At 37.2% G+C, this 72,089-nt stretch overlaps 4 protein-coding genes across 4 annotated transcripts; 1 reads left to right on the top strand and 3 right to left on the bottom strand.

Annotated features, from left to right (window-relative positions):
• Positions 1–9,432: 9,432 nt before the first annotated feature.
• On the bottom strand, positions 9,433–10,916 carry LOC133867149 (uncharacterized protein At4g06744-like). The gene has a single exon (XM_062303840.1). The coding sequence runs from the start codon at positions 10,792–10,794 to the stop codon at positions 9,571–9,573; it is 1,224 nt and encodes a 407-aa protein (XP_062159824.1). The 5' UTR covers positions 10,795–10,916; the 3' UTR covers positions 9,433–9,570.
• Positions 10,917–21,814: 10,898 nt separating this feature from the next.
• On the bottom strand, positions 21,815–23,972 carry LOC133866709 (uncharacterized protein At4g06744-like). Its single transcript, XM_062303329.1, has 2 exons — positions 23,149–23,972; positions 21,815–22,685 (listed from the first exon to the last, which is right to left on the bottom strand). The coding sequence occupies exons 1-2, from the start codon at positions 23,918–23,920 to the stop codon at positions 22,099–22,101; spliced, it is 1,359 nt and encodes a 452-aa protein (XP_062159313.1). The 5' UTR covers positions 23,921–23,972; the 3' UTR covers positions 21,815–22,098.
• Positions 23,973–40,813: 16,841 nt separating this feature from the next.
• Positions 40,814–43,260, bottom strand: LOC133867073 (probable WRKY transcription factor 7). The gene is made up of 3 exons (XM_062303754.1): positions 42,344–43,260; positions 42,117–42,242; positions 40,814–41,440 (listed from the first exon to the last, which is right to left on the bottom strand). The coding sequence occupies exons 1-3, from the start codon at positions 43,087–43,089 to the stop codon at positions 41,278–41,280; spliced, it is 1,035 nt and encodes a 344-aa protein (XP_062159738.1). The 5' UTR covers positions 43,090–43,260; the 3' UTR covers positions 40,814–41,277.
• Positions 43,261–69,167: 25,907 nt separating this feature from the next.
• LOC133866112 (uncharacterized) lies at positions 69,168–69,488 on the top strand. Its single transcript, XM_062302667.1, has one exon. The coding sequence runs from the start codon at positions 69,168–69,170 to the stop codon at positions 69,486–69,488; it is 321 nt and encodes a 106-aa protein (XP_062158651.1).
• Positions 69,489–72,089: the final 2,601 nt, after the last annotated feature.

Below are 72,089 nucleotides of genomic sequence, written 5' to 3' on the forward strand. Positions count from 1 at the left end.
ATTCTTACAGTTGGCTTCGTGGCATGGGCTGTCCCGCTCCGGACCTTGACCTGCGACTGCGGGTCGCACCGCACACACTTCGCTTTACTGCTTCAGTGCTTTCTTTCTTTCTTTCTTTCTTTTGAACTTTGAAGAGAGACTGTCACCTTTTTCGGGCTTTAGTCGGCGTCCTGTGACTTTACAGTAGCGTAATTTTAGGTGCTTTCTCCTAATTTGGAGCTAAGCGTAATGTGATCGTGTTTATGTCTTATTAACGACGTCGTAAACTCTTGGCTGTTGGCTCCGTAATATGCAAAACAAGACTTTTTTTTTTTTTTTTTTCAAGACAATCAGAAATAGATTAAAACTTGAAAGAAAGAAATAAATCCATATTTTATTAAGTTATAATTAACTAGATCTTAAATTCAAATCTACCTTTATTTTTTACAAAATTAAAAAAAAAAAGGGGAAAATGAAACAATATCATCTCTTATCCATCTCATTTTTAAATTTACTATTGAATTTGTAAGATTTATATTGGGTCTCATAAATTCAATAGTAAATTTAAAAATTAGTTATATAGAAATGTGTAAAAAATTAACAATCGATAGATATCTCTATTTTTTTTATTTGTCTAAATATATTTTTGAAAGACATGTATAATGTTAACCAACACAACAATCACTACTGCTCACGTATGCTCCTGCTACAAATTCAAATCCAAGTTGTCACTTATTTGCAACACTGTCTATTATTGTTGGGAATGATTCCATTTAGATTAGTCCATCTAAAGAATCATGGGCCATCTAAAGATTAGCCGAGATAGTAAGATTCTCAGGAAGTCCAATCCTGGAAGATACACACCAAGCAGCTATTTCCAAGAATATGCGATAGAAGATAAATTCATATTAGGTCCCGAGAATGTAGACTACCCAGGACCGAGAGTCAACCCAGCCAATTCCCGAGACAAGCAAGTTTTGGGAACTCAAGTATCATCCATCCCAAAAAATCGAATTAGGACTCTACTCCAAGTTGAATTGAAGTAGGAGTCATAATCCGAGTCTAAGTCTAATCTTATCAGCAGTAGGCCAAATCTGATCTCAGAAAATCCTACGTCTACTAAGGGATCAAAGCCCAAGTAGAACTCTGACAATATTCCTAGATAAAGAATGAGCAGAAAACCTAGTTCAAGTTTATTTATATCTCTTCGCTTATAAATATGCTCATACCCATATAAACAGAGACTAGTTTTTTTATGCATTAAGCATACTTTTCTCTCATAAACTAATTTAGGCATCAAAGCGAGACTCCAGGAAAGGTCTCTTAGTTTTAGTAGTGATCTTGGGAGCGTGAAGAATATTAAAAAACGTGTCATTCATATCATACCGAAAACTGTACCAACAACTATATAGGCACATTATATTAGGGCTGGCAATTTTGACACGACCCGATAATCCGACACGAACACGACACGAAATTAGCGAGTTTGTATTTACTTTAAACGGGTTTGGGTCATAAACAGGTCCCCTCAATGCCGCCCCCTCTTCTACTTCTTCCATTTTCTTATTCTTCTCCCTGTCTCTCTGTTGCGCCGTCATCCTCGAAGCACCACGGTCTCCCCAATGTGTCCATCTTTGCTAACTCCCCTCGCCGGTCGTGGTCTCTGTCCTCGTCGAACTCGTTCAAGCTCAGGCCCTGGTCTTCTGTCCCCACGCCTGAGTCCAATCGCGACACAAAGAGCTTGGAGGTCAGAGCCACCTCGGTGCCCGAGAGTGCCGACGAGAGTGCAAAATCTAGTAGCTTGTTCAAGACGTTGGAGACTTGGAGCTCAGGGCATTGTTTGAGCTTTGGTACCTCTTGGTCCTCTTCAACATCTACTTCAATATCTACAAGAAGCAGGTGAAGTTTCTGATGGATTTTGCGATCTAATTGCTGATTTGATTTTGTTTTGACTGCTGAAAGTGAAACATTTAGTTGAAATTTGAGGTGTTAATTGTGGATTTTCATTTGGTTTTGAGAAAATGGCTTGCCCTTAGCTTTAAATGTTCAAACGGGTTGTGTCGAGTCGTGCCGACCCGATATGACCCATTATGCAAAACGTATTTTCACGGGTAGTGTCAGGTGACCCGTGAAATTGTCATATCATGTTTGGAGTCCCGACCCGTTAACGTAAATGGGTCGCGTTTGGGTCTAGCTTAAACGGGTCTCGGGTCTTAGTATCAGAGAGTAAAGAGCCCACGCTTGTCTTAATTTTTTTTTTTTTTTTTGAACAAAGTTCAGAAGATCTTCATTGATAAAAAACTGATCCCAAAGTACAAAGATTTTCAGGATCTAGGAACTCTCTGTTCCCTAGTTACAACATCAATAATACAAGCAGGAAAATGATCAAACCAAGAGTCATTACAAGGAGAAGCAGCTCCTGATTTAGCAAGGATGTGAGCTGCTTCATTACAATTTCTCTCCACATGAACAAAAGAATAGAAATTTAAGTTTCCAGCCTCCTGCTTGAGTCCTTCTAACAAATGTCCACTTCGAGAAAGATAGGGGGGAGGAGAATTAACATCCTTTATAACTTTCAAAGCATCACCCTAAAAAATTACATTCAAAAAACCAGCTTGATTGCAGAAAAATTACAGCTTGAGAAGCTGCCATAAGTTCAGCGTTGTAGGCATCGGTTAGAACAGGAAAAGAAAGACGCTTAGCAGCCTTTAAACGACCCATAAAATCCCTAGCAACCAGTCCCACCCCAACATAACCAGCATTACTATTGATGGCTGCATCAAAGTTAACTTTAAAGGTTCCCACCAGAGGAGGCTTCCAACATGATAGCACAGGAGCATTCTCATGTGTAGACTTAAACTTCTTTTCATCACCTTTATGACACCTTTTATAGTCATCAATTAATCTAATAGCCTCTTCATAACTCTTATTAGGGTGTACAAAGACACCTTCAAAAATCATGGAATTTCTCCTCATCCATATCTTCTTAGCAATAGCAGCAAAGAGAGCCATCTCAAACCTGTCAAAACGATTTAAACCTTGCTGAAAAATGTCCAAAAAAGATTGATCAACAAAAGCACATTTATGAAAAATCGAATGGTCAGCATTCCACACATCTTTTGCAGCTGGACAAAACCAGATTGCATGGGCTGTGGTCTCCTCCTCAAAGTTACACCAAGGACATCTTCCATCATCAATCACTCTCCGTTTGAGAAGATTCAATCTAGTAGGAAGGATGTCATTACACGCACGCCACATAAACACCTTAACAGAATTTGGGATTGGAAGAGTCCACAGAGAATTCCAAACCACAGGGGCCTTCTCAGCCTTTGATGATTGACCTTTGTCCCTTTCCATGATTTCCAAACCTAAGTGGTAAGCACTTCTAACAGAAAAAATTCCATTATTAGTACCTAACCAAATAAGGCGATCCGGAGGTAGGTTAGGGCTCAGAGGAATCGAAGTTATCACCCTAGCTTCTTCAGGATTGAAAGTTTCCTGGATCAAAGACACATTCCACCACTTTGAATCCTTATCAATAAGTTCTTCCACTCTGCTACTTGCAAGCTGCGGGACAGGGATGGATTGAACTAAGAAGGAAATGGGTGTGGGGATCCATCTATCCCCCCAAATTTTAACAGAAGCACCATTTCCAATTCTCCAAAAAAGACCATGCTTCAAGAGATTTCGGGCTACAAAAATACTCCTCCAGGCATATGAAGGACATTTCCCCAGGGAAGCTTCCAAAAAGGATGAATTAGAAAAATATTTGGCCTTTAATATGCTACCCAAAAGGGAAGAAGGGCTTTGGCAAAGCCTCCAACCCTGTTTAGCTAAAAGAGCCTTATTAAAACAGTTAAGGTCTCTAAAACCCATACCTCCAATCCTTTTAGACCTACCCATCTTCTCCCAAGACATCCAATGAATCCCTGAAGAGTTAGACATAAACCTCTACCAAAATTGCTGCATCATTTTGTTAAGATCCTTACAAAGAGTAGCTGGCAACAAAAAAATACTCATACAATAAGTGGGGATTGCCTGTATTACTGCCTTCAACAAAATTTCTTTACCATCTTGTGTAAGAAACTTACACTTCCAATTAGCAAGTTTTTTCCCTACTTTCTCCTTAATACTATTAAAAGCTTGCATCTTGGACCTTCCAACCAAAGCAGGTAAACCCAAATAAGAGTCAAAACGACTAGCCTCAGTCAAACCCGAAAGTTTTAAAATCTCATCTCTTCTCTCTTTACTAGTATTTCTACTAAAATAGACCGAAGTTTTCATCAGATTAACCTTCTGGCCAGACCCGGCTTCATAAGTCCCCAAAATCCTCAAAATTCTCCTCCATTCCACCAAATTAGCCTTACAGAACCTCTTTTTTTTCTTCTTCAGCTTACTCCATGGCCACTTCATCGGCTTCTTCTCAAAATTATGCAGCAACTGCCTTCTCTTTCCCAAATGTCACTCAACTTGCGTCTGTCAAATTGATGGTCCTAATTATCTTACGTGGCTTTCCCAATTTCTTCCTCTTACAAAGTCATGAGATCCTGGGTACTGTAGATGGTTTTGAACCGTGCCCTCACAAATTCCTTTATGATGATCAAGGAAAGACAACATGAACATTAAATCATGATTTTGTCCTTTGGACAAAGAAGAATCAGTAATATCTTTTGAGTTGGATTAATTCCACTCTTACTAACAAGGATTTGTCTCCTATGTGATCAGTGCAGGGCTAAATGCCTGATTTGGATCCAAAGCTTTCTCTGATTTTCTTGATTTACATGGGATTATTCATCGTCCTTCCTGTCCTCATACTGCACAACAGAACAGATTGGCAGAGAGAAAACATTACCATTTAATGGAGATGGGTCTCTTGCTTCTTGCTCAATCACACTTTCCAAATCAGTTTTGGGTTGATGCATTCTTGATGTCTACATATATTATTAATCAGTAGCACAATCCTCTGTTGTCCAATGAATCTCCATTTTCAAAATTATTTCATCAGACACCTGAATACACGTTTCTTAAATTCTTAAGAGTATTGGCTTTACTTGTTACACACTACTTCGTCCATATCTTCCTCATAAACTTGCTTTCAAAAGCAGGTAATGCATTTTTATTCAATTTATGTTCCATTTGTTTCGATATAAAATATTTTTTGCCGTAAAATATTTTTAACTAAATTATTTTTTTCTCTGAAAATATTTTTTGGCGTTTGGCTTATACGAAAAAATCATCAAAGGCGAAAAACCACCAGTGACGATATTACATCACTGGTTGACAGGATTCCGGCCACTTTCACTGAATTTCGACGGCCAATGGCCAGATTTTGGTCAATTTTGCTGGAATCTGGGTTAGCCGGATTCCAACGAAGGAGGTTGGAATCTGGCACAGTATAGTCGGATTTTGACCATACTGGCCAGATTCCGGCCAATTTAGGTGGAATATGGTTGTCAAAATCTGGCAACGGTGGCCGAACGTCGCCGAATTTCGGCGATTGGATACTAAAATTTGGAAATTTTCAGCGATAGATTTAGGCTACCAACAAACTCTAATGCCCGGCGGTGGTGGATTCCCACAAACGTGCTTACAAGAATGAAGAGTTTAAATCTATAAAACGATTTATGCTTTTTTTAAAACCGTAAATCATTTTTCAAAAATTAAAAATGCTTTTACGATCAAATTGAAAATGATTTCCGTTGATCATTATTTTCGGTTGCATCAAACACCGAAAAATACAAAAAATATTTTACGTCCAAACAAACGGAGCATTAATTCAAATTATAAGTGGTATGAGTGCTTCAAATCATAGTTTTCATGAAATTTTCGTCAAAAAGATTTTTAATGCGTTTAGCGTTATTTTAGCATGGTCTTTTTTTTTTTTCTTTTTTTTTTCTTTTTTTAAAGGAGCCCTGTAGCAGTCGACCATGCAGGGGTATTTTTGTTCAAATTGTGCAATTTTTCATTTATGCTCCGTTTGTTTCGACATAAAATGGTTTCCGTTGTAAAATGGTTTCAAAGAAGTCATTTTTTTGGAAAATACTTTTCGCCGAAAACATTTTTCGGTGTTTGGCACGTACGGAAAATCACAATTTTTTTACTTTTTTATTTTTATATATTTTTATTCAATCATATTAACCTATATAAATCAATTTTTATTCAAAACATATAAATATTAATGTAAAATAATATAAAAATCACCAGTGATGAGATTCTGTCACTGACTGACAAGATTCCAGCTACTATAGCAAGAATCTGAGATAAAGGTCGAAATCCGAACAGTTTCATCGGAATCTGAGTTGGCCGGATTCAGGCACAGAACGGTCGAACTCCGGCCTACTGGTCGGAATCCTGCCAGAACCGCTGGAATTGTCTACTGGTCGGATTCTGTCGACGGATTTCGGCGACATTGACTGGATGTTGTTGGATTTCGGTGATGGTCGACTGCTTGAACGTGAAGGTCGACTATGTCGTTTAAAAGGGGTCGAATGCGTTTGGCGTCTTCGGAAAATGATTTACTCTTTTAAAAAGCGTAAATCATTTTTCGAAATTTACTAAGCATTTTTGGTCAAATAGAAATCATTTTCCGATTAACTATTATTTTCACCCCTACCAAACACCGGAAAATGCCGAAATCATTTTACGCCGAAACAAACAGAGCATTAATTAAAGAGTAATGCAAGACTTATATTCCCTTCTTATCTCCCAAAGGTAATGTAATTTTAAAAGTCACTATTAAATCAAAATTTAATAGTGATCAACCTCAAATTCAATAGAGATTTTAAAAATCACATCTCTTTCGGGAGGATAAGAGATGATAGGACTTAGGCGTACTGCATATAGTATTATTCTTAATTAAATCCTAGGTTGTGGTCTCTTAAACCCTTAATCCTTGAGACAATTGGAGAACTCTAAGCCTATTTAAACACGTACGTACCCTTAGCTATCGTGCACCCCTAGCAGCCCCCATTCTCTCAGTTTTCTCTGCAAAAAATTTCAAGAGAACACAAACCCCTACCTCCTTGTACCTCTAGCTAGCCGCAAACCCCTATTTTACAATAGATCAATTGCAGCACAGGCCTCAAGCACAAGCTCTTTTATCCGTTCATCAACTTTCTTTGTGAGTTTTCACTATGCTTGTTTCATTTAAAAGTTTCATATAAAGTTTTAGTTTTCATGAAATCATGTTAAAATAGGTTATGTTTGCATGAATTTGCATGTCATAGATTTCATGAACCAATGATTTGATGGCTTTTTACTACATGTTAGCATCATATATAGAATCATCTTGAGTCTTCTGACTCAGGTTTCTAACTGCTAATCAATCTAATTTAGCAGAGAGATAAGTAATGAAGTCCCTCCAGAGTCTTATCGTATCACTGGATCTGGACAACACTAGTCTAATGCCATGCAAGGGGAAGACACATTATGCATATGCAAGGGAAACACTCACTGCAGCTACATTCATTCTAAACACCTTACCATTCTTGCATTCCCTTTCTCTTTTCTTTCTAAATTTCTCATTGACTTAAGCATCGAAGTATCTTCCGCAGTCACCCCCGACATTTCTCTGGACTACCTCCATCTCTCTCTCGCTAGTATTCTTGATCCGAGGTCTGTCGATCAATTAAGTGCATCATCAATATAGGAAAGGGAAAAGGGGAGGGCCGGGAGGCTAATGCCATAGATCAAAAACAGAAAAGATAAAGGAATCTCAATCAACCAAAATATCTCACTCAAGCAAATAGTTTAGAAAATGTAAATCTTCATTGAATAATAGAAATCGTAACCTTACATCACACATTATATAATTTATATAACCCACTAACTGATTAGACTCAAATTTCTTATAAGATAAAAATGTTGGACATCATAAGACACTCCCAAATCACCAATAGAATTCGTACTGCGCGCTCCACAAACATCTCACGAATAGGCTTCCAATTTCTTCACAAACGTCATTAGTTGGGTTTGAACTCAATATCTTAATTGACAGATAACGCTCATGCTTAGTATCTGCGGCTTTCCATTAACAGTTAAATTAAACACAAAACGAAGAATAGTGACCGGTGACGAGGACCTTTCTGATCCAACATAACTATATTTTATTTTTGTAGAGGCTCTTTTTAAGCTGGACCACATGGTTGATGGTGGTTCATGGTTGTAGTTGGAGATTGTAATGCGTTTGGTTAGTTGAGGACCTTTCCGATCCATCATCACTTGCGATGCCCTGGAAAAAGCGAGTTGCAGAGATCAGGGTCAGAGGTTTTAAGGCAGCAGAAAGATGGCACCGAATTCTCATCAAATTTTGGGACCATATTCTTTGAAAAAGAAACTTTTCTTCATTGTATACCCCATTAAGTTGTGCCATTGAGCTCTGATGGGCCAGTTCAAGAACGCATAGGACTTATAAGGGGTTTCTTTAAGACTGTAAAGGGATATTTTCTTATTAAGTGGAGCACGACCACTCCTGCCATAGCAAATATACATGTCCATTTGCGTAGCTTAACTTTTGCAGCTTAATCTTTTAACAGGAACTCTAACTCTCTCCAGATTCAACCTGATTACTAACTAATACATGGGGCACAAGGGATCCATGGGCAGGAGTACGTACTGTTCTACTTCTAGTACCAGTACAAAAGCTTAGGGTATAATTGGCAATGGCAAAGCCAATCATCATGCAACTTGGCGAATTTGTTAGCACAAGTTTCATGGACAATCCTTATGAATTATGATTAGTAGGGGGACTATATATATACTGTCATAAAGAAGTGAAAACAGAATGGCAAATATTGGAAGTGAGCACAGAATGGCAGTGTGCCTAGGGTCGGCTGGCAATTTGTGCTGGTTGTTTGTGTCTGGTTGGTCAACCATAATACGATCCATTTAACTAAGCAGGTGATACGACACAATCCGCATAACCCATTTGATAAATAGATCGTGTTGGATTCACCCAAACACAATCGGTTTAACCCGTTTCAACCATCTGCAAAGACATAACTAACAGCATACATATTCTAACTTGCACTATTTTCTCTCAATATACAATGCTTAAACACTGCTTGACTGCTAAATCATTAGCAATTGATAAAGTTTAATGATTACATACTACAAATAGTGCTAGTAATTACAACATTGTTATTGAGAACTGAATTTTTAAATAATTTATTAAACATGCTCTACTAAATATGTTTTTTTAAAAATGCATGAGAATTCGAGAAGAGCAAGTGAGAAGTGGTGCTAGTTGTGGCTGTAGATTAATTTTAGCCTTTTACTCTTTGAGGGTGTTTTTTTTTACTTGTAAAATAAAAATTATTTTAATTTATGTTGTATATTACTTATGCGGGTCACACATGAGTTAAGCTATGTTAAGCGAGTTGACTTGTGACTGATCCACCCGATTATACAAAATTCTAATACACTAATTTTGTGTTGAGTTGATTACTCACCGAAGGAAGGAAGTGAATGATAATTTGTGAGCACACAAATGAGAGTTCCATATATTACAAGATAAAAATAAAAATTGAAAACCAATGCCTTCTATAAGCAAAGTAAGAAGGGTCAAGGACACAAGGTGGAGGAGCCAATATTTCAGGAATTGAAGTCACAGGAAGGCCAGTGAGGAAGTTTACAGGTTAGACAAGTATAAGTCCACATTCTGGGACAAATCCTTGGATGTGCGAAGAAATCCGCACATTCAGCTACTGATCTTTGAAATGGAAGATCAGGAATGCAGTTATTACTAATATCAAGCACTCCTCTCTCAATCAAGCTCCTACAAATCGGCCCTACATTCATAAAATAATTATCGGCCAACGATAAGTTGACCAAATTCTCCAGCAAACAGACCACCTCCGGGACCATGCCGGACAGCAGATTACCGGCAAAATTCAGCTGCTCCACCTTGTCTAGGCAACCCAACGAGAACGGTAAAGGACCGGTTAACTGGTTGTTGCTTGCATCAAACACTGTGGCCTCCTTTAGAAACCCAATCTCGTACGGCAGACAACCTGTTAGCTGGTTGTTTAGAAAAAGTACCTCTGTTAGAAACGACAGAGATTTGGCAATGCTTCCTGGGATTGGACCCGTGAAGTTGTTGTTGGCGAGAGTGAGATACAGAACATGGGAGCTGCCCAGATTATCAGGAAGCGTCTGCATAAAATTGTTGTTGTTTATGAACAGGACGTCGAGATTCTGTGTGAATACTTGAGGTGGGACTGACCCAGTGAACAGATTGAACCGAATATCCAAGAATGTCAGGCTGTTCATGAACAGAACAGCCGTAGGAAATGGGCCAGAGAACTTGTTGTTGCTTATGTCAAGCTCGTAAAGATATGGAAGCTTAGAGATGTTGGGGGATACTGTGCCGGAAAAGTTGTTGGAATTGGCGTGGAAGAGAGCGATGTCAGGAAGCTGATCAAGAAAGCCGTCAAGCGTTGGGGCACCAAGCTGGAAGCCATTGAAGTCGATGGAAGCGAGAGCTGTTGCAGACAGGTTGTCTGGGGGATTTTCACAGTAGAATCCTCTGTATTTGCATATATCTGAGCCAACCCACGATTTGGTAATCCCCAGAGGATCTGAGGTGATGATGGACTTGAATTTTTGGATGACAGGGTAGACCACCGCAAGCCTCTGTTCTGCAAACACCAAAGTTTCAGTTTTCCTACATCGGAAGGGAATGGGCATACCGTTGCAGCCACTGCTTTGGTTTCTATGTGATGCTACAGATTTGACAATCAGAGAGGTAAGGAGAATGCCGAGGGCCGCAACGGCAGCTTTGGTGGATTTGCTGCTCATCTTCTCTCGTCGACCCATTTGGGTTTGGATCGAAGGTTTTCAGAGCAACTCAATGGAGAGAGAAAAGAAGGAATAGTTATAAGAAGAGGTGGCAAGTGGCAACATAGGCCAAATTCAAGAATCATCTCGAAATGTTTTTCAACGTCTACAACTCTGTCTCCGTCTAACGCGTATATTCAAGATGAGGACGAGACTTCTTTCTTCCCACTCGTAAATATGCTGTGAGCAGTGATTTACCAACCCCGGCCCCTGGGGCCTGGGGGTTGGGTTAGTTACCTAATTAGACTAAGAAACGCTGAGAATTACAAGAGGCCCCCCAGTGTAGACAATCTAACTAAAATATTTATTAAAAATACTCCAAAGCAATAAAGGTTTTAATGAAAATCATAGTTTAAAGACTAATTTAGGGACTTTTTTTTTTTAATTCTTTTTTAAAATTGATGCGACTTTTAAAATCACTTTTGAATCCAACCTAAATCCACACAAAGCACTTATTAAGAGTGTGATTTAGCTAGACAAAAGTATAATTTTAAACTAAATTGCAAAAATTGTATCGTTCAAGAGTGCGTTTTTAAAAAATTGTCGCTTGAAAACTTAAAAAAGAAACTGTGTTTTCAAATCATAGGCAAGGGGATGCATATTTAAAAATGTACTATTTTAAAAGTCAAACTTAATTTTACCAAATGTTTAACTGTATTTTTAAAAATTACGTTTTTGAATCGCTATTTTTTAATCACACTTTTTTAAACTGCAAACTCGTGAGTTTTAAATCAACTACTCCTAAGAGTTCCTTTTCCTAATTCTTTTCATTCTCGTTTTCAGCCACGTGTACATGGAAACGAAGAAACAAAATGTGAGTGAAATGAGAAATGCTACATATACTTAAACTTTTACAAATAGATCCTTACTAACTGATGTGAAGCTTATTCATTGGAGATGATCAAAAGAATTAATAAAAAGAAATGTTACGGGTACCAATAAATAAGCTCTATATCATCTTAGTAAGGCTCATTTTGTAAAAGTTTAAATAAATATAACATTTCTCGAGTAGAATACAGAATAATTTTATTAGTACATTAAGTGTCTATCGAAAAATGATTGTAGCTTTTAAAATCACCATTGGGCACGTGATTGATCAAATGATGATTTTAAAAGCCACTTAATTTTTTAATGGACACTTAATAAACATTTACTGTACTAATAAAATTACTCTAAAATACATAATAAGTAATACATCCAAACCATTTAAAATGGGATTTGATTCTTGTACAACACCAATACAACAACTGTACAACAACCTCTCACATGAGGGTGGGCTCCAGTATGTGGGACCCACCCTCATGTGAGGGATTGTTGTACAGTTGTTGTATTGGTGTTGTAAATCTAACATTTTCCATTTAAAATTGGTTGAGTCAAACATATTAACCAAGAAATAATTAATTTCATAATTAAAAAGCTTTTCTTGACCTCTTAAAAGGGTTGTACCTTTTGTTGGCTTACAAATTTTCTCTCACTTGTTACTCTATGACTTTGCATGCCCTTATCTCCAATACGTTGGGGTTGTGCATGACCCTAAGATCCGTTCTCAACCTATGACCACCGGTTAAGTCTACGTGGACTTGCCATGACAAATTTTTGGGTGATGGACCATACATATTACATAGTGAATGCACTCCATCCTCTTAACCTTAGGTTAGTATTATCTCCAATCTCTAGAAACCAGGCACCCACATATGGGCCCGGTTCACCCCTTCAAGGTTTGATAAGGCTTGGACCCTACAAGTAGAAGCCCAACATATTCTTGGTCTAATGCCAACTGGGCCTCTTCACAATTCATCATGAGCTTAGACTTTGACATGAGGAATGGGTTAGGACTTAGGAACTTAGGATTGCCCCGCTCGGGCTCTCAATCATTTAAAAGAGGCGATTTTGTGAATACTGTTCACTCACCAAACATATAAAAAATAATAAAACTTCTCTCTCCTATACCTTTTTTTAAAAAAATTTCTTTTTCACGCTCAAAGTAAACATTCATTTCTCTTTTCCTCTTTTATTTATTATCCTAATGTTTATTTATATGGAAAGTATATGACCTTTTTTTTGAAAAACATTATGCTTAGGGAAAAAAAAAAAACAAATTTTTAAAAATATACCCATTAGAAAAAGACAAATTTTTAAAAATATGACCGTTAGAATTAGGGGTGGGAAAAAACCTGCCCACCCACACGAACCACCCATAACCGCCCCACCCCTCCCCTAAAATCACGGGTTTTGCCTTATAATTTGCAGGTGCGGGTCATTTTATGTGAAAATTTTGCGGGGAGGGGCGGGTTGCGGGTTGGGGTTTTAAAAAACCTTGAGGCCCCGCCCCGCCCCTCCCCGTGTGTTAAAACAAAGTAAAAAACAAGAAAACCTAGGTTACTTTGAATCATTTCTCCTATTTGTTTCTAACGAATCTAACCTAGCGCCGTTTCACTTTGTTTTCTCTTCTCTTTTTTTCTAACCTAGCGTCGCTTTAACTTCTTCATTTTCCCCTTCATTTTCTTATATCTTTGTTTCTAACCTAGCACCATTGCATCTTCTTCATTTTCCCTTGGTCCATATTCCATCATAAAACTGTTGAATCCATCTATCCCTCGTCTAAACTCTCACTCTTCAGATATACTCCTATACCCACACCCCATGAGTCTTTAGTCTTCAGATCAAATTCTCCCACAAACCTGGGAATTTTGGTGAGCTGCGAAGCTTAGGAGTGGGCACAATGGTGATTAAAGTGGGTGTTTTTAAAAAAATTTGTTCGTTTTTATTTGGTTTGGCTTAGTTTAGTGTTTGGTTGTTGCGAAATCATTGATTTGTTTGATTCCTGAGAAAATATGGCATGTTCGAGATCTAGGTATTAAATCCGCCCCGCCCCGCCCCGCCCCGCACAAACCACATCCCCCGCCCCGCAGCACACCTCCCCGCATCACCCCACACCGCACTGATTTTTTCATTTTTGTGCGGTTCGCAGGTGCGATTTTAGGGACCCGCAGGGGTACGGGGCGAGGGCAACAAGGGCTGAAATCCGTCCCACCCTGCCATGTGCACACCCCTAGACATATAAATGTTAGAGAAAGAATAAAAAAAAAAATCTTTAAAAATGAATATTTAAATGGAATAGTGAAAGGGGATAACGAAAATGATGATACTGTTATGGATGCTTTAACAAAATAGATAGTGAAAAGTGATTTTTAGCAACTAGGAATGCTCTAAAGAAGTCATTTTTCGTCTCTTCCCAAAACTCTATTCTATTTTTATCTCGAGCCATTTTTTTAGATATATACCGACTTAAATATCAGAGTCATCTCCCGTCGGCCCACACCGACGAGTTCCTTTCCTTACTTCTCTCATTTTTTGCATGTACTTTCGATTGATATACCGGCAGAAAATGTTCCAACAAATATTAAATATGAAACGCAATCAACTTTCTTAAGTCGCATGCAAAAGTTTGGGCAGGCTTCTCTTTAACCATATCAATTTTCACACAAAAAATAATAATATGAGAGGTCGGTCATTATAAGTTTCTGTCAGCGGAATTTACGAAAGAACTTGCTTTAAAATATTTTTTTGAATAATTTAAAGAGTTAATTATAAATTTTTAAACTTCCAAATCTAATTAAAACTTTATATATTTTGAAGGGATTAAAGTAACTAATTGTCCATTTATAACCGGAGGTGACCTTTACCCATGTAAATGTCTAAGTGCATGTATTCGTATGATGTTCTTTGTTTTTGTCATTTTTCAAACGAAAATGTTGCTATTTTCACATAGTTTATTTTCCGTATGACAACTCAAGAAGTGACCGGGATTATGAGCCCCAGCATTCGTGATAAATCTTTTATCCTTAGTGGTCGACCACCCAATCATACTCCACTCGACATATATACGCTCTCAACATCCAATGATCATAACTCTAATAATAATAATTAAAATAGAAACCAATGATAACTGCTTAGAAAATAATAATAATAATAATAGTAATAATAACCTCCCATCCCTCCATTAGCTTAGGAAAAAAGACAAATAAAAGCACTTTTTCACTCAATTTTTTTGTAACAAAATTTTGAAAAAAAAAAAGAAGCAAAATCACTTCATGGTATCGCACATATCTACAATAAGTTTCTTAGGATTTAAAAAAGCGGCCTAAAACTCTCCGTAATAAGCATAAATGATAAATGACTCGTCAACATGGCCTTCCGTTTGAAATTTTAACGAAAATTGTTTGAGTGTCACATCAACACCAATATATATATATAAAGGAAATTCTAACCAACCCAAGCTAGGCTGACCAAAGGAGGTGGATCAAACCCCTTTGGACGAAATTAGGTGTGGCCGAACCACCCTCTAAAATATCTATATATATTTGTTTTTTTTTTAAAATACATTTTTATATTTTTATTATAAGAGGCACGTGTCGTACTATTATTAGTGTTGATGTGCATGTCACTCAAAACAATTTCTGTCAAAATTTCAATTGAAAATTAGGGCTGAGAAGGTTTTTTTTTTTTTTAATCATTTATACTTATAATGAAGGGTTTTAAACTACTTTTTAAACCTTAAAGAACTTATTACAAATTAGTATAACTACAAAACTAATTTTATATTTTCCATCACAAGTCTTGCAGTATCTTTCGTGTTTTGAAAAGTTGATTGGGGGCCTATTATTATTAGGACAAAAATTTCTTACAAACCAGTTTATAGGAAATTTCATACAACTTACATATAAGAGTGACATGTGTCCTTTAAACATGTGAAAATCACATATTTTTTTATTAATGTTATTAAAAAAAACATGAAAAAAGGCTAAAGAAGCACATGCTATTAAAACATCATGTACTTCTCACATGCCAAAAGACTCATGTTAATCTTATATGTAGGTTATATGAAATTTCCTACAAACAATTTCTGTATTATTGCATTTACATTAAATACTCTAAAATTTTAAAACTAATTTTGTTATTTAGAAAACTTGATCGGGTCATATATATAATTGTTTTTAGTTAAATTGCCTGAATATTAATTTTGTTTGAATGGAGGTGAGCTGGACCATAGAAAACGATTAAATCTTTAGGCCTAGTTTGTTTTCACTTAAAATATTTTTTAGAAAATAATTTTCTTATTTTGAAGTATTTGGCATGGTGTTTTAGGTTTTCAATTAACTAAGAAAAATAATCTTTACGATGAGTAAAATAGTTTACGCTTTTCATCTATGTAAACTATTTTTTCACTGCTCTTCCACACCCTCGGACAAACAATTATAAGAAAACTCTTTATAAGACATATTTGCCCAAATAGCTCTATGGTTGTATGAACATTTACCCGATCATGTTAATCTTATAAGGGCCTCTTCATAATTGTCTGCCTAAATTTCAAGTAATATAGATAGACAATTGCATTAGATCTCAATATCTCCTCCAAAAATTATATTCTCACACACTATTCTTTCATAGATCGTTTTTGTTGTGTCATATTGCATAAAAATATAAAAAATACGTAACAATTTTTCATACAATCTAAATGTAGAAAAGTGTTTTTTTAATTTTCTTAGGTCGCAAACAAGCAGCAACAAAAAAGCCATTGTTTTTTTAAAATTAAAAATGTTTTTAAATAAATAAATACATTTAAATATTAAATAAAACTAATTTGGCTTTCGATGATGGGTGGGTAACAGTTGTCCACTTGTCAACCTGTCCTACCCATTAAAGGAGTGCGGCAGGTTACTTCAATTCTTTCATACTAAAAACAAAAAAAAATAATAAAATAAAATAAAATAAAATTCTTCCTTACTTTCCCAAATGGATTCCCACTTCCATTTCCTTTGTGGCGGCTAATGGATAATTGGGTCCAGCTGCTAATCATTTTGGCTTCCCACTAAACTAACATACGAGGGTGCTTACGAAAGAAATTATAAAAGAGCATTAACATCAGTTTTTCTTTAATTTACAAAATAAATTATTTTTTGTTTTCTTTTTTAAATGCATTTTACAATAATTTTATTTTTTTATTTTTTTTATATATCATTTAAATATTCTTTAAATTAAATGTTAAGAAAAAAAAAAAGAGAAATTATTTAAATATTGTTTTAAATAAATATTAGAGGAATGTGAAAGGAAATAAAAAGTTTTTATATTAAAATAATATTAATAGAACCACTTTTATTTTTCTAGATTTAGGGTACAACTTTTAGTTCTTTTGATGTTTCATAAACTTAAGAAACATAAAAAAAAATCTCATTTAACGTGTTAATATTATGATACAATATTATGTCATAAGTGTCAAATCATGCATTAAAAAAAAAGAAAAAAAAAAAAAGAGAAGCACCCAATATTGTTGATCCGCGTCCCCAAAGGCAAAGAGACAAGCTTTAAGATTTAGGAACTGTTTCGGTTTGCAATTTCAAAAAGTTCGATTTAAAAATAGTGATTTTTAAAAACGCAGTTAAGCGTTTGACAAAATCGCAGTTTGACCTTTAAAATCACAGTTTAGCCTTTTAAAATACTGCGTTTTCAAACAAGCACCACATTGCCTGCGATTTGAATAAGTACTTTTCTGCGTTTTCAAATCGCAATTTTTTTAAAAACGCAGTTTCCAAACAGTTCATTTTCTGCGATTTGGTTTAAAATCGCACTTTTTTCTCTACGAAATCGCAATCTCAAAAGCACCCTTAACACATTTTATTGTAGGAGAGAACAAGTAGAATATGGGATGAAGTTATTTAAGAACCTTAAGTAGTCATTGTATTTCAAAGAATTATGAGAGTGACGTGTTCATTAGCGCGTAAAAAACACATTTTTTTTTTTTATATAGATAAAAAAACACATTTTTTAAATACTATGTACTTTTTATATGTTTACTTATAACATTAATAAAAAAAAAAAAAAAAAAAGTACGTACTTTTCACATACTTTAAGAATATATGTCACTTTATTAGTTTGATTTGCAAGAATAACCTACAAATAAATTTGTAGCTAATTTAATAATTCTAAAATGAAGGGTCTTTGTGGCTGTAAATAAATAAAACCCGCGCCCATTATTAGATCTACTAAAAATTTCAAAAAGAACGTCTTTAAATAATATATAGAAGAGTCGCACAAGAGCAAAGTGAGCAACTATCCTAGACAATTTGCCCTGAAAATGAAATAAAATACAGATATCTTCTATTTTAGATAATGTAGATTCATAGCCTTCCAAAGATATGCACTCATTAATTATTAGGGGCGTAAAAGCCGGTTATAAGTTGTTACCGATTTTAGAAAATATTGAAACCAGTTATGACCGGTACTCAGGTATATATATATATAATATTTAAATGTATTTATTTATTTAAAAAACTAAAATAATAAAATTTTAGATTTTACACTATTACTTCAATTTCAACTTAGGCCAAAAAAGGTTGAAATAGTTTTTTTAAAGGGCTAAAAAAGTTTAAACTAAGCCTAAAAAGTAGGCCCAATACTTAAATTAGGCCTCAAAAACTCAATTTTTTAAAATTTTGGTTACCGGTCCAGATAACTGGATACCAACCGATTAACCGGCTACCCGGTTATCGGAGCCTGTTAGCGATTTTGGCCAACCGACTACTCCAGTTACGGTTACCGATTTTAGCTAATAACTAATAACCATAATTAGGATTTCACCCCTATTAATTATAGACAAGTTGGTTCTAGGTTGTGTTTCTCTAAGTTTCACGTGTAAGAAGGGATTGATTTTTGTGAGTCTTTTGTTTTAATTTTTTCCTTTTTTTTTTAATGGCTTGGCACTTGTTGACATGATGATGTGTCAAATGAGACACACGTGACAGATAACAAATTCTTAACTTTGACGACAAAGTAACAGAGTGATCTATTTTAAATTTGGACAAAACCTAAGAACCATATCTTTAAAATTAAAAACTTAAAGACTAAATCTAAATAAGATGAAAACGTACCTCAGGGTTCAATATGATTTTTCCCTAATAACAATAAAGGGTTGCATTTATGCAACCTAGCTAGTTGGTTCGATGGCCAACTTTTTTTTTCCTAGTCCAAATTGTGAATATGTCACTCATAATCAAAATTAGAAGTATGATTTTTCTTATTAATATGTAGCACAAAATGTGATAAGCATTATAAGATAAAGTATGACTGAATCGAGTAATTCACGAACATTTCAAGTTCGCTCAGATAAACTTCGCTAAAGTTCGCTTCGATTGATAAACGAGTCAAGTTAGCAAAATAATTTTAGCTCCAATATTCATATAGGGAAAAATCAAAACTAGTTCTTAGTTTTTTTTTTTTCTTGAATTTAATTTATTTCTTAAGTTTTTAATTTTGACAATTAAATATTTAGGTTTTACCAATATTTCAAATCGGTCCTTCTATCCATCTGACATCAAAATATTTAAAAGCTTACCTGCCATGCCACACTTATTAACTCATTGCCACGTGGCACACATCTTTAAGATTTTGGCTCATAATTATGACATCTATTTTCATTACGAGTGACATTTGCAATGAAAATTTTGAATAACATATATACTTTTTAATGTTAAAATCTCTTTTATAAGGCTTTAAAAGAATTAAAATACAAATATTTGAACCTTCCTATATATACATATATATTGTAAAATCAAGAGGCAATTAATCTCATACTAAACTGAAAAAGGAAAAAATAAAAAGTTTATATTGTCATAATGGACAGAGTACCGTACCATGCCCTACTTTGGGACACCACACTCCAATCCAAAACTAAGGCCCATCCAAAACTAGGGCTTGGGCCACAGGAGGATCAGAAAAAAGCGAAAAGACAAGAAATTTCAACACAAGGATATGGGTGGTGCTTGTGCTGATAGTAAAGAACACAGCTAAAGAAAAAATCCACAACCATTTTTTTAGGGTGGGCAACCAAATCAGTTCTTCAATATTGTACAATGGTACTAAATTTTTAAGCGGGTCAGGGAGGGTCGGTTGCCCCATCTTGACCCCCCTAACACAATCATTGCCATACGAAAGGGTGGTTCGACTATCCTCTAAGTAAGAAAGTGTCTAGACAACCCTCCAGGTGATTTGGAGGCTACCTTGAACCACCCCAACCCCCCCACCCCACACCTTTTTTTTTTTTTTTTTTTTTTATTTTTTCTTTATATATTTTGTTAAAAAATAAATAAAAAATTATTTTTATTTGACGCATACAATGATCATGGCTTAAAGACCTATTTATAGAGGTCTTGAAAATAGGCTTGAAAAACCATCTAGGGTTTCTAGTTTGTGCACCGGCTTTAATTTTTTAGTTTTATATATCTTGTATTCATATTTGTATCAAGTAAATCACAGAGACTAATTTTGTATTTTTTTTTTCCTAATTCTAAATAGTCAACTCCCATTTTACTGGCCTGATGTGGTAGTGCCAATCAGCTCAATTTTTTTTAAAAAGACGGATCCAAAGGTTGATGAGTACTGCTATATCAGCACCTAAAATTGAAATAGAATGAGCATTGAGTATATAGCATTACTCGGTTACTTATTGAGTATGTGTTAGTAATACAACTCATCTTGAAAGTACAAGTTGCCATAAACAGACGGCCGATTGAACAAAAAGTGTGACAAAAGAGTAATGTTTTTTCCACAACTTTTATACAATTCTAACAATTTTTTTATAAGATCAACCATTAAATATCTAGGACCCACATATAGAAAAATAGATCCAATAGCTTATCATAAAAAAAAAAAAAAAAAAAAAAAAAAAAAAAAAAAAAAAAAAAAATTGTTAAAGTTATACGAAAATTATGCAAGAAACACTACTCGTGACCAAAATATTAGGAGACTTTGATGACTCAACTTATGTTGTCGTCCAAATAATAAGATTGTTGGGATACATTCGGCAGCGCACTTGTAGGAGCTTTTAGATCGATCTATCCGTTTACTAGGTTGGGCTTCAAATTGCTGAATGTGTCCCAAACCTGTCATTCTCTTTTATGGGAACCCAACATTCGGCCAAATCCTTAGTGTTAGGCTCTCTGGGTTCATAATATATATTTTTTTCTTACATTTTGAGAAGAGTAATACTATATATTATTCTTTTGTCTTTTTTTTATCTTTCCAAAATTAATGTATTAGTACCTCCCAAGAAGAGAAGGACACGTCAACGTGAAACACAAAATTTGAAAAGATATGAAAAACATCATATCATTTGCTATTGTCTTCGACCGTCGTCCTCTAAAGAGGAATAATTAGTGGGTAATGAAGTAAAATCGGTGAGACATGACGAAATTATCAAGTTGAATCCACAGTAAAAATAGTGGTGATATTGTCGGTTGAGTCGCGACTATCGTTGTGAAAGTCTTCAGGTTGGTATGTACGTCCAAATTGATCTAGCTACTACGTGACAGAGTAGACTTTCACATTTCCCTTCACATCAATATGTCTAGATTGATCGACTACGGGACAGTGTGTAATAGTAGGAGGAGACAAAGATGAAAGGAAAGTGAAAAAAAAAAAAAAGCACAAAAAAAAAGATTAAAAAACAAATGTGAAATATTCATAAAACAAATGTCTCCCTGACTAAATGGTGCACAATAATTGTACACATTTGCAGAGACATGAATCAAATTCATTCTACCACATGAGAACTCGTTCCATATCTCTATTGTAAGGTTGTGCATCTTTACATAGACATATATCAAACCCATGTGGTAAGCCCTATCACATGAGTCTCATTCCATATCTTTATAACCTTGCACAGCATGAGTCTTTTTCCGTTCCTTAAAGAGCATATTGGGTGGGATCATGCCCCTCATTGCCCCCCTCTCTTTTCCACACAGTTCAGCAGGGCTTGCGTCGCGCGTGCACAGTTTCTAATTTCCAACGTTTGTAACTTGTAAAGAAGGCGCTTCTTTACAAGATACCATATATCTTTAGACTTTAATCCCGGTGGTGGAAGCCATCCTCCATATATTTTTATTTCTTTTGAACAGGAAAAGAAAAGAGAAAGAAAGAGGAAAAAGAAAAGAAGACAAACACAGACACAAACATTGACCATAGTTTTATTTCAGATGATGGATTAATCATCCCAAATAAAAAGTGGTAACATACAAAGCAAACTCGAAATAGTTGAACCTAATTACAAATATTGGCCACAATTAATGTTCCAATTTTGGAGAAAAAAGAAAAAAGAAAAAAAGGAATAAAGCAACGTACGTAATTACGTAGAAGATGATCCTCTTAATTAGGACACACGCAGATAAATTATTCTATTACAGATCGACTTTACTAACTCCCTCACCACGCAGGCATACCGTCCGATCATCAATGGTGAGGCTTCTCGAGCATAGCGTAGGTCTTCGGTGAAGGGGGTGTCATTTCTTCAATCGTTGCAAGGACCCGGCCTTCTTCTTCTTCGTCTTCCTCATCCAAAGAACCCGTAGTGCGAGCAGTGGTGCAGGGAACGATGTTGAAAGTAGACTCTCGCGGGCAGCTTCTAGCCCTCGCGAAGAAACGCGTACACTCAGCGTTGGACCTCTGCTGCGGAAGCCCGACAATGCAGTTCCTCCTCACGTCAAGCCTTCTCGCCCTTATCAGCCTCATGCACGCCGGCCCTACTTGGCTGAAGTAATTGTATGAGAGAGAAAAATTGTACGCGTTCGGTAGCCGGCACAAGTTCTCCGGTATCGTCCCGTAGAACTGGTTGTGAGCCAGGTTGAGTAGCTGCAACTTCACCAAGCACCCGAATGACTGCGGTATCGGTCCCGTCAAGAAGTTGCCGCCGACGTCGAACACAGTGGCCTTGATCAAGTACCCGATTTCGAAAGGAAGACAGCCGGTCAACCTGTTGTTCAAGAAGAGCACCTCGAGTAGGGTGTTCCAAGCTCGGCCAATACTCCGAGGGATGGTACCTGTTTACAGAATTAATTAAATAATTAAATTTTGTTACGACCTTAAGCTTTTAATATAAATTAACTCCTGAACTTACATTTTCTTTTTGTAATTACTTTATTAAACTTTAAAATTTTTTAATTTAATGTATTTATTTTTATTTTTATTTTTTAATTTTACCCATTCATCACGATTTTTTGTTAAATCTTAATAAGGAGGTGTCAAAATTCTCAAAATACCTCACGTTTAAATCTTTAAAATATATATATATATAATTTTGAGAATCGTGATAAGATTAAGGAAAAATTCTAACGAACAAGTGAAATTAAGAAAATTGACACACTAAATTGAAGTTTTTTTAAATTTAAGAGGATAATTGTGAAATCCTCTACCCTTCAAAGAGTTAATTGAAGTTTTTTCTAAATTAAATGGTTAAATTTTGTTATGAACTTAAACTCTTAAGATAAGGTCATTTAACAGTACCGTTGAACTTGTTGTTGGCCAGGGTGAGGAAGAGTGCCGGCGTGTTCCCGAATGTGGCAGGTGGAATTGGCTGACTGAACCCGTTGTTGTTGATGAACAATACGTCGGTGTCAACGTTGAATAACGAAGCCGGGACTGGCCCGTTATAAATGTTGAACCTAAGGTCCACAAAGGTTAGATTGGTGGCGCCGATGACACTCGCCGGGAACCCTCCTAGGAACTTGTTGTTACTCAGGTCGAGCTCGTAGAAATAGCGCAACTGGTTGATATTTCGGTTAATTACGCCGCTGAAGTTGTTGGAGTTGGCATGGAAGATAGCAATGTCCGGCAAGTTGCGGATAAAGCGATAAAAGTTTAAGAAGCGGCCGCCAAACCTTGCGCCGTTGAAGAGAATGCCGGCGAGCCCAGTGATGTTCAAGTCAGGCACAGTGTCACAATAGAAGCCCTTGAAGAGGCAGTAGTTGTTGCCGACCCAGGTGCCGGTATAGTTTTGTGGGTCGTAGGTGATATTCCTTTTGAGCTCCTGGGTGATGAACAGAATCCTAGCTCTGTTAGCCAAGGGTCCAGGATTGTTGTTGGGGCGACGGGGCATGAGATGAAGTGATGGTGGGTAGAGTGGAGTTCGCGGGGGACGTTGAAAAGGGGTGGGGCGAGGTGGTGGTGATACTAAAGGACATCTTGCTGGCAGGGGACATTTACCTGCAGGTTGGGCAAGTGACTGCAAGAAAAAGCAACAAGGGATGAACAGGGCTAAAACAAGTCGAGAGAACATCTTTGTGTGAACAGTAAACAAAGATGAAAGGAAGGTTTGTGGAAGCAGAAGAAGCGAATCCGCTTGTTTTATAGTGCACAGATGCCCCAGTGGAGGAGATGGCGCGAGTATAAATCTTTGTTTATGTCTGGGCGAGTACGAATCTTTGTTAATTACCTCTCGATACACTTGTTATTTTAGCACTCCTAGCCTATTTAGTGCATTTTCAGTAATAAAACTCAAAGGAATTATTGAAAAAGTATTATTTAAAAAAAATTATTGAAAAAGTATAATTCTTTATTTTAGTTATTGTTTTTTTTTTTTTTTATATATTATCTCCAACATATTTTTTATTCTACTCTTTATTTTTTTTAAATATTATTTTGTGTGAAAGAAAGAAAGATAGTGTGCAAAAGAATGAAATGAAAAGAGAAAAAATAATAAAAAATTGTGTGTAGTGTCAATGGTGAATAAACTCTTCTGCCTATTTACTATTTACACTAAAGGAAAAATTATATTTTGTCTATTTAAGTGAAGATGAAAAATGGTTCATAATAATCAAATTTGACTATTATGAATTATTTGCCTATTATATTAGAGATGCTTAAGTACTTTGAAAAATTGGTAGTTAAAATAGAAAAAAGATGCACATCGGACCTGACGTTTAACTAAAATTTAGATAAAGAATACTTTTTTTTTATTATTAATTTAACTTATGCATTATTAAGCTACAATGGTCAGGAAATTAATTTTACGATTACTGTAACAACTAATCAAATCTTTAGTCAAAGTGACTAATCGAATGAGAAGCTTTTAGGACAAAAGCATCCTAAAAACTGTATTGCAGGAAATTTCTTTCCAAATGAGAATTTAAAAGTGACTCATACAACCCAATTTATAAAAAGCTTCTGTCCCAATTTTTATTTTTATTTATTTATTTATTTTATTTTTTTTATATTGCATTTCTAGCCAAAATAAATGTGAGGGATCTAGTCACCTCTCTTAACTGTCACTCTCTTCAATCACGGTTTTTTTTTTTTTTTGGAGGGGGGGGGGGGGGGGTTTGAAAAGTGGGTTTTCTTAAATTGGATACAATTATATTTAGGAAAAAAAAAAATTGGATCCAATTAAACCTTCCATTAATTCGAGATGTATTGCTGGTCTTTGGTTTAATTTACGATCATTTGGGTTTATCAATTGTTTTCCATCCAATTATGAATATACATGCATGCACTTAAATAGTCATTACAATTAATCCCCCCAAAAAATTTTCATTACAATGCTAACTACGTACAAAAGCATATAAAAGTCATCGGATAAAGTGTTGATTTACAATTTTAAATTGAGTAAATGGAGAATCTCTCTCTCTCTCTCTCTCTCTCTCTCTCTCTCTCTCTCTCTCTCTCTCCCTATAGTTTATGGATACATAATACCTACATTACGATAATCTGATACACGTACGTAAACTTCATTTTTCATTATATATGGCCATATTAAGGAGACATTTTCCGACACTTAGAGTTTTATAAATGCTCCGTTTGTTTAGGCTTAAAATATTTTTTGAAAAATATTTTATATATCTTTCAGTGCAACCGAAAATGATGGTCAACGGAAATCATTTTCAGTTTGACCGTAAAAACCTTTTTAATTTTTGATTTTGGATTTAAAATCTTCATTTTTGCACGTTAGTTTGTGGGAATCTTTCACCGCCGGCCATTGGAGTCTGTTTGTAACCCAAACTTACCACTAAAAGTCATCGAATTTAGGTATCCGATTTTGGGAATCTAGCGGCACTTACCGGATTCTGGTGACCATCGCCAGAATCAGGCTTTGCCGAAATCTGAAAATTTTTGCCGAAATCCGGTGATGTCCTGCCACCGTCGCCAGATTCCAGAGAAACTGGCCAGAATCCGACGATGGTGGCAGGACGTCGCCGTATTCCGGCATCAATCGGATTTCGGCTTGTTTTGCCAAGCCAGATTCCGTCATATGTCGCCGGAATCCGACAACAGTAGCCAAAATTCTGCTGGCTAGTGACGAAATCTTGTCACCGATGTGTTTTCGCCGTTAGTTATTTTTTTGTAAGAGCCAAATGCCATAAAATATTTTCAAGGAAATCAAAAAATAATTTCGTTAGAAAATATTTTACGTCGAAACAAACAAAGCAAAAGTTATGTTTGTAATTCTTTACCATGCAACCTGAACTATCTAATACATCACTTTATGTTTGGTGAGTCTTATTGACATAGATTAGATACCCAATAATTTCACCAAGAAGTTTGAGTAGAGTTCCATCAATCGAGAGCCAAGGTCTACTCGATCGAAAGGATGGGATGTTGTTCAATATATTTCCAAGGGCCTTGGTTGTTAGTTTGATTTATGGTCTGTTTGGGTTTGCGATTTCAAAAAGTGCGATTTTAAAATAACGATTTTAAAATAACGATTTTAAAATGTGCGATTTAAAAAATTGATTTTTAAAAACGCAGTTAAGCGTTTGGCAAAATCACAATTTTACCTTTAAAATCGCAGGTTAGCATTTTAAAATACTGTGTTTTCAAAAAAAGCACCACATTGTCTGCGATTTAAATAAGCATTTTTCTGCGTTTTTCAAATCGCAATTTTTTAAAAACGCAGTTTCCAAACGGTTCATTAGGGTCGGTTATTAGTCAAATGAGTGAAGGTAGGGGCATTTTCACCTACTGAATCACCACAGTCAGCTAATTAACTGCCTTCAATTAAGTCGATTACATGCCAGTCAATTTATTAGTTAACCATTGCCTTTTTATATTGGGCCAATATTGTTTTTTGTGGCCCTAATTTTTTTTTGGGGGGGGGCTAAACAAGTGCTCTAAAATTCAAAATAACGTCGTTTCATTTCGTTTTGATTTCAAATTAAAAATAAAAAAAAAATAAAAATAAACTGATTTGGTTTAGCTAACCGCCTAAAAAATCCATGCAGCCTACCAAACCGAAAACATGCAATAATTTTATTTTGCCTATTGGCTCCCGAAAGCTTATTGTCGGTGGGTGAGTGTTTGGTTTGTTTTTCTTGACTATGACCCTAGTTACTTTTATTTAAGTTCAAGAATAAAGCATTCACACTGTTTCACCTTTCATTTCTTCTATCAGATTAAGGAGCGAAGATGATCATCCTTTGTAATTTTTTCCTTTTTTCCTTTTTCTCATATTTGAATTAAAAAAAGAGAGAAGAAGGATGGCATGACCGCCCAATTGATGTATTTTTCAGTTTCCCTATAAGAAACACTAATAAAATAATTTTCTTCAACTTTCATTCGCTTCTATGATTTTTCTTAAATTTGTAGAAGAACTGTGAGTTTGTTTACTCGTAGGTTCTGCTTTCTACTACCCTACGCTACATGATTTATCTTAAAACTTAAGTGGATGCATAATACTTTTTCTTACCTAATTTTTATATATATATTTTAGTTTAAAGTGACACAATCATTAATATAAAAATAAGAGTACATTAAGTACTTTATTAATTTTTTTTTATATATATATAAAAAAAATAAAAAGCACTGTTCTTATAAAAAATTAAAGGAGTAAGATATGCATTTGAAACTATCATGAAAGGATGAGCAAATCGAAACAAAAGAATATCCTATATACTCAATGGAGCAGGTAACACGATGATGATGTAAAGCAATCCATATAATTCAATGATGTGTCATCTGTGTGACACCTTTCAAATATATCGTACAAAAATAAAGCACTGATCATCAATAATTTAAGTTGGATTCAATCATATAAAGAACACTCCCACGTGATTCTGGATGCTCTTATTGCATGCCAATAAACGATGCATGTGTTTTACATAAAAATATAAATAAAAAGACAATGGGCCAATCCAAGCTTAATGGGATCTTTTGCTTTCATCAGTAATTTCAATATCTGCGTACGGAGAAATATATATATATATATATATATATATATATGTTTCTTTTCTGGAGACTGGACACGTCACACAACAGAGATAAAGCAAGTAACCACTAATCACTGTTTTCTTGAAGAAGAAAGCAGAGAGATAAAGCAAGATAGGAAGGAATAGATAAAAAGATTTAGCTGAGAAAAGAAAAAAAAGAAAAAAGAAAAGGGGTTGGGAGAATAAAGGCCTTCTCAATACCAAAAAGTCGATCTTTGTGGTCCTCCGTCCTCTGCTGTGAGCCCGTAAAGCAGGGAAACAAATTTCCACACGGACGACCACCGACACTATGTAAATACCATTTCCAGTAAGTTTACGTTAAATAGCTCATTTTAAAAGTGTAATTCTTTACTTTAATTACTATTTAAAAAAAGGAGAGAGAGAGAGAGAGATCGGAGACGTACGTGTGAGCTACATATCGATTGATTTGTATTATCAAACTGTATTACAATGCTTTTAATTTATAAAGAGCGCTTAAGAGTGACGAACAAGTAAATCTGAAGAATCACATGTGGAATCAAACAATGTTATCATGAACCTGAAATGGCAAGGCCGTGTAGTAGTTAGGGTTTGTAAAGGTTAATTGAGATGGGGTTGCGGGACAAAAATAACTGAAAGATGAATATTAGAGTCATGATTCATGATTGTCAGGCTGAGGTCTTGGCTTCATTGGCTTTGTTATTGCTGAAACCACATCCTAATCTCGTATAGGTGAGAAACAATAAAATAAAGCAATATTTTTACTGTTGTAATTTTAAAAAAAAAAAAAAATTGAAAGTTTTAGAGCATCTCGAGGCAAAGCAAGTAAAGCTGAAAGTGTTGTTTCAAAGTAGATACATTTTTCTTTACTTAATGCTCTTTTTTCTGGTATATAATTAGTAAAAAGTACTGTTGATATAGTTTTCGATAAGATATGAATTTGCACGTTCTTTTCATATTTTTTACGCTACTTAATAACCTCTTTGATACCTAAATTAGCTTCTGCTAAAAATAATTTGCTTAATCTCAAAAAATTCAGTCTTTGTTTATACCTGGAGTATGGGTCTATTTATAGGCAAAGAGGTGAAGTCAAAGTTGAATTAAGATCTTGTTCCTTGTTGATCTAAAACTGCTGTCAGAATTCTAATTGAACTTTGATCCTTTATTAGACTTTGATCTAATCATTATTCTTATCTGATCTCTTATTTGACTTCTGATTTGATTGGACCATGAATCTTATTCCAATTCTACTGGGAATATAACTACTGATCAAACTATATTTGGACTAATTAAAGTCCTATCCCAATTCTCTTGGGGATAGGATCACGTACTGATCGGATTATGATTATTTACTTCAATTCAACTTGGAGTAGAGTCCTAATCTGAATTTATGGAGATAACTGATACATGATTTCTCTAGAGTAGTTGCTAAATGTCTGTCTCTTCCTAGGGATGAAATAATCACCCACAATAACCGTCTGTTAACCGCTAACCACAAAACTGTTAAAACTGCCCTACAAAGGCGGTTAGCGATTTTTATAAATGTGATAACCGCTAACGGCCATTATTATATATATTTTTTAATTTTTTAGATATAAAACAACGTTGTTTTGGTGTTAAACACCAAAACGACGTCGTTTCACTCTAGGTTTAAACCATAGCTCTCATCTCTCATTTTACGTCATTTTTCGTTTGTTTCGACGTAAAATGGTTTCCGTCGTAAAATATTTTCGACGAAATCAATTTCAAAAGAAATTATTTTCTCGAAAATATTTTTCGGCGTTTGGTTCGCACAAAAAAATTACGAAAAGTGAAAATGCAAATGTCGCCGAGAATGTTTGGCCGGATCCGGCCAAAATTGCCGGATTCCGGCAGGACACCTCCAGGCCGGGTCAGATCCGGTCATTTTGGCCGGATCTCGGCAGGATCAGTGGCCGGATCCGGTCAGATCAGGTCGGATTCCTGCCATTTTGGCTAGATCCGGCTGGATCAGTAGCCAGATCCGGTCATATCCGGCTGGATTCCGGCCAGATTCCGCCGGCATTCGGCGCAGTTGCCGGATGTCGCCGAATTCCGGCGGCCGGCGGTTTTCCGGCAGCCGGCAGTATTCCGGTGGTCGGATTCCGACGCCGGTATTATTCCAATGACTTGATGATGCCGGATTCCGGTGCTGCCTATTTTCGAACGACCGACTATTGCCGGATTCGACCAGTCAAATATCAAACGTGCGTGTAAAGACGAAGAATATAATTTTGGAAAACGATTTACGATTTTTAAAACCGTAAATCGTTTTCCAAAAATTAAAGAAGGTTTTACGGTCAAACCGAAAATGGTTTTCGTTGACCGTTATTTTCGCCCCTACCAAACACCGTAAAATACCAAAATCATTTTCCGGAAATCATTTTACGCCGAAACAAACGGAGCATTATATTCTCTCATTTCCTCTTCACGCCGCCAACATCAAGAGGCTATTTTTAGTCTCAAATTTCGACCAACTAGTAACAAAAATTAGCAACCTATTTAGCACAACTGATGGCCTCCTCGTACGTACTTTGAAAGGTTTTATATAAATTTACTTTATTACACATCTTTGGGCCAACAAAATTTTAGTTTGGCCTCTTGTCCCTTAAAAAGCAGATTAAAAATAATGAAGTACACAAACAATCGTTGTCTCAGACCAAGCAAATTTTGTCTAAATTTACACCAAAACCAACTTGGCAGCCCTATGAAAGAAGCTCAGTAATTTGGTCTAAAAAAACATGGCCCATCTTTTTGTTAGCTATTTGTGAGTTCTCTACTTGATTGTTTGATGTTATTGACTTGCTGTACATCGAAAAAAAAAATTGCTATGAAATTTATTAAATACCTTATTATAAATGATTTTGAAGATCTAATCAAATATTGGGTTCTATTTTGATAGGTGATCGAATTAAAACTTGAAATATATTAAAATTTCTATTTCTTTTTTATTTTTCTTAACATTGAATGAATTAATCTTTAATCTCAATCTATTTCTCTTCCCCTGCTTAAATATATTTAGTCCCGTTTAAATATATTATTCACTAATGCTTCGATCATCAATAAGAATCATTGGAGGAACACCCACGTCATTATTGGTGTCTTTTCCCCAATATCAATTATCAAAAGGGGCTGTTGATAGCGAACAGTCAGAAAAGTTGCTGAACAAAGGAAAAGCAAAAGAGACGAGGAGAGACTATCTCCTTGGTTTGTCGACTTGTCGAACTAACCACTCGATTATGTATTTAATTATTTAAATTACGTGGAATTTGGCTGTTTAATCATCTTGACTTGCTGTTCTCGCAGACTCGCAGTCAATATATATATTTTGGCATTCGTCTCCGGGAATAATAGCGCGGTGGCCCAGTAGCTTCTCCTTTTTCCAAAGGAGGAGAAGAAACAAAATTCCAAAGTTCAATGAACCTTGCTGACTCAGCATCCCATATTCCGAACTCGGGCCTTTTATATAGAGAAATGATCCATACACTCATTTCTCACAACAGCCCCACAACAATCTGACGTGACTGATAATATTTTATTATTTTTTTACAAAAAAAAATGAAAACAAAACAAAAAAATAATAAAATATTACCAGCCACGTCAGCTTATTGTGGAGTTATTGTGAGAAATAAGTGTAGGGATCATTTCTCTTTTATATATCTTCAGTCCCATTTCTGAGAGCCTGTAGGGCTTGTTGTCTATCGTGTCGGTGGAAAATGATAAGGGATGAATAAAGAAATCCTTAAATCTTTTTTTTATAAATGTAATGAGTAACACCTGTAAAGGATCCAAAGTTTATGGCATGTTATTATCGATGAACAGTTTGAAGAAAAGAAAATTTTGATAACTTCATAAAAAAAAAAATATTGAATTATATGTTGTTTTAAAATAAGCATATTGAACTAGAAAATATTTCAAATTGAAGTATTCATGTTTCTAAATATCTCAGTTAAGGGTATTCTTTTAAGATTTCCTGTTAAATCTTAACGGAATACTCAAAATACTTATATTTTTATTAGGAAAAAAAAAATGCTAGGATTTAGGTATTGGTCAGAATTTAACGGAATTTACAAAAATACCCATGCCTGAATCTTTGAAAAAATTTATAATTTTTTATTTTAAAAAAAAAACAGATATTTTTAGAATTTTTATAAGATTTAACAGAAAATCCTAACAGAATACTCTTAAGTGAGACGTTTGGAAATGTGGATACCCCAGTTTAAGATATTTACTAGTTTAGTACATTTGTCTCAAAACGGTGTATAATTTGATACCATTTTGTGAAAACAAGAAATAAAAATATATATATATATATATATATATATATATATATATATATATATATATATATATATATATATATATATATATATATATATATATATAAGTTGTTAAAGTTTAAAACTTTTTCAGCAAGAGTTTTTGCAATCCAATAGAAAGTGTCGAAAAATATTCTCAATAATTAGTAAATGAGCTTATTTAATTTATACAAGCTCATTTACCTATTAATCTTGAAAAACCAACTCATTAAAAGGTTAAGGCTTAGGCCCATTAAGAAACAGAAGCTAAGGCCCATTAAGAATTTTACAAAAAGCCAGAATTATATCGGAAGCATCAAATCCTGTGATATTCATATTGCTCGGATCCCGAATGTGACAAGAATGAATCTCGAAGTCAAGATATCAGTTCCCACCTAATCCACAGTGGACTGTTAAAATCTCGTTTATAAATAGATATCAACCACAAGGTATTCTTTAAATGATTTTATTATTATACAGACTTGATCTGAATTCTCTCCAAAAAGACTAAGGCATCGGAGTGGGTCCAGCTAGCACCCTCGACGAACTTTTTTGATATTTATTATTTTGTAGAAGAGAATGCAAGATTTCACAAAAGCTTGTGTCAGTGTACTGGAAAACGAATTCTCTTGAAATTAAGAATATTTATATCAGCCTTATCCAAATAGGAATCACGACACTTTTTAAACAGCCTTATCCAAATGTTTAATTAGTGACCCTCTTAAAGCAATAATTAGAGGAGTTCAATTTAATTTTCTTAATTGAATAGTTTGGTTTTAACATTATTTTATCTCAATTAATGATTCTAATATGGAAGACAAACTTAGGATAAGAATAAAAACCAAAGTTATATACAGACATGAAATCAAAATCTCATGTAAATTACTACTACTTTCAGTCTTCGCATGAGTCTGTAGACAAGTTTGTAAATTTCAAGCAAATATATCTATTTTACTCTTTCTTGTTCTCTATTCAGTCTTTTATCTTCTTGATTATTATTATTGTGTCTAACTTTAGTTTTACCCATGAATAATTTAATAAATAATGTATTTCGCTGCAGGCAGTGGCACAAAGCTTTTATTTATTTACTTATCTATTTATTTATTCTTTACCGAACCTTTTTTTGTCGTTTGCTGACCGACATTCTAATGGGCCTTTCAGGCGACCCAGTCTTGCCCCGTTCCACGCAATAGCATGGGCCAGCTGTGAGAAACTAAGTTGGAAGAAGCATGCCAATATTTGATGCTTAGCCCAGCCCAACCTCAGTCATGGACAATTTGGATTGTAGGTGGCTATTGCGGTCTCTACATTGCAAGTCAGGTAGCCCAGCCCATGCTTAAATAGTGGATTAGGTGGCTGTTTATATGGGTCTCCGTGAGACAAAGAGTGAGGCTTTTTAAATTTCAGAGAAAAAAAAAAAGAGTGAGGCTTTGATATGAAAATCAATATTAAGGGCATTTCTAACCGTTTCCCTATAATATATATATATATATATAGTTCCACTCAATGTGTAGTGAACTAAAATAGTTTCCCTATCCATTATTTTAATACAAAATATTTATCTTTCCTTTCTTGTCTCTCATCTCTTTGTCTTTTATTGGAAATTGTCTTGGAATTTTGTGAAAAATGTGAGGTAGGTAATAACTTATATTTGTAAAGAAATAATATTTAATTGATATAAGGAAAGAGAAGGAAAGTTATTGTGAAATGTATTAGGATAGAGAAGCAAAAAGTAGTTTTGTTTCTTAAATTTAAGGAAAATCAACTTTCAGCTACTGTGAATGCTCTAAGAGTATTATCAGCAATTTCCCTAAACCATACCATACATTTCTCTTCTCTAAATTTAGAGAACATAATTATTTTTTTTCCTTCCCTATCCAAATGCACTCCACAATAACTTCTCGATCTTATCTTTTTCTATATTATTTAAATATTATTTTCTCTACAAAATACAAGTTCCCTACTTCCTCTCACATTTTTTACAAAATTTCAACACAATTCCCAATGAAAGGCAAAGAGATGAGAGACTATAGAGGAAAGAGGAATGAGTAAAGAAAAATATTTTGTATTAAAATAATATGCTGAGAGCTTCTTAGGCATTAAGTAACACTGTAGCATACCTAATATTTAAGAAACATATAGGAAAGTTGTTGTAATAAGTGGTTTTTTCTTTTGTGATTTTAGGAAAGTTGTTTAGGGAACCACATATTTTGTATTAAAATAAGTAGTTTTTTTTTTTTTTTTTTTTTTTTTTTTTTTTTTTTTTTTCTTTTTGGTTAGATTTTTCTAGTATTTAAGAAAATGAAGCAGATACAAGGTCGCTGTTGTAAATACTCTTAACAGAATAAATTACATTTTTAAAGAAAATTTAGACCTCTTGACGAACACATAGTTAGTAAATAAACTTTTTATTGATCGGATGGCCATATGACATGCAATCATTATTATTAGGGTTAATTGCATTCTTGCCCTATGTGGTTTGCAAACTTTATTTTTGCCCCTTCAAATTTTTTTTTTATCATAGGTGGTACCTGTGATATGGGAAAAAATGTAAATGGTACCTCCGTCTATTTTTTCATCCAAAACTAACAGAAATCCACGCCAGTGCCACATGACACCATTCAAAATGCGACATGTGGCCACACTTTTTTTTTTTTTTTTTTTTTAATTTTGATGCTTTTTTTTGGAAAAAAAAAAATTAAAAATTGTAGGGGTGGCTCAGCCACCCCATTTGGCCTGGGGGTGGCAAAACCCTCACATTTTTTTGCTTCCCGTTTTGCCCTGGGGGTGGCCGAACCACCCCCGTGGCCTACGGGGGTGGTTCGGCCACCCCCAGATCAGCCAGTCTGGGGATGGTCGAACCACACCCAAGCCAAATGAGGGTGGCCGGCCACCCCCATGTGGCCCAAAAAGAGCCACCCCAAAAATTATTATTATTTTTTTTAAAAAAAAAAAAAAGACTTAAAATTAAAAAAAATATATATATATTATGGCCGCTTGTCGTATTTTGAATGGTACCACATAGTGCTGACGTGGATTTCTGTTAGTTTTGGATGAAAAATAGACGAATGTATCATTTGCATCTTTTTCCATAGTACAGGTACCACCTATGATAAAAAGTAAAACTGAAGGGGCAAAAAATAAAGTTTGCAAATTTCAGGGGGCAAGAATGCAATTAACCCTTATTATTATGAAAAATATTAAGAAATAATATTAAGGAAAATATCATTAAGAATATTTTGGAAATCCTATAAGTTTAGGTAGAGAATATTGAACTTCATATGACTGTAGCAGAGTAAAGAGGAAAGAGACAAAAAAAAAAAAAAAAAACAAGAGACAAGTATTTATGTGGTTCAGCACTAAGACTTTCATTAATATATAGACAATTCAGCAAAACAGAAGTTGGATCGTATTATGAAAGAACAACGATAAGAGAAGCTTAATAGTTAATAGATACTTCTATCTCTTTACAAAAATATCACACTCTCTTCAGGTCTAAGTGACCCTGCATGAGCAGAAGGGCCAAGAAGAATCGGAGAAGCATCTTTACTCATCTTTGAGGTTCAAAGTTGCTATGACATCAAAACAAACAAAGCTCAAGTGGGATGGCGAATTCCCTCCTAGGAATACCGCTAACTGTTAAGAGTATCTCCTGCAATAACAGTGAAAGATACAATCCTCTCCATTGAAACGAATCAGCAATAACAGTGAAAGATACAATCCTCTCGATCCATTGAAACGAACCCGGAAAAGGGATAGAGAACTGGAGTCATCAAAATTTTATGCATTGAATTGAATGTTGAGCTTCATTTAATGTTTTGCTTTATTTAAGCGTCTGACCAGCGAAAAGAATGCTGCTATTGAAAAAAAGAAAAAAGGACTACAGAGATACAAAGAGAAGTAAGCGATGGCTTCATTTAATGACAGTTTGGTATTTAAAAGTTGGTTTCATCGCAATTAATTTTATCAATAAAAAGTAGTATTTATTTTTTGAACAAAGGAAGAACCTTCGTTATAATCTAAGACCAAAGGGCCAAACGCTGTAATTACGGGTACAAAGACTGCTAAAAATAAAGTACATGACTATTTCGTGTATTGGAGGGCAACTGTCATAGTAGATGGACACACAATAATACATCTCTTGACAATGAGTTCCACTATAAAGAGATAAAAGAGTAAGATTTGATCTAAAAACAACTATTACAGTGTAGATCTAAGATCTATTATAGCAGGCTGCAGGGGTTAATAACAAAACATAAATTAAAAAAAATCAAAAACACAAACTAAAACAACACTAGTCGGCAAAGAGCACTTGGAGTCGCCGTTGACAGCGCGTGTATACCATGCGCCCTTACTAGACGACCCCTCACCATCAAATGAACCACCAAATCTCTCAGGATCGATCCACTAACAGTAAATTGGAGGAGATGAAGAGCCAATAAGCGTTGGCGAGGGAGGAGCACTTGCTAGCGCATGCACATCACGTTCCGGTGTACGGATAGTTGGGGAAAACACGCTTGGTTGCAGCAGAGGCGGATGACGATAACGAGCACCAGAGACGGAGGAAAGGGGGGGCCGGTAGGGGCCATGGCCCCCCCCAAATTTTTGAAATTTGTTTTTTTAAAAGGTTTTAAAAAAAAATCTTAAAAAAAAAAATTATTTTCAGCCCATTGCCCCTTCTCAATAAATACCAATAAACAATTTGGCCCTATTCACTAAAATAATTTGGCCTCACCCAACTAATTTTTTTTGCATTACCCAATTAAACATAAAAGCCCAAACAAAAATTCCTCTACTACAATCCAGAAGCAAAAAAAAATTAGAGAACAATTTGAACAAAAATTGAAAACAATCGACCTCTCGGTCCTGACTCCTCTCTTAACCTCCTCCGTCACTGGACTGTGATTCCCACCTGCAGTCGGCTAGTAGTCGTAGGCAGATTGCTTCCACTTCGTTTTATCTCAATTGGTGACGGGGGCGGCATATTGGACCGATCTCTCGCCTCAGCTTTGTAAGTTCTCAAAACCCTAACTTCAATGTATTTTTTTTTTTTCATTTTTTCTGGAATTCTGGTCATTATAAGCCATAACTCATAAGGTGAACTGAAGAAGAAAACATGAGAACTGAGAAGATTAGTCAAGGTAATGGCAATTTGGATTTGGGTTTGAGAGTGGCCGAGTGGGATTGGAACTTTGGGAACCTGGGATAAAAAAACAAGGGAAGAGAATTAAAGAAAAAAAAGAAAAAAGAAGGAAGACCATGAGAACTGAGAAGATAATGGCGGAAATTTGGAGGAAGAAGATAGGAAATTTGGAAGAACTGGAAAAAGGAAGTCTTCGGAGTGTGGTCCGTGGAAGAGTCTAGAGAGTAAGTCAGTCAGAGACAAGACTTAAGAGAAAAGAGGAGAAAAAAAATAAAGTGATTAAAACAACTACTAATAAAAATAAAGTCTAGAAGACTCAAGAAGAGTCCATGTCCTGCAGTCGCGGTGTACTGGTGTCCATCACCACTAGGTACTAGGCACTAGGCACTAACTTGTCACTCTTGATTCGTGAAATGTGAATTTAGAATAAGAGTAATCACTAGTCATTTGTCCGGACTTTGCCCACTCGCTATTAATTGTTTAGTTTTTATTTTATAGAATTATAAATTTTTAATTTTATAAATTATTGATTTAATTTGATTTTTACGGTACAAAACAATAATTACTTCGCAATACAATAAAACCACTCAAGACAAGTCACTTTTTGATGTTAATTTTCTAAGGTCAATTCCTAATATAAATGGTTTTGTAATTTGAATATTATGATTATTAAATATTGAGAATATTAGTTATTATAGTTTATAATTAAGTCTAAACAATTAATTTGAGAATTTGAGACGTGAAAGCTTTTATATTCTGTTGTTCTTTTATGTGAATTTGTTAATTTCTGACTTACAAATATTTTTTCTTATTTTTTTAAAGACTTCAATATAGGCATGTAAATTTATTTATAGATAATGGAAAAGCCAAATATAATACTTGACTTTTTTTTTTTTTTTTACAAAAAAAAAGCACAAAATGCTTTGGCCCCTGCTTAAAACATTCCCTGGCTTCGTCCCTGACGAGCACCTTAGAGGGGCACAACCGAGTTTGACACCTTACCTAGATCAACCTAGCAGTAGATTGAAGCCCACAAACTCCAAATCCTCATAAGGATTAGAAAAAATCACATTCACCTCTTGGTGTCACAGAGAGCCATCGAGAGGAAATAAAACCAGAAACCCACAACTTAGTATTGGGTCGAAACAAAACAATGACAGAAAGCAAAAAAACAAAACCAAAAAAGCAAGGCAAGGGGTAGGGGGCTTCCCCCAGGGGCTAGGGTTTTCTCTCAAAGAGACGTGAGAGTGTAATTGGATTTATTTAAAATAGAAAAATATTTAGAAAGTTTGTTGTTTAATAATTTTAAATAGTAATTGGCTAATTCAATCAAAGTATATTTTTAAAGTTAAATTTAGATAAATTTTAAAGACATCATTGTGAATTCTCTATCTTTAGTTGTTCACTATACAAAATAGGCCAAGATCTTTTGGAAAAACTTTATCAGCTCAATTTACATGCTCAACTTTGAAGGCTCCATTTGTTCGTTTGCTTTAGAGTATTTTTTATTTTTTATTTAAAAAGATATTTTAATATTAAATAAATGTGAAAATTATGTTTACACTTTACATTTTGGAGAAAATATTGTCAAGATTAGGCTACGAGTTGACACGCGTCCCGCGTAAATTCATTATATATAAAGAAATTAAAAATTCTTCTTTGCTCATTGACTGCAACTTTTTCTTTTGCATAAAAGAAAGTGTGTAGTGGGAATTGGAAGGATTAATCATAAGTGAGCATCCTCGGCATATCAAAAAAGCAAAACTCCATGAGTGTCTTCCAATTACCTGTTTCTTTATGTAAGGAGCTCAATGCATTGATGCAAAATTTCTGGTGGAATCATATGTCGAAGTCCTCTAAAATCCATTGGATGAGCTGGGAAAGAATGAGTAAATCAAAGGTGGCAGGAGGCCTTGGGTTTAGGGATTTGGTCCTTTTCAACAAGGCCATTTTCGCAAAGCAAGAATGGAGAATTTTACAAAATCCGGATTCTCTTATTTCTCGGATCTTACAGGCCAAATACGATCCTTCCTCCACTTTTATGGAAGCTAAAATTGGGTTCCGAGCATCTTTTGTATGGAGAAGCATCTGCAATGCCAGGGAATTATTGGAGCAGGGATTGTTGTGGAGGGTGGGAGATGGTCGATCAATAAGCATATGGAAGTCTCGGTAGCTGCCAACTCCAACTTTCCACACTGTCCAATCCTTTCCTAGGTTTCTTGATTCGCATGCTCTAGTGGGGGAGATAATTGATCAAGACCGCGGTGTGTGAAAAGAAGATCTCATTAGGGAAGTGTTTATGCAGGAGGAGGCAAATGTCATATTGAATATTCCTCTAAGTCCTAATCTTCCCTAGGACAGACTGATATGGAAGGACACAAAAGATGGCAAGTTCACAGTTAGGAATGCATACCACTTGGGATATAGTTTGCATGACATGGATAGAGGACAAAGTTCTTCAGGGACAAGTGACCAAGGGATGTGGAAGCTTCTATGGAGCCTCAGAGTTCCAAATCAGGTGAAAGTGTTTACATGGTGGGCTCTCCATGATATATTGCCAACTCGGGTAAACCCGGTGCGCAGAAAAGTGATTGAGGATGACCTGTGTCCAGTGTGTAAAACGGAGAGGGAAACTGTTATCCATGTTCTGTGGACTTGTCCGACGGTGCAGGATATCTAGGGAGGATCACTGTCAAATTTTCAGAAGTGTGGGACCAACTATAGCTCCTTCCTAACTCTGTTTGAAGAGTTTTAGGTGCGTTTCAAAAAAGAAACTATGGAATTGATGGTGATAACGGCTAGAAGGTTGTGGTTGAGAAGAAACTCTTTTATTTTTTAAGGAGTCTTTTCTTCCCCATTTGACATACTTGCAGGAGCAAAAGTGACTCTGAAGGAATTTATGCGGTGCTCAAATCCAGATCAGTCTACATCTGAGTCAAATACTGAGCCTCTAGTGCGGTTTCAACAAGCTTGGAAGCCCCCTCCAAATGATCATATAAAAGTCAATTGAGATGCAGTCATCAATCAAAAAAATAGCTCTATTGGGCTTGGTATGGTTGCAAGAGATAGCAAGGGGGATTTTATGGGGGCACGTTGCATGGTATTTTTCCAGAGAACGGAAGCATGTATGGCTGAAGCTTTGGCAACAATCTGGGCAGTCAAGTTTTGCAAGGAGGTTGGTTTCCTTGAGGTGATATTGGAAGGAGATGCAACACAAGTAGTGAATGACATAATTTCCCCTCTTCCTCATCTAGCTAAAACTGGTCATCTCACAGAAAGTATAATACAAGAGCTTCAAGGTTTTAGATCTGCCACTTTTGTTCACGTGAAAAGGGAGTGTAACAATGTAGCTCATACTTTGGCTAGATGGGCAGTGGAGCAAAATCTTTCGGATGTTTGGTTAGAGGAACCTCCGAGCTGTATTGCAAATCTTATTGTTAGGGAACGTTTGTGTCTCTAGATTCCCTTACTGGGGATCATTTTATGTTATCAATTAATAAGAAGCAGATTTTCTCGTTCAAAAAAAAAAAAAAAAAAACCAAAACTCCAAAGAATATATAACAGCTTTAAGAAGGTTAAAGAAAACAAAACACTAGAGTTGCATGATTAATCCCCACAAAATCCACCATCTTTACGCTCTCCTATTCTTTCTTGATTTGTCTAAACAAACAAAGTTTTGAAGCGGTAAAAGGAAAGAAGAAAACAAAAGAAATCCTATTTTGTATAAGGAGCTAACTAATCTTCTTCTACACAATTACACAAATCCAACCGTCAATCTTTTGGGCTTTTGGACGAGTGGAATCGACTAGGATGATTTCAGGACAAGAAATGATTGTTGTATAATTTTTGTATAACTTTTGTACAATTCTAATAACTTTTTTTTATGATCAACCATTGAATCTGTTTTTTTATATGTGAGCCCTAAATATCTAATGGTTGATCTTTAAAAAAGTTGTTAGAATTGTACAAAAGTTATACAAAAGTTATGCAAGAAATATTACTCTTCCAAGATAAGTGCTGCCGTTGCTTCCGTGATAGAGTGATCGGAGTGATTGTGATCACCCTCGTAGGTGACAATTAGCATCGTCGGATCATCCAGAGCACGCTCCACATGTTTTCGTGCAGGGCAACCCCTCAAGCTACTACACTTGTAATATCCCCTGAAATTGTTACAAGTCACAAAAAAACTCGTTAGCGACTCACATGTTCCTAAACTCAATATGAAATTAGTCATTAAGACCAAAGGGTTTGACTCGATTAATTAAATAGATTAAGTTATAGTTACCTCTATAATCTTATATCCATATCTCTTCACACGATATTTATGACTAACAATTTTTTACATAACTCTTAAATTAAATACAAACTTAAAATAAAATTAACGAATTTAGATTTAAAAAATTAATTTATGTAATTAAATAGATGAAATTAAAATTAACTTACATAATTTGACGCGATCCTAATCAGGCACGTAAAGACAAAAGTATGAGCAAAAGGGTAAGGCTATGCCAAAAACCGCACCAAGTACACATAAAAGTACCACTAGTGTACCACGGGCAAGTGATAGGAAATGGTAACAATTGCAAGGACAAGGAATTTTGAAGGTCAATTGCCCAGGAAAAAAATTAAAAAAATTAAAATAAAAAATAAAAAAAAATAAAAAAATCTGAGATGACTATATTTCTCTGAAGATCAAAACGGCTTTAGAATGATATTAATTATTTTAGAATACTTTTATGCTATTTTTCTATTTTTGTGAATTTGAGAAGAAATTATTCTTTTCAAAAACAGGAAACAAAGGAAACAGATTTGAAGAGTGACAGACATAAAACACACCTTGGATGCGGGGATCCTTTGATAGGTTTCTGGCCGTACTTTCTCCAGGAATACTCATCGGGTGGAATATCTGCCATCTTCGGGCTAATTGCAGGGACTCTGGTGACTCTCTTCACTTTGGATTTCCTGCTCATACAAATAAAATCAAAATGGAATCAGTTTCAAAAATCAACCCACCCCATATCAGAGAATAGGAGGAGGCAAATATTTTACAACGATGAACCAACCTTTTCTTGGAACAGTGGCATCGCCCGGAAGACGAGGCACACTTGAGGACGGCCGTGTCGTCCATCGAGTTACACCTCCTCTTCAGAGACAGAGGTGGCTTTCCCGCAGACGATACCTGGGACATGTGCGTGATTTGGAACCCGGACGACAAAGAAGGCTGCAAACTTTCAGTCTCCCCTGTCAAAGTAGACACGAATGAATTCGCAGCGGAAATCGGCGGCGAAGGCGAGAAATTGATGCTCGCAGCCGCCGCGGCCGCATCCATCCTCTCCCCAGGTCCATTCTTTGTCACCATAACAGGCAGGGGCTGAGGATGAAGGCCGGATCGGTGCACATGGGAGAGATTGTTCGGCAGCGGAGAGATGCGAACAATCGGTGTCGGATTGGGACAATAAACCTTAAAAGCGGAAACCGGTTCAGTTTTCGGAGGCTGAGAAGGAGCAGGCGCCACAGGAGCCCTTCGAAACCGAGCGTGGCCGGTTCTTCTTCTATCTAGCAAAGAGATTACCTTCTTGAACTTGTCGACGGCCACATCCGCAACAGCACCGACCTCCGTAGTAGCTTTGTCCGTGGCAGAATCAGCCACGGCCTCCTGGTATTGTTCTTGAGACATCAATCTCATAAGCTTCTCAACGCTCTGAATCCCAGCAGACGCGGCTTCCTTCACGGCAAGAGCGTCCTCTTCAATCTTCCCTGCAGCCAGTGCACTATTGCCCCCATATCCCAGCATCAGCTCCACAGCCATTTCCTTCCCAACACCATTAACAAAAACGCAAGCCCTGACTCTTCTGAACTGGTTGTCGAACAATAAAAATAAATAAATAAATAAATTTATAGTACAAAGTCCGATTAGATCGTTGTTGAAGAATATGGGAAAATGATGACGAGGAAAGCAAAAAGCGGAAAGAGATGATAAAAGAGGATTCGAGTCAAACTGATGCCCTCGCAACGCAAGGCAAAGGGCCACTGACCTGTCGCTTCTCTTTATCTGCCGTCAAACATACCCACCAGTTCTGTCCTTCCACCTGGCGAAGATATTGACCGGTGCTTTGCGGTGGGGCCCTCTTGACGGGATAAACCGGTTGGAGACCGTGTAAAATGATGAAAGGCAGGGTGTAGATAAGGTCAAAAGGTCGTGATTAGCCGTTGGATTCATGACTCGGTAAAATCGGAGAGAGAGAGAGAGAGAGAGAGAGAGGGAAAAAAAATAATAAAAAAAAAGATTATTTAGTTGGGGACAGTGAAGCAGAGTTGACCTTTAACAGCCTTTTAATGCAAAAGTCATTTGGGTGAGGAGGTGCGGGGTGTGGGACCTGTGGGACCAGTGAGGTTCCTCTTTCACCGGACACCGGAAGCGGCGTCAAAGTCTCAGCCCTCAAGTCACATGGGATTCTTTCTTTCTCACCTCGTGAACAAGTTTCTTCTTCTTCAAAATTATTTTTCTGGAATATGACCAATGGCCCCACGACCGTATGATTAAAACAATTATATCTCTATTTATACCGTTCGATTGATTTAACTGTTCGCTTGGTAACTTCAGATTGCATGGACCTCTGTTACTGGATGCTCACCAGGGTACCTTCTACCGTTTAGATTCTTAATTCTTAAAATAAGTGCTGATCACTAATCAAATTGACCCAACCACTAATCAAATCACAGTTTCCCGAATATAGCCCATTTGGTCAAACTTGGAATACCTTTTTATTGGACCTGAAACTCGTGTTAGTTCACAAGACTGTTCGAGAATAATTAAGAAATATTTTTACTATTGATACTTGCAATTTACCTAAATTACAAATCATTCTTATCGTATTAAAATTAATTAAAAAATTTTGTGGTTGATCTAATTTATAATCACTCACCGAATTCAAATTCGATTAAAAATTTTGACAAATTTTCTAAGGCGTCACGTCAGTACTAATTAGATAGAAACATCGGTTACTCTTGATAAACTAAATAAATAAACCTAAAAAGTTAATATTTTTTGAAGAAAAAAAATTGAAAAGAGAAAAGGGGTGGCTTCAGGTTTCCCTCAGGGGTGACACGTTGCCACCCCCAAGAACCAAGCGGTGGCCGTGGGCCACCCCTAGGTTCCTTTAGGAGTGGCTTACAGGCCACCTCCAACTCCTGAGTAGCCACCCATTTCCTTTTCCCTATTATTTTTTTAAAAATAATAATAATAATTTTTTAAGTTTTATTTGTTTATATTTTTTAATGTTTTTTATTAAAAATGAAATGTGTCGTCATTTTGTTGGTGTTGAAGTAGCGCCTTACGGAATCTGTCAAAATTTTTAACGGAATTTGATTTTAATGAGCGATTTGTAAATTAGGCCAACCACAGAGATCTTTGAATTAATTTTATACAACACTAAGTGATTTGTAATTTAGGCAAACTACAGGGACTAATGATACAATTTTTTCAATAATTAACACCAGTCACCCGTTTATTTCAACGTAATTTTTTTTTTAAGATTTGGTATTTGTAAGTATTTGACACAACGTAAAATATTGATCAATATAAAATTTTTTTCAGTTAATCAAGAAAAATAACATTCAAGAGACATAAATTTGTTTATACTTCTTATTTGCATAAACTATTTTTCACTGCTCTCTCATACTCCTATAAAGGCAATTGTGAACCCTTGTGGGGTTTATTAGCTCGATCAGGCCTCAAACTAACCAAACAGCTTACCCTGATAGGTATGCCCCACAAATGTCTTCTCACAATTGATTTCGAAATTGCAACCAGTATAAGCAACCAATTGTATTGAATCTTAATCTCATTCCTAAAGGCTTTCTATTTTCATACGCTCTATTCATTAAAAACTCATCTTCTTCGTCTCTCTCTCTTCCTTATAGCTCATCGAATTATAAGAAAATGTAATAAATATTTGGTGATTTTTCATGTGAGTCAACACACCGAAAAGCATTTTTTTAAACCATTTTCATTGTTACCAAAACATGAGTAATACTATTTAATATACTGCTATACGATTAACAGGTAATTTAGATGACGTGGTAATGAAAATTAAAATTTGGATAAGCAAGGGCTTTGTAAAAATAAAAGGGTTAAACGCTCATTACTCCTTGTGATTTAACAACTTTATAAACGCTGATCTCGATTTCAACTCGTATCGTAGATAGTATCTCACTTAAGGCTAAAAACATATATGATACCTTTGTCTATCTTCTATATGTAAAATTAATAGAAGTAGACAAAAATAAAATCTTTAAACCACAAGTACTAAAAAAGTATTTAATCCAAAAGAAAAACCAATGGCTAATTTCATCACACAATTTCAGATGTATGATAGTTATATAGCAGTTTACTAAATATTATTTCTCTACAAACAAACAACAAGAAAATAGCCGCTCTTTTTGAATAATGGTTTTAGCTAAAAGAAGTTTCCAACAAAAAATATTTTACATCGAAATAAACGGGCCTAATATAGAAGAATTTCGGCCGAGAATAAAATATTTTTGTATTCTCTAATTAAAACCATCCTTATGACAATCTCGAATCTCATGTGAGGTTTACCTCGTGAAAGAGAATGGTGTCGAAGAAACGATGCGGGAGCAATTCTCATTTATTTGTTCCTTTTGATATTTCGCCTTGGTGCGAATCTTAATTGGACAAATTCTTGGAACGACAAAAATCGATAAAAATTATCTACAAACTAGTTTAATAAAATAATATGTATTCATAAAGTATATGAGAAGTATTAAGAGTCCTATATTGTCAAGGTTTTCCTGAGTTGTGAACTTTATAAGTCAATATGTCCCATCCATTCTCAATGCGTCTTTTGAAAGTGAATAAGGTCCATGAACTTTTATATGGTATTAAAGCAAGTTATTTGGACAATGATGGACCTTTCCCTTTCGATATTGAACACATGTTTGGCCAAAAGTTGCCACACGTGAGAGGGCGTGTTAAAGTGTCCTACATTGCTAAGATATACATGACTTGAGGACTTTAAAAGTCATGATGTACCCTCCTCTCTCAACACGTCTTTTGAAAGAGAGTAAGGCCCCATGGACTTTTACAAGAAACCCGTGCTATTAAAAACATAAGTATTTTTCACTTACAAATGGACATTTGACAATTTATTTAACTAATTTGTAAAAATTAGTTACAAACTAATTTATAGCTAATTTTTGTCCTCATAAGAAACACGTACAATTTTTTTTTGGGTTGGAAAACTACATTTTACTCTCCTAATGTTTCACTCAAATAGTAATCTTGTCTCCAAAGTGAAAAAACTTGCAATGTAGCCAATTCTTAAAAAAAAAAAAAAAAAAAATTGAGAGAATTGATTGCATTGCAAAATTAAGAAACTTGATTGGGGTGCATTGCAAGTTTTTAATTTTTAATTTTATTTTTTATTTTTAGAGGCAAGATTGAAATTTGAATAAAACTCATCCAAATTTGAGCGGGTAAATTGTAGTTGTTTTCCCCCTTTCTTTTCGAGCAACTAAGAAAGACTACATGACTTGACCTAGATGTGGACCGTACATAGTGGGAAACAAAGAGAGGCAAATGGAATAAGTAATGTCTACCTTGACGTGAGACCATAGACATCACTAAAATGTAATAAAGCTTTAAAGCCACTCAGCTACAAATGGATGGGCTCAAGGCAATCATTTGACTAGGTTTTAACAATATTTTATTAAATTAAAAAGATTTATGTTTTTATCTTTTTACACTGCTTAATCATCACCGGTGTCGGTATTCTCAAATCCTCCAATGGCATCTATAGAATTTCTTGTGTCGTTAACTCGGAAAATTTTAAAAAAAAAACAGCTGTTCATGTGTACAATGGCTCCCATATCTCTTGAAACGGTATGATTTGGTTTAGGTGCGGTAAAAAACTTATAACATATGTGTTTTATTATTTTTAATGTTTAAATTGAAATTAAATTTGGACCAACCGTTAAAAATTATAATTTTTTTTTCTACCGTACCTAAACTGCATCATGTTTATAAAAGTAATGCTAGAAATACTGAATTTTTTACTTAGAGATAGATACTAAGATAATGTTAAGCTTATTAATTGGTACTCGTATCATTTTTTTTTTATTAATTATTTTGATCATCTCTAATAAATAAGCAATACGTCATTTTAGTATCCATCTCTTAGTAAAAATTTATTACTCTCAACGTTATAAATTTCTGACATAAAAGTATCTCATAAAGAAGTCTATTAATGGCTTTAAACTTACAAGAATTGAACGCTTCAAATCTGCCTACATCTTGAAAAATGAATATAGAATTAATTGCAATGGCAACAAATAGGATTAAAATCCAATTTATCTATTAAAGTCTTGATTTCCAGTGTGTATAATGAAAAAAGTAGTAAAAATAATATTTCACAAATTAAGTAGTTTTAGGATAAGCACTCGATCTCTAGATTTTTTTTTTAGAGTAGCTTTATAAATCTTTAAAAATTATTATCGTTTTGCAGGATTCTTTTTACTCTATCAATCCCCACATTTTCCCTAAATACAATATTAATATATATACGAATTAGGGTTTTTACTTTTTATTCCTATGGTAAAAAAGAAAGTTGACATGTAAAAACGTGAATATCTCATTTCGGTTTTATCCGAATGGTAAAAAAGAAAGTTGACCCGCAAAAGCGTGAAATATCTCATTTCGTTTTTATCCGAATGGTAAAAAAGAAAGTTGACCCGCAAAAGCGTGAAATATCTCATTTCGTTTTTATCCGAATGGTAAAAAAGAAAGTTGAACAGTCAAAGCGTGAATATCGTTTCGGTTTTATCCCAATGGTAAAACGAAAGAGAAAAGTTAAATTTACTTGGTTCAAATTTATTCTTTATCCAGTGAATTCAAGTTGCGTGACAACCCCTGCGTGAATTTCTGAGAAGAACAACGAAGATGGCATTAATAGTTTCGTAAAATATTTGTCCTTTTTATCAAAAGAAAAAAAAGAAAAAAAAAAAGGCAATATTTATCTCATGTGATATTTCAACTTTTATTATAAATTAAGATTTATTTGGGTTTACGATTTTTAAAAATAGAGTTAAACATTTGGTAAAATTATAGTTTTGTCTTTCAAATTACAATTTAGTCTTCAAAATTAAAAATCCACCCTCTTTCTTGCAAATTGGAAACATATATTTTATAAAAAAATTTCTTAAACAAAATATATTTAAAATCAACCGACAAACATACTTTAATTAGCAGTTGAGTTATGGACAGTATAATTTTAATCATTTAACTTCACCAATTGAATACTTTAATGTCAATTTATAAGAAAATTAGAGTAGAGCAATGATTTCCGGCCGATTTGTAATTTCGTTGCGTAAAATCCCTTGAACGGTGTAAATGGGCTGAATCGGCCGAACGAACTCTAACCCATGCACAACTGTGAAGATAACGACAGATAGCTTAAGCTACACGAAATATGTCTTTTTCAATAGGATTGTTGGCGGCTTGCAACTCAATAGTCCAACTCCAACCTGTTTCCCAACCTTCAAAATCTTTGCCAAAAAACAAAAAAATTGGGAGAAAATTTCGCAAGTTGTATTGATGTTAAGCTTTAATTATTTCTTCCTTGAACCTGTCGCCATTTGTTGAAAATGTAATGTAGACGGAGAGATTTGAAAACCTAAATGGGTTATGGTCAAAAAGAAAAAAGGAAATGAAAGTTGTCAACACCCTTGAAAATGGTGGAAGCCAGCTTTTCATTCTACCGTTGGCCACCAAAATAATGGCGTTTGCGTTTTCTCCATGTCGTCAAGTTTAGCGTGTTTAAGAGTACGGTGGATTTTAAAAAGTTGGATTAATTTTTAAGGGATTAAAAAAAAAAAATTAAAAAAATGGTCTTTATCATACTTCGAGATTAATGCAGGTGGCACTCAATTATGCAATTAATGACGGTTTAGGGTATTTTATTATTTAAAAATAAGCTTTGTTTGTTAATGCAGTCTGGGAGCGTATTTTTTGGGACAGAAAATTTTATAGAATTCACATATAAAAATGACATGTGTCATTAAAAAATATAAGTAGTATTTGTATTTTTATTAATGCTATTAAAAAAGTATGTGAAAAATACATGCTAAGAGACACATGTTACTCTTATATGTTGGTTGTATAAAATTTCATACAAACCGGTTCGTAAAAAATTTATATTACACTTTAACCAAGCTCTGACTTTTATGTCTCCACCAAGGTAACGTTTAATTGCTTGAGATGGCCAAGGCTTACTCCGCCAAGCCAACGAAATGTGAGTGTGTTGGTTTAAAAAAGTATTTTGATATGGTATAAGGGTGAAAAATATTTTTGTATTTTTATAGTGTTTTGTGTTTTGATTATTTGTTAATATTTTTATTTTAGACAGATAAAACAAAATAACCAAAAAAGAAATTAAAAGGAGGAATGATTTCTTTTTTTGTTTAAATTTTCTGCTGCATTGGACAACTAGGTGTTAGGTGTTAGAGCATCGTTAACAAACTCTCTAAAACTCACTTTTAGCCAAAATCTGAAGAAAGTTGACAAAAATCCTTATACATAAGCTCTCTATTCCCATCTCCATTTTAGAGCTTGTCAGACACCAAAGCAAATATGGAGAACAAAATTCATTCTCTATTCCAAATTTTTAAATTTTTATACTTACCTTTACACACTCTCTCTCTCCCCCCATATGGACCAGGATCTTCTCCAATTACTTTCAACTGGAGATGAGCCGGTCCTTTATACACAAGAGTAGAATTGTAACTTCACATGGTGTGAAATTATAATTCTGTCTTTTATACACAAAGACCGGCTCCTCTCCAGTTGAAAGCAACTGGAAAGAATCCGAATACTCCATATATTAAGTGGTTGTTCTAAAATCAATAAAAAAATAAAATTTAATTAAAGTAAAAAATAATTTAGAGAATTTGTTACGAGGCGTTTAAGAAGTGAATAACTAAAATAGTAAAACTAAATTTTTTTTAGCTAACTCATTAAGGATGCTCTTGGATTATGCTCTCAATTTGACCCAAGTGCTGATGAAGACAAAACCATTCATGTCGGGTAAATGAGGATGCAAGCTCATATTTAATTCTCCAAATTTTGTTATTTAATTCTAATGAACTGTTATAATGCTTAAATTTTGATTCTAATATTATTGTAATAATGTTAGAATGCCAAATTTATGATGGCCAAAGGATGGAGAAAAACAAAATCAAGAAACTGTCCCTAGTGGCCGAATTATGTAAGAAATTGGTTTAATTATTCTCTTATAATTTTTATTTTCAAAGTATTTCAATTTCCGTTCACAATTTAACAGAATCCTGTTTGGTTGCGACATTATGCCCGATAAAAATACGACAATGTCACTCTTTAATAAAAATATATAAAACTACATATATATATATATATATATATATATATATATATATATATATATAACGAGGCTGTTGCCCTATCCATTAACAGGGCATATAGTTTAGTCCCCCAAGCCCACTCAGATATCTTGGTTTCTCGTTTTGCACAGGGAACCAAACCAATGGCCACGAAGCTCTGGTTTTGGGCCAATACTATGAGTTTTTTAGGGTTAAAGCAATAAATTTCTGATGAACTTGCACAGGTAGAATTAAACTCAGTACGCTTACTCATCATTTTGATTTCTACGTTTTCCATTGCAAAATCGATCTGCAGCTAATTATATATGTCCTTCCATGCACCCAAGATTCAGGTTCATATTTCCTCCACCAATCCTTCCTAATTAATTCACATCTTGGTTGAAAAAAAATTTCTTAGCAAAACGAGTAGTTCCACTGGCACTGGGGTCCAGATCGGTTGTGCAATTGAAATTAATTGTTAATATACGTGTGGACCAGTCTTGCAGAATATCTGTACAACATTTAATTTTTCTTTTTCACACACAAAGAAGAGACGAAGATCGAAAGCTAAATCCTTGTTTAGAAGTGACCTCAAACTCAAACTTAGATCAAAAATTAAAAAAATAAAAAATAAAAAATTAATGTAGTTAAGGATGTTTTGAGTGTTAGGAATTTGTACTGAGCTTGGATTTCATGTAAAAAAAAACGATGAAAAAGTTTCTATGCAAATTTAGGCCAGGTAGTTTGTAAGGTCACTTACAAAATTTTAAATTTTTTTGAGGACGTTGCAAATTTGGTAGTAATTAGAGGATCAAGACTCTCTCAAATTATTTGTTTAAATTTGAGAGAATTTCGACAGGTAATTGTAAGAGATCACTTATGGGACTCACTTGACCGGATAAGTGGTTGGACAACCTAATTTTTATTTGGTCAAATAAGTTCTATAAGTGGTCTTTCACAATCACGTGTCTGAATTTTCTTAAATTCGAACAAATAATTTAAAAGAATCTTAATCCGTAATTAGATGTAATTGTAGAGTTCCTGCTATTTTTCTTTAAACATCGATGACATTACGTGTTCTTAATCATTCAAATGCAAAAGTTAATGGCCCTGCAATATCTATTAATGGCTGCTGCTGCTGCTGCGTTATTCAGAGTGCGGGCTTTTACATGGGCTTTATTCGCCATGCTAGACTTAACTCTGCACCACTTTATGGATTTTAGACACTTACTCGTTGCTCTATTTTTGCAGAATTGCAGTGTATATATAATTTCATAAGATTAATTTAAAACCAGAGTTCCAATATCAAATTTATTTTCTTCCTTAGATATATTATTACCATGCTTCGAGCTTTTGAGATTTTTTTCCATTGGTTTGATTTGCTTGACTTATCCCTAGGGAGAAACTTCACTTACTCCTAAACTTTTAAGCAGTTTTTATAAAATCAGGATCAAACATTAAAAATGATTCCTCAAGTATTAAACGAGCTAAACTCGAATAAATTTGATTTGACGCGATATAAGTTGTAAACAATATTTTTATACACTCAACTCGGCTCGACTCGATTTGATTTAATTAAGCTCTTTTAAAGCTAGTGTGTGTGTTAATAAAGTAGTACTATGTAATCATATACATATTAGTATACATGCATATACATATGTATTAGATTTTAATATGTACATATGTTATTGCGTTAGTGAATATGTATACACTAACATACATCCCCTACTTTCATTCGAATGTCAACTCGGAAACAACCTTGAACTACTCCTTTGATAACCTCCATGAAGGTCTTATGTATCATGTTATTAAGTTAATATTTTAGTGTATCTATATATATATATATATAAAAGAAATCGAAATCTAACTTGAGCTCAAGCTTGAACAGGTTATTTAATTAAATGACTTGAGTTCAAACTTAATTGCTTTCTATTGAATCGAGCACAAATATGTTCATAAAGCTTGATTTGGGCTTGAGCGGAGTTTAAATAGCCAATACTTACTTTTACTCAGCTCGATTACGGTTCTAATATTACTCATAAGTATAAAATGAGTGGAACAGGAAATTTTGGAACAAGCTATTTTGTACCTATTTAACTTATAGACTTGCTCTTTTGTTTATTAATTTCAATATATTTGTTTGAATGATACTTATTCATTAAGGATATTTGTTTGTTCTTTTTCTTTTCTTTTTTTCTTTTTGGCTGAATTGGAGAGAGGTAATAACTTGATAAGATGCAATAAATTCCTAGCCTTCAACATCAAATATCAGCTTTAAATAGCGGTGGAGAAGACCCCTTATCCAAAGAAAGACAAAAGGAAGGAACGCGTAACGTCCTATCGGATGGGTTTTTCTTCTCTATTATTGTGTAGTTTACAAACTACTCAATACTCCATTTTATAAACATAGAATCATAGTGAGAGGTTAAGGAATAGAAAATGATAGGACACAAATTAAAAGGCTACATCAATGTATTACATGAATGTTATAAGAATTCTAAAAGGTGACATGAATGTATAGAATTCTAAGAGATAGAACTAAATGGTCATCCACAAAATGCATGAATACATTCATAACTTTTTTTCCCTTTTTTTTTTTTTTTTTTTTTCAGCCAAACCGATACAAATCCTATTCATAATAAAGCCATGCATGTGTTGATATTTTATTATTTTAACTAAAAATATGAGTATTTCATTGATCAAAGATTACAAGCATAAAACTCTTACATCACAAAATATAAAGTTTTGTAAAATCATAACCACATCGTATGAAGTTACATAGTCATAGATACAAACAAAATTCTTATAATAAAGTGATAGCTATCTATAACTATCATTTTCTGCTAACCCATGTGTAAAAATAGTTAAAGAGCATAACAGACTAGATCTAAGATAAAAGTAGCCAAATATCCTAGAAAAAAATTATTTAAATCGGTTGTGAGAGATAACCCCTCGTACCTGACTAACATTCACCCATAGATTGCACATAAGGGCAGATCTAAAGAAAAGAAAAACTCTTATTCAAAACTAACTATCAGCAAACAACAGCAGTGGCCAAGGAGAAGATGTACGGCATATTACAGAAGTAGATGGACGGATATATAGCAAAGATGACAAAATTGATGATCTGGTCAAAAAACCCCTGCCAAAAAAAGAAAGAAAAAGAACTAGAATAGAAGAGAGAGTAGAAAAGGAAATGGAGAGGAGAAGAGAGCAAATCTACTCCCTCCTCTTCTCAAATTTGTTTTCTGATGAATAAAGTTTAAGGTCAGCTTCTCCTCCCAAAGGGGGAGATAATGTCTGAGTGCATGTGTTGACATTGATCTCAGAATATATCGAAGTTCAAGAATATATAATTCCAGTAAAATAATTTTTCAAATTGATAAATCTTAGAAATTGAGACACATATCGAGCTCATGGTGGCATATAATAACACCTAGTTGCTCCTTAAAAATAGTTCAAGTCTCTTTAATGCATAGCCGAGGATCAATAGGATTAAGAGAGCAGCCTAATACCTTTACAATTGGACAAAATCTGAAACAAGCCCAAGTCTTAGCTTACTTTTCCTGCACTAATAAATATGCTAGCCATGTGAATCATAATCCTTAATTTTACTTTTGATGCAATAAAATATTTTTTATACCATCAAATAGTTTCTCTACAATTCATACATTTTTTTAATCCATACATTTTATTTTATTTTTTTGGCAATTTCATCTGAAAACCAGAACTTTTCGAGTGCACACCCATAATTGTAAACAATCAATTCTTTCCCAGCAATGTAAACCACCAAAGCCCATAGATTTATGCCCCAAAATATGGAAAGCGTAGTTTATGGACAATGATCATCTCCGCTACATTTGAAATTGAAAAAAGTCATTTTCTGATTAAAATTTTGTTGGAAAAATAATCAGCTCCGAAGCCACGTGGACCCCATGACAAGTTGGAGGTTCAATCCGCCGGTCCGACCCAATTGGGTCACCTCGATCAGAACATCTCGAAGGTTAGTCACAACCTCATATGAGGAGATCGCGTCGGTGCCTGAACACCTCGGTTTATGTTACATCTCGACGCATTGAGCAACTCAGACCTAAAGACTCTGCAAGAGGCGCAATAATCCGAGATCTCATAGTCTAAATGGAGCGAACATGTCTCGAATATTACCGCTTCGAATGGTTGGTCGAGAAGCAATAACATCACCTCGAAGGTATCTTCTCAAATTCAGCAAGTAAGTAATCAAGTACTATTAGGACACTATGTTCGAGATTTTGGGTTTATTCCTAAATCTAGGACTCTACACGATTTGATAAGGCCCTTATCCCAAGAACCTTGGTATAAGTCACTATCCCATAATCAGTGGAATAAGACTACTAATAGCGTGTAATCAAGATTGAAGAGGTAGAGTACCATAGAGTAACATCCAACTTGGACTCTGCCATCGATTCAAACTCTATCGAGATAAGGTTAAAGCCTACATGATCTAGGACTCCAACTCCTAATCTAATTGTGCTTCAAGATCTCCAATAACTTCATAAATATGAGCATATAAATGCGCCTGCTACGCCAGGTATTTAGACACACATTCTCTAAGCTCTGAGATTTTTGATCTTCCATAAAAAGTCACAAGTTTGAACTGATTAGGCATCAGATTGGTGTAGTGAGCACCCTCGGGTCTCGATTAGTTGTTTGTTATTTTGCAAGTTACGAGGAAGTTTAGATAGAAGACAGGAAGAAGACGACTCACAAGGCAACACGTCACCATACTGGAAACTATATTAACAAATTTAATTTTGTTAGATTTAATTTCATAAATAATGTCACATCATTTAAAATTTTTAAATGATGTACCAATATATTTATTACATGACATCATGTATATTATTAAATCTATAAAATAAGATCTCAACCATCAAATGATTTGTTCCATTCAATGTTCCCACCCATCTCTTAGATGGCTGGTTATTTAATTTAAGGGTTAAGTACTTCTATGGTCATTGAATTTTCACAACTTTATTTTTTAATTCTTGAGTTTCAATTTGCATCACAGATGGTACCTCAATTTTAGGAAAAAATCGAATTGGTACCTCGGTTAAGTTTTCCATTCAAAAACTACCGGCTCACCACGTGTCAATCTCAAAGGTTGACACGTGGCACTATATAAAAAAATAAAAATCTTTAAAAATTAATTAAAAAATATATATTAAAAATTAAAAAAAAAAAATGAAAAAATAAAAACACAAGGGGGTGCTGGTCACCTTGACAAAAAATAAAAATAAAAATAAATATCAGTTTTGGCCCTTACGGGTGGTTCCGCCACCCCCAAGGGCCAAACCCTCCAAATTTTGTTTTTTCTGTTTTGCCCGGCCACCCCCATGACCCTTGAGCCACCCCAAATCGGCCGGCCACCCCCTTGGCCAAAATGGGGGTGACGGTGGCCAAGGGGGTGGCTCTTTTTTTTTAAAAAAAAAAATTAATTAATTAATTATTTTTTTAATTAATTTTTAAAGATTTTTAATTTTTAATTTTGGGTTAAATACAATTTAGCCCTCCAAACTACCACCCGTTCTTCAGAAGTTCAGATGGCCCCCCAAACTACCAAGACTTGTACTCTGGCCCCCCAAACTACTAATGACTTGTTTTTTGGCTCATACTGTCAGTTTATACCGTCTAAATGAATGAAAATTGAGTCACGTGCACGGCACATGTCTCTTTTAGCCTAAAAACTCGAAAATACCCATCTTCTTACGCTTTGAAATTCTGATAGCCCAAAATCGCGACCCGCTTGTTTATCCTCTCACTGTAAAGGCTGAACTCGAAATCCACTTTCAACCAGCCCGAAACCGGTTCTTTCACCCACACCGGCGGCAGGTACAGTCCCGACCCGGACGGCCCGCCTCCGCCCTTCTTGGCCTTTCGACCCTTTCAGAGCTCCACTTTCTTCCCGGTCTCGCTCCTGTAACAAAGACTGACCTGTGTGAGGCGGTTCTCGAAAGAGTTTGCTTTGGAATCGGACCCGGGCTCGGATGCCTCCGGTTCCAATTCAGATGGAAGTGTTTGTGGAAATGTGGATCACAGAAAGAACTCAACAAGAAGACCAACCCTGGCAAGCTGAAGGAATCGCAAACCCCCCTCCTGGTGAAGGTATGGTGAATCCTCAATATGAAGAAAGAAGACTTAACGAAGCCATCGCCACACTCGATGAGAAATATGAAGATAAGTATAACCGACTGCAACTCGAAATCCAGCAAAACAACAAAGGGAAAACTTCTCGGGTGGATAGCCTGTTGAACAGGTCTTCCCCATTTACCGAGCGTGTCATGGCAATTCAGCTCCCCGAGAATTTAAAATTCCGGCCATTCAAGCTTATACCGGGATTGAAGATCCCACTGAGCATCTCGGCAACTATAAGATGCATATGGATCTGCATGGGACCCCTCAGGAGATGGCATGTCGAGCTTTTCCACTTACCCTGTCTGGTTCAGCCCGGGATTGGTTTCGAAAACTCCCTCCGAATTCCATCACATGTTTTGATGATCTTGGGCGGAAATTCGTAACTCAATTCCTGGCTGGGTGCAAGAGGAAGAAGCCCTCTGGGCAACTGATGGTGATGCGCCAAAAAGAAGGCGAGTCTCTGAAAGACTATGTGGCCCGATTCAATCAAGCGAAGCTCATAATTGATAATCCAACTGAAGAAATGGTCTATGCTGCCCTATACTAGGGGTTACGGGTGGAAGGGTCCTTGATGTCGGAAATAGCTCTCAATCATCCTGAAAACTTGACCGACTTGACAGACGTGATTGAGAAATATGTAAACCAGGAGGAAACCCTCTCAGCTCTGAGGGAATCCCAGAGGCAGGAGGTTGCAGAGTCGAACAACTCCGTAAAGAAGGAAAAAAAATCAGAAAGAAGAAAAGCGGACAGAAACCAAACCAGCAAAGTATTACCAGTTCTCCATAGAGGAATGGACTCCCTTGAATTCTCCCATTAACGAGGTATTGATGGAGATCAAGAAGGATCCGCAATACGAGAGGCCTTTTCCCCTTCACAACAAGCAGGTAAGAGAAGAAAATATAAACAAGTTATGCGCGTACCATGATGCTCGGGGTCATGTTACCGAGGAATGCGAAATCTCAGAATCCTGATCGAGAAGTTTATCAAAAACGGAAAATTACTCCGTTTTATAGCAGACAACCAGGGCCTGCCTCGGCAGAATCAAAGGCCTCAAGAGCGTAGAGACCGAGAACAAGGACGTAGAGAGCGTTCTCCTCAGAAACATAGAGAGCGTTCTCCTCGAAGACGTAATGAGGATCACCGAGGCAGAAGGGAAGAACCTCAGCGAGACAGAAGCAGAAGCAGAGGCGCCCAAAATCATGAACCACGGAATGGGCCAGTCATCACCGACATCCGAACTATATTCGGAGGTTTTGGCAGAGGAGGAGAAACAAGTGCGGATAGGAAGGCATACGCTCGATATCAGAAACATCTGGAGGTGATGGCTATAGAGAGACCCCACAAATCCTACCGGAGGGAATCTATGGTGGTGGGGTTTTCAGATGAAGATTACGCGGGAGTTTCACTTCCGCATACCGACATGATCGTGGTCACGCTGCAGGTGGCTAACCACCGAATCCATCGAATGTTCATCGATAATGGGAGCTCGGTTGATATCCTATATTGGTCGGCCTTTCGAAACATGGAGATCAGTCCGAAAAAGGTGATCCCGGCTACCTGCCCTTTGGTAGGATTTGCTGGGGAACAGGTCTTGCCAGTCGGGTCCATTGAACTCCCCGTGACTGCTGGGGATTATCCGACCACAAAAACTATTATGGTTAAGTTTTTGTTGATCGATAGACCCTCGGCCTACAACGCAATCATTGGAAGAACAGCACTTAATGATCTGAAGGCGGTCACTTCCACTTCACATTTGAAGATCAAATTCCCAACCGAAAGAGGTGTTGGAGAAGTGAGGGGAGAACAGGGAGTGGCACGTCAGTGTTACAACATAACGCTGAAAGGGACCCCTTCACAGAAGAGTTGCAGGGAGAAAGGCGAGCAATAGCAATCACAGCGGGGGGAACCAACCGAGGAGATGAAAGAATTTGAAATTGGAGGTAACGGGAAAAAAGTTAGGGTCGGATCCCTGTTATCTCCGGAAGTTAAAGAATCCTTGGTAGCTTTCCTCCGGAATAATACCGACGTGTTCGCCTGGTGACATGATGATATGCCAGGAATTGATCCTTCGGTAATTTTGCATAGGCTAAATGTCGACCTAAATCACCAACCCGTTAAGCAAAAAAGAAGATGCTTTGCTTCAGAAAGAAACCAAGCCATACATGAAGAAGTGGAAAGGCTATTAAAAGCCGGTTTTATCGGAGAAGTGGACTACCCTCAGTGGTTGGCCAACGTTGTCTTGGTGAGAAAGTCAAGCGGAAAATGGAGAATGTGCGTGGACTTCACCGATCTCAACAAGGCATGCCCAAAAGATAGTTTCCCTCTCCCCCGGATGGATGTCCTAATCAAATCCACCTCGGGGCATGAGCTCTTAAGCTTTATGGATGCCTTCTCGGAGTATAACCAGATACACATGAGCGAACTCGATAAAGAAAAAACATCTTTCATCACTGACCGGGGGCTGTATTGCTACAATAGGATGCCATTCGGCTTGAAGAATGCCGGTGCAACCTATCAACGGCTAGTCAACAGAATGTTCCGTGACCAGATCGGAAGGAATGTAGAAGTATATGTGGATGACATGTTGGTGAAAAGCCGAAAAGCGACCAACCATCTGACCGATCTCGAAGAAACCTTTGACACATTAAGGAGATATCAAATGAAGTTAAACCCGGAGAAATGTGCTTTCGGTGTTTCATCCAGAAAGTTTCTGGGATTCATGGTCTCGAGTAGAGGAATCGAGGCGAACCCTGAAAAAGTCCGAGCTGTACTTGAAATGCAAGCTCCTCGTACAACAAAGCAACTGCAGCAATTGACCGGGAGAATTGCAGCCCTAAACCGGTTCATCTCTCCATCAACAGATAAATGCTTGCCCTTTTTCAAGATACTCCGGAAGACGTTCGTTTGGAACGACGAGTGCGAAATGGCTTTCGGTCATTTGAAAGAATACCTAGCCAACCCACCGCTCCTAAGCTCGCCAGAAGAGGGGGAAATTCTCTATCTATACTTAGCAGTGTCACCATCCGCTGTTAACTCGGTCTTGGTTTGGGAGGAGTCCGGACTGTAAAAGCCAATATACTTCACCAGTAGGGCGCTACACGGGGCCGAAGGAAGGTATCCCCGGATTGAGAAGTTAGCTTTCGCCCTTATCACTTCAGCCCGAAGGTTGCGACCATACTTCTAAGCACATGCTATAAGGGTACTCACAGAGTATCCTTTGAAGAAAGTATTGCAAAAGCCCGACCTCATAGGAAGGTTAGTAAATTGGGCCGTGGGGCTCGGAGAATTTGACCTGGAGTTTTATCCGAGAACCACCATCAAAGCCCAAGTTCTGGCAGACTTTATAGCAGAATTCAGCAATCTCCCCGAAAGCTATGAAATGCCTGCGAAAGAAGCCTGGATAGCCTATGTGGATGGATCATCCACGAAGTCCCGAAGCGGAGCTGGGGTGGCCTTGATAACACCGGATAAGGAGGAAATCGCAGTGGCATTGAAGTTAGACTTTCCAACCACAAACAACGAGGCGGAGTACGAAGCAGTAATAGCAGGCCTTAGCCTGGCAGAACATCTGGGAGCCAAAAACCTCGAAGTACGAAGCGACTCACAGGTTGTTGTCGGCCACATCCAAGGAGGATTTGAGGCCAAAGGTGAAAAAATGATAAAGTACCTTCCCAAGTTGTTGGGTTTTGGGGACCGCTTCGAGTAAGTGGTGGTTACGCAAATCCTGAGGGCCGAAAACGGACGAGCCGACGCACTAGCTCGGTTGGGATCGGCAACGGACGAAATAATTTCAGCTTCAAAGCACCGGGTTATCATTCTGGACAAACCTTCCGTGGAGAATGTCGGATCGGTAATGCAGATCGATGACGCCTACGTAATTCCTGAATGGGCAAGATACGTGATTGAATATCTCAAAAACGGACAACTGCCAAATGACAAAAGGGAGGCTCGAAAAATCCGGATGCAATCAGCACGATACACTCTTGTCGGCAACATTCTATATCGCCGAGGCTATTCACTCCCATTATTAAAGTGCCTCTCGGCGGCTGAGGCCAAGTACGTGTTAAAGGAAATTCATGAAGGAGTCTGTGGCAGTCACTCGGGGGGTAGAATGTTGGCACACGAGGCTGTACGAGAGGGCTACTATTGGCCAACGATGAATCAAGAGTCAATGGAAATGGTCCGAAGGTGTGACAAGTGCCAAAGGTTCGCCAAGTTACAAACCAAACCACCAGCAGAGCTTAGCTCGGTTTCTTCACCATGGCCGTTTGCCCAATGGGGGGTTGACATTGTAGGGCCCATGCCCACGGGAAAGGGGAATTGCAGATTCCTAGTGGTCGCAGTAGATTACTTCACCAAATGGGCAGAAGCGGGGCCTCTAATGACTATCACGACCAGGGCAATAAAAAATTTCCTCTGGAAGGCAATCATTTGTGGATTTGGGATACCTTACGCCTTAATAACTGACAATGGAACACAATTCAACTGCAAGCCATTCCAGGAGTGGTGCGATGAGCTCAAGATTCGACATTTTTTTCTCGTCGGTATACCATCCACAGTCAAATGGGCAGGTCGAAGCGACAAACAAAACTCTGGTGAAAATATTGAAGAAAAAACTCCCGAAGTGTAAGGGAGGATGGGTAGAATACTTACCTGAAGTTATGTGGTCATACCGGACGACAGTCAGCTCAGCAACTTCCGAAACTCCTTACTCACTAGCTTTCGGAGTCGAAGCGGTGATACCAGTTGAGATTGGTTCCCCAAGCTTCCGCATTCAGCACTATAATCCTGAGTTCAACAGCACAGGATTAAAGCTACACCTAGATCTTCTGGAAGAAAAACGAGGAGGTGCGAAAGTCAGAACTTCCACTTATCAAGAAAAGGCAGCTCGGTATTATAACAAAAGGGTAAAGCCCCGATCGTTCAATGCTTGCGATTGGGTGTTACGGAGGATTACAGCGGAATCTAAAGACCCCACAGAAGGGAAGCTGGGGCCGGTCTGGGAAGGACCATTCCGAGTTATTAAAAGCAACCTCAAAGGATTGTACCATCTTGAAGATACAAACGGGAAAAAGCTGCAAAGACCATGGAACGCTGAGCATCTCCGGAAATATTATATGTAATTCCGGTTATATTATATGTAATCTGTTTATTTTTAGACTTAATGTTTATCAATAAAATGCAAATTCAGACAACATATTATATCCAAGTACAACATTCACAAGATTGAGACTTGAATCACGTTGAGGGGATTCAAGTCGGTCAAGCTCCGAGTTTTGAATCACGTTGAGGGGATTCAAACCAGACCAATGCCGAGACTTGAATCACGTTGAGGGGATTCAAACCGAACCAATGCCGAGACTTGAATCACGTTGAGGGGATTCAAGTCGGTCAAGCTCCGAGTTCTGAATCACAATTGAGGGGATTCAAATCGGTCAGGGCCTTAGATCCAAATTCGAAGTTCAATATTCTGAATCATAATTCAAGAATAAAATAAAACAGCCTGATAAACATAGACTTAAATAAAAAATTTACACTTCACCAAAATTGGCTAAGTGTAAAACCAAAAACAGTATGAGTATGCGGAAGAATAGAGTAAAATATATACAACAACAATATAGGTTTTTCCGAATGTTATTAGAATGGAAAAGCAAAGGTCAACAAAAACGCCGAAACAAAAGGCGTGCTAAATTCTATCTGCACTCGGTTCTTCAGAAACTTGGCTATCAGGAGCCTCAATTTCAATGGCCTTAGTCGAAGCACCTAAGTCTGCCGGCTCAGTCACCTCATCAGCTGTTCCGACATCTTCACCAACCCAATCCGGGACATCAAGAATCAAGTCTCAGCCAATTTCCCGTAGCTCCAAGATAGCCTGCTCTGGAACATCCATAAAGTCGGTATAATTCAACCCGATAAAATTTGGGGAAGGCGTCGGATGGTTAAGCACGAATTCTTTAAGGGAATCAAAACCCCAGCTAAACCCATTAACCTAGGTTCGATCTCGAACTCGAGTGAAAGCAAGAATCTGACTATGGAACCGATCGGCCTTTGCTTTATAATGAGCAGCCTTCGATTTGTATTGCTTATACTTTTTCCGCAGCTCGCAAGACTTCAGTTTAGCTTTTTGTGAGTCGGCCTGAGTAGCCTGTAAGCCCAATTCAACTTCCTTTAACTTTTCCTCAAGCGCCTTCAACTTTTCCCCCGCGGTGCTCCGAGCTTCTTCAGCTTCCCGCCGTGCAGCTTCGGCAATTCTCCTCTGCGACTTCGCCGCACTCAGATCCGCTCGCAGCGCAGTATTGCTGCATGATGTGGCCGAGTATCATGCCTCAACAGCGTCAGTGTGAGCCTTAAGCGCAAACAGTTCGCGAGTCCGCGCATCCAGCTGGGCGGATAGATCGTGATTGGCTTCCTCGGCCACATTTCGCCTAAGCTGGGCATCAGCAATTAGTGCGTCATGACTAGCAAGCTCTGATTCCCGCTCAGCGAGAAGCTTACTCAACCGGGCCACTTCGGATTCCAAGGATAGTCTCCGAGCCAATTCAAGCTCAAGCTCAGAAATCCGTTGTCGGAGTCCGGCCATAACCGGGACCTGATTTCGGTGGAAATCCCTTTGCAGTCGGACTAATGAGGCGATCATGTCCTCGGTCGGTATGCAACCAACAGTACTTAGCCCTAAATAGTCGGCTGGAGTCAAAGCCCGAACCGCATCCATAATTGGTCCAGCTAAGCGCTCTTCCAAAGAGGCCTCGTCAAATTCATACTCCCGGGCCGGCCTAAAAAACCCAACAGAATCACGAGTAGGTTCCCTCGCTGGCCCGTCTTCTCCAATTCGAGGCTCGACGAAAGGCATGCTAGAACTCGGTTCTGCCCTTTCTGCCATAGAATGAACTATAGGTCCAACGTTTGGCCCTGCGGTTGCATTCTCGGCCTCTATTTGAGCAGATCCCGTGTCTTCACCGACCTCAGAGCCCATTCTCGGTTGCGATATTTGATAAGGCTCGATTTTTGTTTCTACCCGTGCATTCAGCAACTCGGGTAAAGCCGAATCTGTCTCAGAAAGGACGGTCTGGAACACCTCTTCCCCAATCATGGACGGAAGGGTCACGTCTTGGCCCACAAGTTCCGTGCTGACTACGTCCTCGTTGTGAAGAGCCGGTACTTCCCCTAGTGTTGAGTGTTGAGGCCCAGCTTCCTCCTCGGTACTCTGGGGTAAGCACTCAGAGGCAATCATTGCCACCACGGGGTCTGAGTTGGGAATGTCCTCATCACGAAGTACTGATACTTCGCCTAGGGATGGGTAATGAGGCACTCCCTCCTTCTCGGTACTCTGAGGTAAGCACTCAGAAGCAACCATTGCCAAAGGTTCGACGCGAATGAAAATACCCTTAACCGCCTAGCCAATCGACTTGAGGTATGACCGGGCCGCCTCGATCCTTGGTCTTTTCCTGACAGGTTCCCCTTCCGCCTCTTTATCTGATTGAGGCCTTTCTTGAAAAGCCTTTGATTTTTTAGCCGGCTTCTTAATGGTCTTCGACTCAGCCGCCTTCTTCTTTTTGGCTGTCTTCTTCTTTTCTGCGGCCTTTTTGGCTTTAGCTTCCTGTTCAACCCCTATCTGTTCGGCATCGGCGAGGAGCTTCTTCACAGTTTTTGGAATCTCTTTGGGCTCCTTTGACTTCTTCGATCCATCGGAAACCTTCTCTTTACCCTTAAAAGTGGTAGGCGCAGGATCTTCTCTCGGTTTTTGAGCCTTGCCTTTCCTTTCCTTCAGAAAAGGAAGATCGGAAATAGGGATCTCGTAACCGAGAATGTTCCGCATATTTTCGTTCGTGACAAGGTGGTCGAAATCCAACACCACCTTAGCATCCTCGGCTGATGTAGCCTTCACAAAGGCAAGTATGGTGTCGACATTGTCGACTTGCTCATCATTTAGATCGGGGGCTTCCGACGCCCCGACTCTCATGCGGGCCCAGTCTCGGGGAACCCTTTGGTTCTCTGGCTATAGTAACTGCTCCGGCTTTTCCCACTGGCCAGAAACCCGAAACGTTTGCTCCTTCCACTCTTTGTTGTTTGAATACCTCCTAGCGAGATGGATGATAGACGGCTTCTTGCGAACGGTGAATTCTACCGTACCGTCTCATCGGAAACCAACTCGGTAAATTGTGAAGAATTCATCTATAGTCATCCTCTTCTGAAGCTTAGTCATCCAGAGAACAAAGGAGCCGAACAAGTACCTCCATCCGTTCGGCTTTACTTGGGAGGGAGCCACCCCGAGCCGTACTAATAATTCTCGAGCTATCTCGGGAAGAGGAAACCGAAATCCGGCCATCAGCATTCGCTCTGTGATGGTTACATCGCCACCTACGATGGACAGTTGATCGGGATGCTGGAAATGAAGGATTACCGAAGGCGGAATACTATAACTCCGGCGAAGGCGTCTTTCCTCAGAAGCCAGAATCAAAGACCTAAATCTATTCTCATGAGGAACGAGAGTGGGGTCGCCCCCAACTTGAGCACCGTCAAACTCAGAATCAGAAGCCATAGCGTGATACAGGTGTTTGAAGCAAGTCGGTGAAATGTTTGAAGCAAGTCGGTGAAATGTTTGAAGCAAGTCGGTAAAATGTTTGAAGTAAGTCGGTAAAATGTTTGAAGCAAGTCGGAAAGCAGTCTGGAGATAATCGGGGAATAGAAAATTTTGCCGGAAAAAAAGGTTCTCGCTGGAAAACTCCGGGATGTTTTACAGAATAGTAAATGGTAAAATGTGAGAATGAGGGGTGGAGATATATATACTCCTTTTTAGAGTAGCTAAAAAGACGCTAATTAAATGTGCCGGGTTGAAAGATTTTATAACCGTCGGGTTTACAGCTGGCCTCGGAAGACAAGCCAACGCGCGTCCTAGCTTGTGAAACAGCTTTCACAGCGAAAAAAACCAGTGAGTGTCATCATACGCGGCGTAACAACCCGAATCAACCTAGTCATAGCCATGTGATACAAGAATATGAACCGACTTGACAGCAGGTTTCGAATCTCATGATGACCAAGTCCATTATTTCAGATGGCTCTAATTTCAAAAAAAAAAAAATCTCTCTCTCTCTTTCAAATTTCAAATTTCCCGATGTTCTAACGGCTTCCAGCTTACTTCAATTTCAAACTAGGCAGAAATGTACAGAGAAATTCCTTTTACCGAAACTACGTCGTGCAAAAGGAATTGGGGGGTAACTGTTGGAAAATAATCCCGATCCTGCCCAATGGGCCAGAATCACAGCCCATCAGAATCATTCTTGGCTAAATTCCGAGAATGCGTATTTAAAGTCGGTAATTTACCGGTGCCACGTTAAGGTCAAGGACGGTAAATTACCGACCACGTACCAACCAGGGAAGAAAGCCCACTACCTACACGATCGCTACTACTTAGGAAGGCGTCCCCACGATCTAAGAGCAGTTGAAGACCAACCTGGCCACGATCGTGAGGGCGGTTGAGAACCGATTCCAGAAGTGGTCGTGAAGCACTACTCTCCACGATCTCCAGACAGTTGAAGACCAACCTGGCCACGATCGTGAAGCATGTGCCTTAATCCCACGATTTGAGCGGTCGACAAGTGCTCCAAACCTGACACGTGGTCCAATGAAAGAACCAGACCGCTCGCAACACGACATGTATAAATACCTCACTACTGAACAGGTAATTTAGATTGCTCATTGTGATACAAGGGTGATATACACTTAAGATAAAAACTGACAAAGGCATCGGAGTGGGATTGTCGGATTCCCCCCGACTTAGTTTGTTTTACTTGCAGGATAACAAAGATAGGCTATTTTGGATCGTTAACTACCATATCAGAAACTGTTCTAACAGTGAAGGAGTGTGAATGCTTGGGAGCATGGGGCTTGGGTGGGGATGAGGCGAGTGGGAAAGTGCTCGAGAGTTGTAGATGTGTAATGACATGGATGGCTTCCAAACATTTTTGTATCTCATGACCTTATTTTAACGTTGGGAAAACATAAGGCAATCTACTCTGGACAAGTTGACAGGTGCTCCCTCTCATGTTTGTTTGTTTATTGTATTGATATAATAGATTCTATTTATTGTATCCCATTCTTTTATACACTTAATAGAACATGTTGAAGCATGCTTTGTGAGTTGCCTTTATGTCTGTTTATATGCGTTAAATTGGGCATTGTTTTGAGTGAAGACAAAGGTTTTACAACATAAATCATCTTGCAAAGACTAACAAAACTGAGTTGCAAAGTTTGAATATCATATGTTAATTGCACGAGTTTTAACCTAGGTAGCTCTTCGTTTGGTTTTGCAATGAGGTCGTGCGCTATGTACTAATCCGTTTCCATGACATCACTGGAGGAATCCGAATTAGGATTTGATGAAAATGGTTGATTTTCCTCTGGAATGTACATTCTCAATCTTGGTTCAACGACCATGTTAGAAATGAATAAAAATGTTCATGCAACTATCTATTATGTGTTTCTACAAAGTTTACAAGGTTGAGATATGTGAATTAAATTAACCTAATCCTTAGAGTTGGCTACTCCTCTATTCTCATTTTTGTACTGTTGGAGCCATGCAGGAAGGCTTGAAGTTGTGGAGTAGCTGTTACAAGTTCTACTTTGCAAGCTTTGAGCTTCCGTGTCGAACTTTGCTGAGCAATCGCTGCAACAGAGAAGCTGCTGCTCCTCCTTCCCACTTTCAAGCAGTAGCCAGCTAATTCCATTTTCAGCTTTCTTGCTTGTGGACTGACTTTGTAGATCACTGAAGAAGCAAGTGCATGCATGCATAGGCATTGCGTACGTGTTATTAGTTTCCTCTGTTCTCCCCTGTGCAAGTGCTTTCATGGTGCCGTGGCGGTGTTATTGGTTCTGGATTTCTATTTACTAAGTCAAAGAGCCAAAGTTGGCTATTAAATGAAACGGTGTGTTTTAATTTTACAACAACAGCTAGCAAATACTCTTAGGATGGTCTGTTTGGATTCAGAATAGAATCCAAATTCTATTCTGAATCCAATTCTACCTTCAATGATGACTGGGACCCACGCACAATGCCGGTTGGCAGCCACCCCTCAAAGGGAGTGGCGCACTGCCACCACCATAGGTGGCCGGGGGCGCCACCCCCGACACTTGGGGAAGGCCGCGCAGCCTTCCCTGACCACTAAGGGTGGCCGCGCGGCCACCTTTAAATCTAGGGGTTGGCCTCGCGCCACCCCTTGAGGTTGCCGGGGGTGGCAGCGCGCCACCCCCAACCACTTGGGGAAGGCCGCGTGGCCTCCCCCGACCACTAGGGCCACCCCCGACCACTGGGGGTGGCCGTGCGGCCATCCCCGACCACTGGGGGTGGCCGCGCGGCCACCTTTAAATCTAGGGGTTGGCCTTGCGCCACCCCCTGAGGTTGCCGGGAGTGGCAGCGCGCCTTCCCCAACCACTTGGGGAAGGCCACGCGGCCTCCCCCGACAACTGGGGGTGGCCGCGCGGCCATCCCTGACCACTGGGGGTGGCCGCGCGGCCATCCCCGACCACTGGGGGTGGCCGCGCGGCCATCCCCGACCACTGGGGGTGGCCGCGCAGCCACCCCTTGCTTCTATTTTATTTTATTTTTTAATTTTAATTTTAATTTTGTTTTTTCTTTTAAAAAGAAAAATTATTTATTTTTTAATTAAATAATTATTATTTAAATCATTATTTCACATAACTTTTCACAATACCAATCATTATACACAACTTTTCAAACTTCCAATCATTTCTTACCATTAAAAATAATATTTTCTAATCTAAAAATTCAACACCTAAACACAACTTTTTGCTTCGAAATTCGCAATTAGAATAAGAATTCAATTCTAATTCTAAAAATTCAATACCAAACTATGCATTTTGCTTAATGAACTGTTCATCTTCTACCTTATTTTCATCTTGAATATTCTGAACTGAACATTGGCTGGCAGATCTCCGTCCATTTCGTCGATGAATCTCAGCACGTCGAATCTCGTCTTCGTAATGGCATTGCGCAAATGGGCGAGAAACGCAGGAGATGCTGATTCTGTTGGTAGCAGAATCATGCATCCCTGGCCATACTATCTGATTTATGTGAAGTTTCTCAGCGTTGAAGTCAGCAACTGTATTCCAGAGGACACTGCAAAAGAGAGTGAAAAATTGGTCTCCACCTTCTTCAAATGCTTCGTTTATCTCTTTCATATTATGCTTTTGGATTTCTTTGTGGTGTCAAGCTGATGATGGAGATCACATGAAAAACATGGGAGCTAACAGCTATCTTAAACCAACCAATGTTTTTGAACCGCCAGCATGGGGTTCCACCTCCTGGGACTCACCGACCTGGTGTTGACTGACATAGCCCCCGTGATGCCCGCTTTGAAAAGCAACCTCAAGCGCAACAAACCCGTCCTCGCCAAAACCCTCAAGCACTCCATCCTCTACTGGAACAACCCTGACCAAATCAAGTCCCTTAAACCGCCCTTCCACTACGTCATCGCCATCGACTTCGTTTACATTGAGACCGTGGGCCCGCTAGTGTCCACCATGGAGGCCCTAGTGGCCGACGACTGCGTTGTCTTGCTCGACTACCAACACAGTTCCTCGAAGGTATTGCAACTGTCAACAAGTTGAAAGTGGTCGTCGTGTTTTTGATGGCATCTTAGAGCAGAGCATTGCACTTTTTAATGCTATGGTTACTGGTTATGCACTCATAGTCATACACATGTTTTTCTCAAGAAGGGCAATTTAGTAATTTTAATGTTAAAATTAAGGGCAGTTTCGAATTTTCCTATCCTTCACCTTCATAGTCATGTGCCGTGCACATGTAATTTTTCCATCCACTTAGACGAAACTGACGAAGGGGGCCAAAAAACAAGCAATTGGTAGTTTGGGGGGTCAGAGTGCAAGCTTTGGTAGTACGAGGGGCCATCTAGAGAACGAGTGATAGTTTGGGGGGCTTTTTTGTATTTAACCCTTTAATTTTTTTATATAGTACCACATGTTAACCTATGAGGTTGACACGTAGCGGACCGTTAGTTTTTGGACAGAAAATTTAATCAAGGTACCAATTCGGCATTTTCCTAATATTGAAGTACCATCTGTGATGCAATTTGAAACTCAGGGACTAAAAAATAAAGTTGTGAAAACTTAGGGACTAAAAAGTGTTTAACCCTTAATTTAATTAAGTGGTCTCCGTAAAGTCGTAAGACCATATATGGGGGTTGACCTCTGCCTAGTGCTGGAAGGTCAAGAAAGTTGGTGACCTAATGATAGGGAAGCCAGCGATCGAAGCCTCGGTGAATGGCGGCCATAACTATTACGGTCATAATGTAACAAAATTTCTTGTTAGGTAAGTTCCGACTCGCATGAAAGGCGTAATGATCTGGACATTGTCTCGAAGAGAGACTCGGTGAAATAGACATGTCTGTGAAGATGCAGACTACTTGCACCTAGACAAAAAGACCCTATGAAGCTTTACTGTTCCTTAGGATTGGCTTTGGGCCTTTCCTGCACAGTTTAGGTGGAGGGCAAAGAAGGCCTCCTTCCGAGGGGCCCAAGCTGTCAGTGAGATACCACTCTGGAATAGTAAGAATTCTAAACTTATGTTAGGACCTATGGGCTAAGGGACAGTCTCGGTAGACAGTTTCTATGGGGCATAAGCCTCCCAAAAGGTAACGGAGGCCTGCAGAGGTTTCCTCGGGTCAGACGGAGATTAGCCCTCGAGGGCAAAGGTAGAACGGAGTTTGACTGCAAAACCCACACGTCTAGCAAAGACAAAAGTCGGCCCTAGTGATCCAACGGTGCCAATTGCAAATGAATGTTGAAATGTAGAGGAGCCATTTCTATCTCTTGAATGGTTGGTTATTTAGTTTCATTAAGCATGCCAGGCTTTTGGTTTGCTTAAGAAACCATCTTGTGCAGTTTATTTCTTAGTTTTAGTTTAAGATACGGAGGATCGAGTCATTTTCAGCCCATTTCCTAACTTATATTACTTAGGGAAAAATACAATTTAGCCCAACAAACTACTGCCCTTTCTTCGGATGACCTCTCAAACTATTAAGGCTTGCACTTTGGCCTCCCAAACTACCAAAACCTTTAAAAAATGCTCATTTTGACAAAATATCCCCATAATACCCCTGCCACGTGTCATTTTTCATTTAAAAAAAATAGAAAAAATGAAAACAAAAAAAAAAAAAAAAACTTTTTTTTTTTTATTATTTTGTTAAAATATATTGCGATCGATCAGAAGACGTACTGCTTCTTTCCAGCATTGTGGTTGGGCACGATGCACGCCTGCAGCTCGGTGAACTTGTCCCCGCCTCTCCGAACGCAAACATGGCTAATTTCCTATCCTTCAATGTATATGATATTGATCTTTTAAAGGTTATGAATGATTCTAATCTGAATTTTGTTTTGTTACAAACGACGAACAAGTCTATCATCATTGTGGAATACCTCGATTGGTTTCTGATGGAGAAATTAATGGCCATGAGCTTGTTCGTTGATGTTCATATCCATTTTCCTCTATGTGATTTTTTTGCATTCAAAACGTTGGCCAATATCTACCTGAGGCTCAAGGATCACAAGTTTTTCTCCCAGTTAGAGGATATTTTACAGAGCGGGGTGAGCTTGAGCTCGGCTAAGATCATTGAGCTGATGATTGCTAATCGAAACTCACTGAGCCGGGCTATAAAATCAGTCATCACGGTGTTGCAAACAGATGGTGACCGAAGGGGTGTCAGGAAGATCGTGTCGCGTTTGGGCGTTTGGGAAATAATGTCACCCCAAACATCTATCTTTTTTAAAAAAATAAATAAATAAGAAATAAAATTTTAGGTTTTTTTTTAATTTTTTTAAATTATTCTTTTTATTTTTTAATTGAAAAACAACACGCGACATGGGTATTATGGGGATATTTCGCGAAAATGGACATTTTTCAAAAGTTTTGGTAGTTTGGGGGCTAGAGTGTTAGCCTTGGTAGTTTGAGGGGCCATCCGAAAAAAAAATGTAGTAGTTTAGGATTTGAATTGAATTTTTCTCTAGTATTTATGTTCAAAACTGTTTTTTTTTTTAATTATTATTTTTATTTTGGACCAGGATTCTATCCAATGACGGAGAGAGGGGGCGGTGGGGGCCATGGCCCCCCCTCAACTTTTAAGAAGAAAAAAAAAATTAAATTAAGGTATTTTTTTTTTTTAGATGAATCAAATTAAGGTTTTTTTTTGCCTACTG

The sequence above is a fragment of the Alnus glutinosa genome, chromosome 4, assembly GCF_958979055.1.
Source record: "Alnus glutinosa chromosome 4, dhAlnGlut1.1, whole genome shotgun sequence".
Lineage (NCBI taxonomy): Eukaryota > Viridiplantae > Streptophyta > Magnoliopsida > Fagales > Betulaceae > Alnus > Alnus glutinosa.

Coding starts and splice junctions, on each gene's coding strand:
- LOC133867149 (XM_062303840.1), bottom strand. CDS start 10,794: ATGGGTCGACGAGAGAAGATGAGCAGCAAATCCACCAAAGCTGCCGTT.
- LOC133866709 (XM_062303329.1), bottom strand. CDS start 23,920: ATGTTCTCTCGACTTGTTTTAGCCCTGTTCATCCCTTGTTGCTTTTTC. Junction 22,686..23,148: donor GGCCAACAACAAGTTCAACG/GTACTGTTAAAT, acceptor TTCTGTAAACAG/GTACCATCCCTCGGAGTATT.
- LOC133867073 (XM_062303754.1), bottom strand. CDS start 43,089: ATGGCTGTGGAGCTGATGCTGGGATATGGGGGCAATAGTGCACTGGCT. Junction 42,243..42,343: donor TGCCACTGTTCCAAGAAAAG/GTTGGTTCATCG, acceptor TTGTATGAGCAG/GAAATCCAAAGTGAAGAGAG. Junction 41,441..42,116: donor AAAGGATCCCCGCATCCAAG/GTGTGTTTTATG, acceptor TAACAATTTCAG/GGGATATTACAAGTGTAGTA.
- LOC133866112 (XM_062302667.1), top strand. CDS start 69,168: ATGGGGTTCCACCTCCTGGGACTCACCGACCTGGTGTTGACTGACATA.